Source organism: Panthera tigris, chromosome F3, assembly GCF_018350195.1.
Source record: "Panthera tigris isolate Pti1 chromosome F3, P.tigris_Pti1_mat1.1, whole genome shotgun sequence".
Classification (NCBI taxonomy): Eukaryota; Metazoa; Chordata; class Mammalia; order Carnivora; family Felidae; genus Panthera; species Panthera tigris.
The window spans coordinates 44,053,480-44,122,945 of NC_056678.1; the positions used below are offsets into that span (position 1 = coordinate 44,053,480).

Here is a 69,466-nt window from a genome sequence, read left to right on the forward strand (position 1 = left end):
GAAATAACCACTGTTAACATTTTGATGTTTTCCCTTCAGATTCTTTTTTTATAAAGAGAACTTTAAAAAGAGGATAAGTATGATAAATACAATATGTAATATACAGGCATATTATATAGCAAAATACATATTTCATATTAAAGGGTTATGTTACATTAGAACATAATCTGAATTCAGAGAATATAGATTAACAAACAATTATTTTATAATAATTTAGTATGTGTGCTTTTTAAAAAACTAAATTGAGATGGTACAAAGGGGAGTTTTAAATTTAATTTATTTATATTTAATAGACAACACATCTGTGTGCTCCATAATTTAAAAGGTCCAAGAGCATTTATAGTGAAAGTGTCCCTTGGGGAGCCTGGGCGTCTCAGTCGGCTGAGTGAGTCCGACTTCAGCTCAGGTCATGATCTCACGGTTCATGGGTTCGAGCCCTGTGTCAGATTCTGTGTTTGCCTCCCTCTCTGCCCCTCCTTCACTCATGCTCTGTCTCTGTCTCTGTCTCTCAAAAATAAATACGCATTAATAATAATAATAATAATTTTAAAAAGAAAGTGTCCCTTTCACCCCATCTCACAGCAGCTAGTTCCCCTCCTTGGAGATGTGATTGTTGCTGTAAACCTCAAGGGACTTTATTCATAGACAACACAAACACATCTTATTTTTTCCCCTTTACACAAATGTCACAAGAGTGTTAGCCACTTATTCTGCATCCCCCAGTTTTTACTAAATATATCTTAGATACCATTTCCTATCAATACATAAAGTGTTCTCATGTTTGTGACTACATGATATTCCATTATATGGCTGTCTCTAATTTATGTCTCTACTCAGTCATTTGGGCTTTCCACCATGTTTTGCCTAAGTAAACGGTGCTGCGACAAATAACTTTGCACATATGTCATTTTGCATAAGAACACCTCTCTAGGGGCACCTGGTGGCTCAATCGGTTAAGTATCTGACTTTGGCTCAGGTCACGATCTCGAGGTTCGTGAGTTGGAGCCCTGCGTCGGGCTCTGTGCTGACAGCTTGGAAACTGGAATCTGCTTCAGATTCTGTGTCTTCCTCTCTCTCTCTCTCTCTCTCTCTCTCTCTGCACCTCCACCACTCGTTCTCTGTCTCTCTCTCTCTCAAGAATAAATAAACATTAAAAAAAAATTTTTTTTTAAAAGAGAGAGTGACCCTCGGCCTGAAAACCATAAAACAGACACATTAAGAGAGAATAGAAAGGGCGCCTGGCTGGCTCAGGTGGGGGAGCATGTGACTCTTGATCTCAGGGTCATGAGTTCAAGCCCCACATTGGGGGTAGGAGTTTACTTTTAAAAAATAAATAAGCAAAAAGGGAAAAAGAGGGAATTGAAGATTTCTGTGTAAAGACAGACTACTGGCCACACATGTGTGTTGTCCTTCCTGTGACCCCCCCCCCCAACCAAAATGACAATAAAGCAGTGACGAAAAGCACATTCTCCTAATGAGGAAGAGAACAGGAGGAAGGCCAGCACAGGTGAACATTCTCAGCGGGTGTGTGGGAGCGGACCGGGAGAAGAGTGGTTGCTGATGAAGGCGAGGAAGGGAGCCCAGAGTGGGAGGCGGCTGAGAAGGCCCCACATCGTCCCAGCAGGACGACAGGGGAGTTCAGGCCTCAGAGAGGCCGCGGGGTTGGACGGCCCAGCGGAGGCAGGAGACCCAGCCATGGCTGAAAAGAGAAGGATTGGCCAACAGTCTAGGAAGACCCGATTCCTAAGCAACACATAGGGCAGCAGGGTTCCATCCCCAACTGGAAGGTTCAGTGACCGCAAAGGAGGGCCTTTCACTTCTGCTACTTGGAGTCCCCCCGTGTGACACAGGCTCCCTTCCCAAAGGAAAGGAAACCTGCCAACTGGCCAGCCGAGCCTCACTCTTAAATACAGAAAGACAAAGATCATCAGACATTTGACAAAAGGCTCAGATATGAAAAGGAAACAAAAGTAAATAATTAGGGGCAGGGAGGATGCTCCATAAGAAAGAGAAGTAACTTGGGAAACAGAAACACAAGAAAGCTTTCAATAACTGACAGGTATTTTCAAGTGGATTTGAGGACCTGTTGCGTCCCCAAACAAGGACAAGATGCTATGAAAGAAGCAACCAGAAAATAAACGTGAGCTACTAGAAATTAAAGATAGGATTATGGAGGGGTGTCTGGGTGGCTCAGTCGGTTAAGCATCTGACTTCTGACTTCAGCTCAGGTCATGATCTTGAGGTTCGTGAGTTTGAGCCCCTCATTGGGCTTTGCTCTGACAGTGAGGAGCCTGCTTGGGATTCTCTCTCTCCCTCTCTCTCTGCCCCTTCCCTGCTCACGTTCTCCCCTCCCCCTCAAAATAAAGAAATAAACATTAAAAAAATAAAAATAGGATCATGGAAATAAATATTTCAGTAAAAGGTGTTGGAAGGTAGAAAATTAGAGAATTACTCTTATATCTGGATAAAAGTCTATCCAGAAAAAAAGTACAAAGAAGATGGAAAGGAAAAAAATGCTCAAATAAGAAAACAAGACAGGGCGCTTGGTTGGCTCAGTCGGTAGAGTATCCAACTTTTTATTTAATGTTTATTTATTTTTTGGGACAGAGAGAGACAGAGCATTAGTGGGGGAGGGGTAGAAACAGCGAGAGACACGGAATCTGAAGCAGGCTCCAGGCTCCGAGCTATCAGCACAGAGCCCAACGTAGGGCTCAAACCCACGAACTGTGAGATCATGATTTGAGCCAAATCAGACACTTAACCAACTGAGCCACCCAGGCACCCCTAGAGTATCTAACTCTTGATCTCAGGGTCATGAGTTCAAGCCCCACATTGGGCAAGGAGCCTACTTAGAAAAAAAAAAGAAAAGAAAACAAAGTAATTCCCCAAAACCAAAGAATTTTCAAATGTAAAGGGGACACCAAGAATCACAAATGAATAAGAGATCCACATATCTGTTATGGTGAAATTTTAAAATAGCAACGACAAACACAAGATCCTAAAAGTTTCCCTAGAGGGGGAAAAAGTTTGTCTCTAAAAATACAAGAATTAAGGGTGCCTGGCTGGCTCATAGGTAGAGCATGTGACTCTTGATCTCGGGGTTGTAAGTTCGAGCCTCACATTGGGTATAGAAAGTACTTAAAAATAAATCTATTTTTTAAAATATTTATTTATTTTTGAGAGAGAGAGAGAGAGAGACAGTGTGTGAGTAGGGGAGGACAGAGAGAGGGAGATACAGAATCCGAGGCAGGCTCCAGGCTCTGAGCTGTCAGAACAGGGGCAGACACGGGACTCGAACTCACGAGCCACGACCTAAGCCAAAGTCAGATGTTTAACTGACTGAGCCACCCAAGCAGCCCTTAAAAATAAATGTTGACAAAAAAGAATCAGACTAGCTTCAGGATTCCCATTAACTAAGGCTACAACAATGCCCTCAACATCGTGTGAAAAAACAATTCTTTTTTTTCTTTTTTTGAGTTTATTTATTTTGAGGGGAGGCAGAGAGAGGAAGTGAGAGACACCCACGCAGGTTCTTCACTGTCAGCACAGAGTCCCATCTAAGGGCTTGATCCCATGAACAGTGAGATCATGACCTGAGTCAAAACCCAGAGTCTGGCACTCAACCGACTGAGCCACTCAGGTGCCTGAAAAAAAGCAATTCTTAATGCAGAAGTCTATATCAATCCAGATTACCATTCAAGTGTGAGGGCAGAGCCATGCCACTTGTAGAAATGAGGGACTCAGAAAATCACCCCTTCTTAACTGACTTGAAGGGGCACCTGGGTGGCTCAGTCGGTTAAGCGGCGGACTTCGGCTCAGGTCATGATCTCGCGGTCCGTGAGTTTGAGCCCCGCGTCGGGCTCTGGGCTGACAGCTCAGAGCCTGGAGCCTGTTTCGGATTCTGTGTCTCCCTCTCTCTCTGACCCTCCCCCGTTCATGCTCTGTCTCTCTCTGTCTCCAAAATAAATAAACGTTAAAAAAAAAATTTAAAAAAATACAAAAAAAAAAAAACAAGAACTGACTTGAAGATGGGGTATGGGAAAATGATAGTGTAAACAAGAAAAAAAGAGAAGGAGGGAAGGAGGAAGGGAGAAAGAGAGAAGAGGAGGCAAGAGAGGGAAGGTGGAAGGGAGGGGAAGCCAGTGGGACCAGGCCAGGGCATCAGTGAAGGGAAGGAGTCCCAGGGAAGAGACAGACAGCTGTGTGACAGAGAAGCAATTCACCCAGGGGCGCTTGGCTGTCTCTTTAGAAGAGCAAACGACTCATGATCTCAGAGTTGTAAAACAAACTCAAGAAAATGATATTGTTGAGTGAAGAGAAGAAGAGAAGGGCAATGAGAAGAAGAAGGAAGTCAATATGAGACTCTAGGATAAACTAAAACAAATAAAGGAAAATGCAATTACAAGGCATTGCTGGCCCTTGCCACGGACAATATTTACATGGTCACAAATGCACACATCATTGACTGGATTCAAACCATTAAAACCAACCTATAGGCAGAGCAGGAAGACCTGATTGTGGCTAGAAAGTTAGAATATCCTGTCAGCAACATTTGAGCATTTCAAGTAAATGCTCAGAAGACCGAAGGTGGGAAGGAGAGCCACAGGGGAAACATAGGAGAGACGGTATCCGTATCCCACAAAATAGTGAGTCCAAACTGGCAATAGCCGACGGCATGAGAAATAAATGTGTTACTTGAAGCAGCAAAGATAGTCGACAGACTAAAAACAGCTGTCTAGCCATGTTGGGAGGAGGCAGGGAAGAGGGTTTGAGTTTATTTATTTTGAGGGGAACTACCTCCCTATCCTTCCTAGTTACAAATCAATAGAGGATATCTCAAATGGAGAAATCCAGAAACAGCAGCATAGGTGTATTATTTACAGACATGGAAATCACTCCCAGAACAGCAGAGGTAGAAGTGGTCGCCTCTGGGGGGCGAAGTTAGGGGGGAGGAGGGATGAGGTAGGGCTGTGCACCGTAGGCTCCTCTGTTCAACTGTGTTTTCAACCCTACGCATGAAGTACTTGGATATAAAAATTTAATTGCATCACGGGATAAATGAGAAGGCAGGCACTGAGAGCTTGTGTGCCAGCACACGAGTGCCGGAGGCCAGATTCAAGGGAATTAGACACCTGCGTCATGAAGTACCTTGCAGGTAGGACTGAAAAATGACCAGGATAAACGTCGACGACGTTGGAGATGAGAAAGCGTTCTGATTTGCACAAAGAGCCAGAGGTATTTCTGGAAACCATAGACCAAACGGCTCAGTATAGAATCCTGGCAGAATTCTAGCACAGATTATTAAACAGATGGCTTGGGAGTGCTTTGGGATTTATTTATTTATTTGTACTCTGCCTCGTTCCAAAAGGGAGGATTTGTAGAGGCTTACAGAGACGTATACAGTACAACAAGATTAAAAAAAAAAATTATGTGAGAAAAGATTCTCAAGTAGTTAACCAGAGTGTTGCTATGTAAGCCCAGCAAATGCACTGGTAGGTAGACACCCAAGAGAACCGAGGTAGGATCACATAGAAACTTCTACCTGAATGTTTGTAGCGGCATTATCCATGATACCCCAAACGTGGAAACCCAAATGTCCATCAACTGATGAACGGAAAAGCAAAATGTGGTGTATCCGTACAATGGGATACTGCTCAGCCACAAAAAGGGCTGGGTACTGAGGCACGTCACAGCCATGGAAGAGCCTGGAACACACGCTAAATGAATGAAGCTAGACATAAAGGCCACACGTTATATGATTTCGTTTATACGAATTGTCCAGAAGAAGTAAGTCTATAAGGAAAGAAGGTAGACAGTGGTTGCCAAAGGCTGAGAACAGGGGGAAGGGAGAGTGACTGCTAACGGGGATAGAGTTTCTCTCTGAGATAATGAAAACATTCTGGAATTAGGTAGTGGTGTAGGTCACACAGTCTTGTGAATATACTAAAAACCACTGACTCGTACGCTTTAAGAGTGAATTTTATGGTATGGGAATTATATCTCAACTAAAAAAAAAAAAACATGGAAAAAATGGGGAAAGGAGAATAAAAGGACGGACAATAAAAAGGAACCAGGTCAGTACGCAATACATATACTATAAAATTCTGGATAGGTGACAGAGGTGGACCATGCCCTTGGCCATGAGCTTTCCAGCAACTACTACCAGCTTAGAACAAGTGTTATTTAAATGACTCCCAGCATCCGTACGATAAAAAAGAACTGAATGTTCGGGTGAATCACAGCTTTTCTTGGTGCTGACGCCCAGCAGAACTCTCTCCTGTGCATCTTCATCTAGGGCTCCGTGGGCAACAACATCCCTACCAAACATAACTCCGTTAACATATCCTGAGGGCCCTCAAGCGAGGCATAAAGCCCAAACACAATTCAATGAGGCCACTTTAATGAGGGGCCTAAAAGGTGTGCCAGGATATGCAGACAAGCCTTTGGTGGTAAAATGTAGATTCTCCGGAGAGCAGTGGTTTCCGACCTTGGCTGCACCTTAGAAAGCCCTGGGGAGCTTTTGCAAAATACCAACCCGGGACTCCGCCCGCAAGAGAGTCCGACTTTCTTCAGCTTCCAGGTGATTCCAGTATATAGACAAGTCTGAGAATTGCTAATTAAGTAGATGAATGGTACATCCCTCATGAAATCCCCCAGGAACGTGATCGCTTGCCTCAGAGTTTATTCATAAAGTCAAGCTTATCGTAAACTTTAAATTCGTGTACTGGCATTTTCTGAATGTCTGCTGTGTACCAGGCAGGTGCTGTGCCGTGCCCCTGAGAACGGAAGGGTTCATGCGTGACCCAGCCTCCATCCTCGGGGAGCTGACAGTCGATCCGCGTTAAGGACACCCCAGCTGGTGATCACAGGAAGGGTGGTAAGTGGAGACGGAGAGAACACAGGTCCCCGGGGTAGCAGTGGGTGGGTGGGAAGCTCCCCGCGGGATAAGCAGCTCGCCTGAGCTCCGAAACGAAAGGTGAATTAGCGGGGCGGGGGGGGGGATGGTCAGCGTTCAGTATGTCTCTCAGTGATTTGGATGACAATTAGTAACCACACTTTATGAATGAATGTGAGGTGTCATCCTTACCCCAGAACAGCTGGAGGGATTGCCCTTCCGCTGAATGACTGAGTTGGGACCCAAAGTGTGCCTGCAGGGAAGAGGAACCCACACTGCAAGCAAATGAGACTCAGGGTAGAGGAAGGCAACCGGGAGGTGTAGACAGCGCCGGCCTCGGTGATCTACCAGAGGCCTGAATGTGTTCTCATGTCGTTCCGCCACAACCCAGCAAGAACGTGATATGTTACAGTTGAAGAAAATCAGGCTTATAATGTCGAGCCCTGAGCCGACCCCGTCGAGGGCAGGGCCAGAACCCAGCGCAGGTCTGTCCTGCTCCCACGTTCCCGTTATTCCATGTGTCCTGTACTGTATAGGACTTCAGTAAACCAGCCGCACATAGGGGTGCCTGGGGGGCTCAGTCAGTTAAGCGTCTGACTTCGGCTCAGGTCATGATCTCGTAGCCCGTGGTTTTGAGCCCCGCGTCAGGCTCTGTGCTGCCAGCTCAGGGCCTGGAGCCTGCTTTGGTTTCTGTCTCCCTCTCTCTTTGTCTGTCCCCCTCCCCTGCTCACACTCTCTCTCAAAAATAAACATTAAAAAAAAATTTTTTTAAAGAAAGAACAATAATGAACTTAGGCTCTCACAGACACAATATTGAGCAAGCACGCTATTGTTTCTGGGGTGAGTGCCGGAAATATTCTATATCTCGATCTGGGTAGTGGTCACCAAAGTATGTACACATATAAAAATTCACTCTGTTCACTTAAGGCTTGTGAATTTTAGGGGTGCCTGGGTGACTCAGTCAGTTAAGCCTGTGACTCTTGATTTTGGCTCTGGTCACGATCTCACAGTTGATCTCATGTCTGATCACATGATCTCACGTCTGAGCTGACAGCACGGAGACTGCTTGGGATTCTCTCTCTCTCTCCCTCTCTCTCTCTCGGCCCCTCTCCTCCCTCAAAATAAATAAACTTAAAAAAAAAAAGACTTGTGCATTTTAATGTACGTAAGTTTAACCTCAATAAAAAAAAAAAAAGTAAACAAGGGGTGCCTGGCTGGCTCAGTGGGTAGAGCACGGGACTCTGATCTCAGAGCCAGGAGTTTGAGCCCCACTTTGGGCCTAGAGCCTACTTTATTTTTTTTTTTAATTTTTTTTTAACATTTTATTTATTTTTGAGACAGAGAGAGACAGAGCATGAACGGGGGAGGGGCAGAGAGAGGGAGACACAGAATCGGAACTAGGCTCCAGGCTCTGAGCCATCAGCCCAGAGCCCGACGCGGGGCTCAAACTCACGGACCGCAAGATCGTGACCTGAGCTGAAGTCGGACGCTTAACCGACTGAGCCACCCAGGTGCCCCGCTAGAGCCTACTTTAAAAAGAGTAAACAAGAAGTTATTATATGTCACGTGCTTGGCACAGAGTGGGCACTCAATATATTGCTGTCAAAGTTTCTAGAGAGGAGGAGGCGGCAAACCCGTCGCTCTGTGACCACGCGGGAGCCCTGAGTGTAGTAGAACGAGTCCCCATTTTTATGAGGGTCACTAACAATCAGAGCATGGCATGATGGGAGAGAAGCCTGGCGAGGGGTCTGGAATACATGGCCAACGACCGATGGCTGAAGGAAGTTGAGATGATGTTGCTGGGGACAGTGAAACTTACGAAGAACGTGAAGGATGTCTTCAATAGTGAATGGCTCGCTGTAGAATGGGAATTAGACTCTTCCTCTGTGACTCGAGAGCACTAATTCTCAGACTGTAGCCACATCTGAATACCCTGGGGGGGGGGTTATTAAAACAGATGACTGAGCCGCACCCCCAGACTTTCTGATCCAGTCTGGAGCAGGAGTGAGAATCTGCCTTTCCGTTTCTTTAAGATTTTGCTCTTAAGTAATCTCCCCAACGGGGAGCTCAAACTTACAACCCCGAGATCAAGAGTCACACGCTCTGCCAACTGGGTCAGCCAGGCACCCCTAGAGAATCTTCGCATCTAGCAGCTTCCCAGGACATACTGATGCTGCTGGTCATATTTTGCTAGCCACTGTATTCGTGTAAAAAACCATAGAGCAGTTTGTGCTGTTGCAGTGAGGAAGGAGGAGGAAGAGAACTTATTGAGAATCTGGTATACCAGATTCTTAATATCTACACCTCCTGTGTTGCACTCTGTGTACATTTTCTCACAGTAAGGGAGACATGATTCTTCCTGCTTTATTTATTATTATTATTTTTTTTTAGTAATCTCTACACCCAACATGGGGCTTGAACGTACAGCTCTGAGGTCAAGAGTCCCATGCTCTACCGGCCGAGCCAGCCGGGCGCCCCTGTTCTCCCCATTTTAGAGAAGAGGAAACCAAGGCTCAGTTTTCACACACATCTCACACTCGACCCCAAGCCTGGACGTGCTAAAGCTTAGGCTGAGCAATGCCATGAATAGAATTCCATTTCTGAGTGGAAGGATAATTTCAGAGGTCCTTCCAACCCTCAAAGCTAGACTGGCTTTAACGAGCCCTTTTAAGCACTAACACGCATTCAGCAGCAGCTAACTGCTATGCTATATTCTCTCCAGGATGCATGCGGCCACCGGTCTAACTCTTAAGATGACTCTGGGCCATCTTACCGGCTCCCACCTCTTCTATCCTTCTTGGAACCTGCAGTCACCACCCCCCCACTTCTCCACGCAGGCTGAGAACTCGGTTCACCCAGGTATTTGGCAAAGGAGGCTTTTTGTACACATACCCATCTCTGCCGTCAGCATTTATGTGGGGTAGGGGGGCTGGGGCATCTGGGTACAGTCCTTGGCACCAAGTTGTCTGCCACCCACCCCATGCCAACCCCAGACAGAGCTTGCCAATCCGCTCTCCACACTGTGACCGGCAAAGCAATGACGCCATTGGGCTGTGAGGATAAAATCCGAACGTGGGGGAGGGGCGGCCTCATTCCCTAGAATGGCCAAAGGAACTGCAGATGTGCTTAACGCCCTTGAACCAGAGACTTCACTCTACTGCACCCGCCTTGCCTCCTCAGGGTCTGGGAAGCAGAGACCAGAGGGTCCTGGGGAACGAGAGCAGGCCCACGGTCACTTAGCGGATTCTGCCCAACATGAAATCAGGCCCAAGTCTAAGTGACCTCCTCTAGGCTGTGATAATCAAAACTTTTCTCTTTGCACATGTTTTAATATTCAAGGTTTTCAATTCTTTTTAAAAAATGTTTACTTATTTATTTTGAGAGAGAGAGAGAGAGAGAGCACGTGAGTGGAGCAGAGAGAGGGAGAGAGAGAGAGAGAGAGAGAGAGAGAGAGAGAGAGAATCCCAAGCAGGCTGGCTGCACACTGCCAGAGCAGAGTCCAGTTCGGGGCTTGATCCCACAAACACGAGATCATGACCTGAGCCGAGATCAAGAGTCGCACGCTTAACCAACCGAGACACCCAGGGGCCCCTAAGGTTTTCATTCCTAACAGAAACAGTAACAAAGACAAAATACAATCGCGATTCTGTGCACTAAGGAATTTGGGCAGCTCCCGCGTACGTGAAAGGAAGGTAGTGAGAGTACGTGGCTTTTATTTCACTCTCTGTTATATCATCTTGTTTGCTTTCTCCCTGAATGTTTCCCGGATGTAGATCACTGTTGATGGTCCAAAATATACAATTGATTTATTGTTTATCAACTTCAAGGACTAAGTGGGAGTCACTGTAGGGCAAACATCTCTCACCACAGAGCCAGTCCTGGCAACTCAGTGACGAACAAACCCCGTGGCCCTTGCCTTGGAGGAGAGGCGGTAGACAGGTGATCAGCAATGATGTAGTTTGGGGCCCTAGGAAGGTCAGGGAAAGCTTTCCAGAGGAGGCGACCCTTGAGGCAAAGAAATAGATTTCAGTCAGCAAGAGCCTGAGGACCCTTCACTCCTACAGATCTTTTCTGCCAATGCAGTCAGTTTTTCCGTTCTTTAGCGTCTCAAACTGCTTTCCAGAGCTAGTGAGGAACAGGGATAATTTCCTTCCAATTTACAAGGAGGGAAATCAGACAGTGGCTAAGGGACCATCCAAGGTTTTTCTGTAAAATTTAAGAGTGACCACAGGGTGCCCAGCTAGGGTTAGATACTTGAATACTCAACACGGGAAATATAGGACAGCCTCTGCCCTTGGGGAACTTGTTATCGCTGGGAGATAAGATATGTAAATGAAAAGCCAAAAATAATTGTTAAAGGCAACGTGCAAATAACTCAGTTCCCCAGCTGTTTATCCAGGACTCGCTATCTGAAAGGCATTCAGTGAGGCACCTGGGCGGAGGTGGGGAGAGTCAAAAATATAGGTAAATATGTCCCAGGCCCTTAAGAACTCACCGTTTCGGGGCGCCTGGGTGGCGCAGTCGGCTAAGCGTCCGACTTCAGCCAGGTCACGATCTCGCGGTCCGTGAGTTCGAGCCCCGCATCGGGCTCTGGGCTGATGGCTCGGAGCCTGGAGCCTGTTTCCGATTCTGTGTCTCCCTCTCTCTCTGCCCCTCCCCCGTTCATGCTCTGTCTCTCTCTGTCCCAAAAATAAATAAAAAACGTTGAAAAAAATTAAAAAAAAAAAAAAAATAAAAAAAAAAAAAAAAAAAGAACTCACCGTTTCACTGGCTGCAAGGGAGGCAGGGTGACAGGAAGAGGAACCTAGCAATCCACGGATACAGCTGTGAAGACTGTAGGGGCAAGAAGTCAATCAGGGGCTGGCTAGAATTTAGGGGTTGGATAGAATTTGTCCAGAAAACGTTCCCGAAGGAGGTGGACAGCGTGATGATACTGGAAAACAGGAGACAGAGAAGAAAAAGAAGAGAGAAGAAGAAAAATCTCTTCACACACCCATCCTTCCACATTTAGTTCAGTAAGGAAGCCCTCCCCGGGCAAAATGGGATACGGCCCCAGGCTCTCGAAGCATCCCCATTACAGAGCCCCGTTGCTTCACCTGTTTCCCTGCCTGCTAGTCCCAGCTCCAGGGCTCTGTCCGCAAGAAAGAAAGAGAGGGACGCCCGGGTGGCTCAGCCGGTGAAGTGTCAGATTCTTGGTTTCAGCTCAGGTCATGATCTCACTGTGCATTTTGTGGGATGATGCTGAGCCCCAAGTTGGCACAGAGCCTGCTTGGGATTCCCTCTCTTCCTCTCTATCTGCTTCTCCCCTGTGTGCTCTCTCTCTCTCTCCCTCAAAATAAATAATAAACTTTAAAAAATAAAAAAAAAAAAGAAAGAAAGGGCGAAATAAAGGAAGGAAGGAAGGCTCGACTCTAAGGGGGTTGGGTATTCACAGTAAAGTGCCTCACTTTGTTTTTGTTTACTTATTTTTACTTTCCACTATTTTGTCCAACTGTAACTTACAGTAAAAGACACAAATCATAAGCATGCGTATGTTTGTACAAGAATGAATATTTACATATGTTTATAGCTGTGTAACCACCACCCGGATCAAGCTATAGAATGCCTCTAGCACCCCAGACACTATGGGCTGCCTCACGGTACACTGTACCAGGGTCACGGCTACTGTGGCTAGAGGAGCTGCCCCAGTAGGGTGATAGATCTGGGGAGTACCATCTATAGAAATTATGAAAGAATTTTAGGTGTTTGGGCTGGAGAAGCCAAGTGCTGGGACGAGGTGGTGTGTGTGTGAAGGGCTAACATGCGCAGAGCAATTAGACTTGTCCTGTGGGTGGCGGTGGGGAGTCACCGGGAGGGGCATTTCAGTTCGGCATGAAACCCTTCCTAACTGGAGCTGACCCACGTTGGAAGCAGACCCACAGGAGATGATAGGTAAGGTCCTCAACAGTAAGAGGTATCAGCCAAGAACAGGACTGACGAGCATTTAGCAGCAACTATGGGGAGAGGATGGGGGACTCAATTTGGAGATTGTTCTTTCCAACTCGGAGCTTCTGTGGTTCTGGAATTCTGTGAAAATGGCAGAGAGGACCCAACCAAATGCTTGTGGTTATGATTCATTTTTTTTTTTCCTAGAGGAGAACTTTTTACTGAACCACAAATACTGTGTAGACCCTCCATTATCACTACTGAATAAATAACTCTTACTACCTACCAACCCACTGAGCCAGAAAGGCCCTGGGGCTCTGCTCCCATGTGTTCAGAGGAGAGGAGGGATGGTGCCTCTGTGAGATGAAGCCAGCCCTGCAAGAAAAGTGGATTGCCCCCTCTTCATGCCAGGTTGTCAGGAGAGCACTCCCTCCCCGCCCCGCCAACCTCCTCAGCCCTTTCAGCTCTGGTCCCCCTGGAGGGCCAAGTGGGCATGATGTCGTGGTTCCTGCCACTACCAGCAGAGGTGACACTCTGGACCTTACTGCTCCGCCTCCGGGGGCCAGTGCAGGAACCCTGGCTCCCTCAGAAGCAGGACCACACAGGACTCGCCAGTTCTATAGCCACCTGGGGGGAGGGACAGCCTGTGTCAGCCCAGCCGCAGGCGCCTCCAAGGACTACTGGTCTGGAGGGTGACACCTCTCACCCCACTCCCCCATCCGTTTTTTTCCAGCAAAAAAAGGAATTCTCCCCCAGGACCCTTTTTACCCCTGGAGGATTACTTCCCAACTCCTCTTGGGACTCCTCCAGATCGCTGCCCACCCCGCCCCCCACTAGGAAGAAGGCGAGAAGTGGAGTTTGGAGAGAACACCCTCATCTTCCTCCTTCCTGCACCTGCCCAGCGCGCAGAGATGCGGCCGGGGAAGACCAGCTCTCAGGCGGAGCTTAGGGTGCAGATCGGATAGTTCCAAGGTTTTCTGTCTAAAATGCTTATCCTCTCGAGGGTCCAATGAAAGCCATGAATACTCTCCCAAAGGAAAAAAAAAATGTATGTAGGAGATTTTATCTTCTATTCTGGGGGCCGATGGGGGCGCTGTCAGACCCTTGAAGTGCATCTGTGAAGCACCTAGGTGTAGGGGGGCGCTGTGCTCGGGGGGTGGGGGTGGGGGGGTCCTCCACCGCAAAGCCCAGGCCAGGTTGGGGGTGCGGGGTGGGGGTGGGGATTGTAGCTCCCCAAGCCTAGGCGAAGCGCTGGAAGGTCCCGCTCTCCAGCCTCTCCGAGCGTCCGGGACGTCTCTCGGGCTCAGTTTGCCCAGCTCTGCAATGGGCGCGCGGGCCCCTCCGCCCCCGCGGGGCTGTGCACGGACGCGGGTGGGACGGACAGCTGGAGAGGGGGTGGGGGCGAAGCGCTGCAGGCGGTCGGTCTCCTGCAGCCGGGGAGGGTGAGCGTGCGTTCGGGAAGCAGGGGGAGGCCGGCGCCCGGCCGCGCGCGAGGAGGGCGCGGGCCCCGACGCGGTGCCAGGCGGCCGCAGAGGCGCCCCCGCTGCTCCCCGGGCCCGAGGGCGGGGCCCCTCGCCGGGCCGCCCCTCCCCGCCCCTCCCTCCCGGCCGCCGGCCTCCCCTGCCCGGCCGGCCCTCCCGCGGGCGGCGCGGCACTCGGGCACCGGCGCGCGGAGCCAGCAGCCGCCGAGCCCGCCAGCCGGGGCCATGGGCTGCGACGGCCGCGTGTCGGGGCTGCTCCGCCGCAACCTGCAGCCCACGCTCACCTACTGGAGCGTCTTCTTCAGCTTCGGCCTGTGCATCGCCTTCCTGGGGCCCACGCTGCTGGACCTGCGCTGCCAGACGCACAGCTCGCTGCCCCAGATCTCCTGGGTCTTCTTCTCGCAGCAGCTCTGCCTCCTGCTGGGCAGCGCCCTCGGGGGCGTCTTCAAGAGGACGTGAGTGCCGGGCCCGCGCGGGAGCCCCGCAGCCCCCAGCCCCCAGCCCCCGCCGCTCCTCCGCACGGCCGCGCCGACCCTTCCCTTCCCTTCCTTTCCCTTCCTTCCTCTCCTTCCCTTGCATCCCTTCCCTTCCCGCCGCCCGCGTCCCTGCCCCCGCGGGGCTGGGGCCGCGGGGCGCCCTCGCCTTCTGGCAGCGCGGCGACCACCTCTCCCAGCGCCGCCAGCCGCGCCCCGCCTTAGCTGGACTGCCTCCCTCCCCCACCCTGGCTCTCCCCGGAAAAGTCTCTCCAGAGACTGAAGGTGACTTCTGGATTATTTATTTGCCTTCGCTCACCCGCTCCCCCACCCACGCGCCACGGGCCGAGGGGTGATGGAACCGGGGGCGGTGGGACGGCGTCTCCCTCCCGCACCGCGGGTCTCAGGTTTGTCAATAGCCCCTGCTGCCGGGGGCGGAATTGGAAGTGAGGTGGAAGGAGAGTGGGAGTGTCACCTCAGGGGCCGTGCCAGGTGCCAGGGCTGGCTGCGGCTTGACAGAGCGCCCTGGGGCGGGCTCCACTCAGACCATCAGCTCCGGTTCAGCTGACACACGCTGTCCCTTCCCCCCCCCCCCCCCCCCGGGGCTGCGGGGCTGCTGGGTCCTGTGTGTCCCTGCTTCAGAGGGAGTCAGGGTTCCTGCATCGGCCCCCGGAGGCCAAGCCCTTCTGCCTGGGAGACGCTCAGCACCAAATTACTAGGGCCACGTAGGGGAGGGGTGGGCTGTCCCACGCACAGCTTGGGTAAGTTGACCCTCCAACTCTGGGGCCAGGGTCCCCCTCCACTTCTCCCACGCCATGTTACTCTTCCTTGGCCTCTGCTCGGGACTCGGCCTGCCATGGCCGCAAAAGATGCCCCCTTTGGATACCATCGCAAAGCCTCCTTCTCCCCCGGGCTTACGTTGGACAGGGCCGCCCCCGCGGAGCCCTCCGGAAAGGCAGCAGGATTGCTCGCCTAGAGCAGCTGGGAAAACAGACCCAAAAGCAGGGGATAGATGGCTTGCAAACCGGAGGCTGCTGGAGATTTCCCTGGTTCTGGTTCCTGGCTGGGTGGTTTTCTGGGCTGCATGGACTCAAGCAAGCGGAAGGCCCAGGAACAAAACCCTGGGTTGGGCTATCCCAGAGAAACGGGGGTAGGGGGCATGCCCAGCCAGGTGCTCTCACCCCGGGCTCGCTCCTAGAGGTATCCCTGAGCTGATGGAGAGAACACAGGCGTCATACAGACAGATCCCACTTTAGGACGCCCAACTGACAAAACATTCCCAATTAGGGAGTGATTATCCCCGTTATCAAATTCTTTTGTAAACGGAAGAATTCTCTTGAGAGGCAAGTCTCGTGGACGCTGGTTTTTCTTTGGGCTTTGTGCAAGGTTGGATGCATGGGGGCATGGGGGATTCCGCAAATCTTAAGAGAAAGCTCAGGACGCTTCTTGATTCTGCCTAGAGGTTTAATTAGAAATCTATCAGGGTGTTTTTCTGTTTTCTCTCCTTCCTTTAAAAGCGTGTTTTGCCTTACAAAAGCTCCCTTACCTGGCACTTTTTAGGAACATGTGTAGCGCAAAGAACAGGAAGGGGAATGGGAGTAATTTGAAAGGGCAGGTTGGCGGGCCAGGTTCGGTGAAAACAACAGAAACAGACACACACACACCCAAAGGGGCCATCTCTTCCTTGCTTGCTGTGCACCTCCCTCGGGGCTCCTTACTCAACAAGGAGCTCTGAGCGGGCAGTGGAAAGGGTCGTGGGGCAGGAAACCGGCTCACAGAGAAGAAAAATAATGCTAATAATAAAACTAACTTCGGAGAGCTCTTTCTCAATGCCAGGCACTGTTCTTAGCTCCTCACCGTTCGTAGCAACTCATTTAAACTTCACGACAACCCTACAGAGTAGTACTGTTGTTTCTATTTTGTGCCTAAGGAAGCTGAGGCACAGAGAGGTTAAGAAACTTGCCCCGAGGGCCCCTGGGTGGCTCAGTCGGTTGAGCGTCCCACTCCGGATTTCGGCTCAGGTCATGATCGCTCCGGTTCATGGACTTGAGCCCCGCATCGGGCTCCGTGCTGACTGTGCGGAGCCTGCTTAGGATTCTGTCTCCCTCTCTCTCTGCCCCTCCTCTCCTCCTCTCTCTCTCAAAATAAATAAATAAACATTTTAAAAAATTAAAAAAAAAAAGAAACTTGCCCCAGGTCGCATCATATAGCTATTGAGTCAGGTTTTGAACCCAGGCATTTGTCTCTGGAACCAGATACCCGGGAAATGGCTCTTGCTTTCTGAGTAGTCCTCTCGAACTGCGTAGGGTACAAGTTATACCCTGTCCTCACCAGGCAAAGGCATGGGGCTGAGTATTCCTGAGCTGACACCTCTGGGAAGGAGGGATCTGAAGGGTCAGGTGGAGGGCCTGAGTCCTATCAGTTCAGGCTCACATTTAAGTCCTGGACCTCAGTCCTCCCAGCCCCCAAACAAAATGTCATAAAGAACCCTTTCCTTTGGCTAGGAGTGAAGTGGACTTCAGGAGGAATGCAGGATTTGTCACAGGGGTGGCCTGTGTATAAAGGAAAGTGACAACCTAGCTAGGTCTGGACGACTCATCACAATCCCCCATTTCTCAAAACAGAACCGCCAGTAGCCCTAAAAGCGGCCACTAAAGCTTGATTGCTTGGGGCCTGACCACAAATTCAAATGCTAATACCCCCCCCCACCCCCCACCCCCCACCCCCACACCAAGTGCTTTTCAGCTTAAGTGATTACCCGTGAGTGCAGTGTGGCCAGGCTGGTACTTGTGAGGGGGATGGGGGTTGGTTTAACAAATGGCAAGAGCCAGCCGGTACAGACAGACACACGGGAGAGGTGAGGGGCTCGGGACAGCCCAAGTCCTGCCTGCTGCTGGGCCCAGACTGAGGACCAGGGCTGAAGAGAGTTTCTGGATGCCTCCGTGGGGGCATGCATTGGAGGGTCTGCGTGTGGACAGCCTCGGGCGTTAGAGCGGGACCGGACAGGACAGCACAGGAGCTCCCTGCTCAGGATCGGTTACCGCCCCCCCACCCCCACCCCCGGCCCCACCCCCAGCTTCTAGCACAGACAGATCTTGAGGGAAGCTACCATGTGCAGGCCAAGAGGGAGATGGGTACAATTAGAGTCAGAAGAATCTGGACTAGACCTTCCTTAGAAATATCTTGCGTATAGAGAGCAGGGAACCATTCAGAGAAGAGAAAACTCCAAAGCCACCTGGTTGGCAGGGTGTACAGGTATGTGCTTTGTCAGACAGGAAGGAGAAAGGGGTATTTAGATAAAAGGTTAGGGTTTTTGTTTTCTTGGTTTCTTGGGGACCTGTCTAACCACCCTGGGCAGTTTGGGAGACCCCTTTATCTCAAAGGCATCAGGGTAGATAAATGGCTTTCAGACCTTCCCCAGCCTTCTCCCAGCCTCACCTTGGCCTCTGCCCTGCATGCACCCTCTTAATTGAAGGCTTGGGCTCTTCCCCTCTACCCTATTCACTGCCTCCTTCTCTACCTATCATTTTACCCAAATACCTGCAAGTCCTGCCCTGCCCAAGACCCAGCTCTGACTCCCTCCTGCCCATTGCATGAAACCTAGTCTTTCCTGCAAGGTTTCCCAGGCCACCATCAGCCCTGCTTCCCCAAGATGTTGGCCCCCTGAAGTTTCTGGAACACAGTACAAAAGCCAGTGTCTTCCCTTGAGCTGGGCCCCTGGTCGGTCTCCCGTCTAAAAAGCCTCTGCCTCTCCCTCCAGCAGTTTGTCTCCCTTTCAGCACGCAGAAAACCTGGGCTGAAAGCCTACTTGGGGTCTGGCCCCAGACACCGTTCTTGCTTTAAAAACTCATCTCAGTGTGGGAATTACCATAAGACCCAGCAATGCCACTCTTAGGTATATTAAGACCTGTCAACACAAAACCTTGTACGGGAATGTTTATAGCAGCATTATCCAGTTTTTAAAAAGATTTTATTTATTTTTGAGAGAAATAGAGTGCCAGCTGGGAAGGGGCAGAGAGAGAAGGAGACTCAGAATCTGAAGCAGGCTCCAGGCTCTGAGCTGTCAGCACAGAGCCCGTCACGGGGCTTGAACCCACGAATTGCGAGATCATGACTTGAGCTGAAGGTAGAGGCTTACTTGACTGAGCCACGCAGGCGCCCCAAGCAGCATTATTCATAATGGCCAAAAAGTGGAAGCAAACCAAATGTTCATCGATGGATGGATGGACAAATGAAATGTGGTTCACCCGTACAGTGGAGTAGTATTCAGCCAGAAAAAGGAATGAGGTCCTGATAGATGCTACAACATAGAGGAACTTCGAAAACGTCATGCTAAGTGCAAGGAGCCAGGTACAAAAGACCACAGGCTGTATGGTTCCATTTGCATGAGAGTCCGGAATGGGAAAACCTATAGATACAGAAGGTAGGGCAGTAGGTTTCTAGGATGCGGAGAGGAATGGGGAGTGGCTGCCGATGGGTATAGGGTTTCTCTCTGGGTATAGGGGTGAGGGGGGGATGCTCTAAATTTAGGTTCTGGTGACGGGTTCCCAGCTCTGAACATACTAAAAACCACTGAATTATACACTTTGAACAAATGAGTTTTATGGTATGTAAATTATACCTCATTTTTTTTAAGATTTTTATTTTTTTAAGTAATCTCTATACCCAACGTGGGGCCCGAACCCACAACCCCGAGATCGAGAGTCGCACGCTCCACTGCCCCTATCTCAATTTTTTAAATGAAAACAAAATCTCAAAACTCATCCCACCCCTTCATTCACTTGTCCAACAAGCATCTTTCGAGCCAAACCCCGGTTTAGGGGAGAATACGATAGACAAGGTCCCTGCTCTCAAGGAGCTTGTGCTCTGGAGGACCGTTGTAGTGAAATGAAGGAAACAAAGCAGGACGAGGATGGAGAGTAAATAGTGTTGGGGGGGGGGTTACTTTCACCAGGTGGTCAGGGAAAGCTCCTCTGAGGAGGGGACAGTGGAGCGGACATGTCAATGACAGGAGAGAGCCATGCGTGCAAAGAGCTGCAGGGGAGGGGTTCCAGGCGGACAGAGCCGCTAGACCATCCTTGCAAGGCCAGCACCCCAGCGCACCAGGCAGGTCGTCACACACAGGGTGTACCCCCCCACCTGAGTCTAATAGGGCCTGAGCCCTGCCTTGGGCTGGGATCTCCCCAAAGGCAGTCTTTCTTGTTCCTCCCTCTGGGTGTCCCCAGCCTTAACACAGGGCCCTGACCAAGCTGGGGTGTCAGTATGGGAGCGGCCAGTTAGAGGGGAGCCACGAGAAGGCAAAAGTTGCCCCTTCCCTCTTGGCCGGCTCAAACTGTTCTCCAGCCTGCCCTAGCTCCCAGGGTGTGGCCTTGACTCCTGGTTTCTTGTCCCAGACCCCGACTCCTCTCTTGGAGGCTGCCGGCTCCTTTTGGGCTGGAGAGAGGCTCAGGCTGCCGCTGCCGCTTCCTGGGTTCTGGGCACTTCTCTTCCCTGGTCCCTCCAGGAAGATTATCAGGGTGGACAGGGGGACGCCCTGAGGCAAGAGTGTGAGAATGTCAGTGCCCATGCTGGAGTCACTCCCATGGAGGTGGCATGGAGCGGTCGTCAGCAGCATTTTTACCCACCCCTGGGACGTGGAGGGCAGGACGGGCTGGCTGGCATCTTACTGTTTACGCCCTTCCTCTGGTTTGGAGCCAGGCAGCACCCCCTCCTCTTATCACAGAACCAGGAGGGCCAGAGCCGCCACTCCTGGCAACGCCAGGTCAAGGTGATCACGTGTGCCCTCTGGGTAAAGCAGAGCACCTGGGCTGACAGGGTCAGCAGCGTGTTCAAGGTCACACAGCAAACTGGTGGGGCGGGCACCTCCCGCAGAGCCACCGCCAGGCTGGGGGAGGACCTGCTCTCTCTCCCCCGTTTCACCTGCCACTTGGAGCTGTCAATGAGTAACTTGGACATTTCTCAGGCTTCCTGAGGAAGGGTTCCCTCGACGGTCTAAGCTGTTCCTACATCTCCCCAGGCCTTGGGGGATTGCCCCCCCCCCCCTGCTTTAACTGGCCTGAATTAACCTCTGAGTTCGAGATCAGGGGAGGGAAGATCAATAACACGATGCTGGCTTTAGCCTGGAATGGGAGTCCAAAAACTGGATCCTGACTCTCTTCCCCTGTCTGGGCCTGGCTCCCGATCTATACAGTGAGGGGTAGGATTCTTAGGTCCTTGCTGCCGCTCCAGCAGTTCCCGCACCAGCCTCCCAGGGTCACCCCAGAGGGCACTGCAGTGGGAACAGAGAATCCAGGAGCTGGCACCCATCTCTGCCGAGCGGACTTCCCTGGGCCTGGCTGCTGGCAGGGAGGGGGGTGAGCACCGAGGAGGGGGACTGCCAGTGGCCAGGGCCAAATCCCAGCGAGTGAGCCAAGGACTGTAGCATCACACTGACTCCGCACGGCAGCCTCAGGAGACAGAGCTTACTGGCCCCATTTTATCATGGAGAAAACTGAGGCTCTAAGGAGCGATGTGTCAGTGCCTCGTCCGGAGCCGCCTGCTGGGAAGTGACAGAGGTAGGTCTAGGACCCGTCTTCTTTTCAATTTTCTTTTCCTTTTTTAAAAATCTTTTAAAAATGTTTAGTTTTGAAGGGGAGAGAGACAGAGTACAAGCAGGGGAGGGGCAGAGAGAGAGAGGGGGACACAGAATCCGAGGCAGGCTCCAGGCTCTGAGCTGTCAGCACGGAGCCCGATGCGGGGCTCGAACTCAAGAGCCGTGAGATCACGACCTGATCCGGAGTCGGACGCTCGACCGACTGAGCCACCCAGGTGCCCCCTTTCCTAAAAATTTTCTATTGAAGTATAGTTAACATACATATTATATGGTTCCAAGTGTACAACACAGTGATTTGACATTTGTCTACACGAGGACCAGTCTGACTACAAATCCCACTACATCCGTGCTGCCAAAGCTGTTTTGACATTATTATTCCATAATTTTGAAATTACCCACATTCCTAGAAGGGGCCTTTGACTAAACCATTAAGTGACCAAGCCAATTAGTACATTTCAGTCTGGCTCTGGGGTGTATCTGGGATTTCTTTTCTCTTGGCAGCAATATTCCAATCTAAAGAAATTTGTTCAGGCTGGGTTTTGGAATGCCCAGGCACAGCCCTGCTGGAGAGACTGGGGAGGGCAGGCAGCCCGGGATTGAAACACAGGCTTTCTTGTGCTACGGCTGCTTCCGCTTACTGGGGACACGTCTCCATTTCCCAGTGCCCGGGAACCGCAGGCCCGGTATGGGCTTAGCCCTCTGCAGCCCCGGCTGGTAGGCGGCAGGTTCAGATCATGGCTCAGGGGCTGGTAGCAGATGCAGGAAGGGGCCTCCCCCGGCCAATGTTCCTCCAGCCTCTCCTTTCTGTTTTCTCCTTATCCTTTCCTGCCCGTCGCTGGGCCTGGGAACAAAAATCCCTCCCCCCACCCCTGCCATGGGCATCAAGTGTCCTTCTCAGAAATGACGAGGTGAGAGGGTACAATAGGGGAGGGGAGAGGCCTAGACGGGCAGCCCGCCATGACCCCAGCCCTCCACATCGCCCTCCCATCTCCCCAGCCTCCTGCTGCTCCACTGGCATCCGGGCCCTACTTGAGTCTTCGTCTCTTGCCTCTGTCCCTCGGTCTCTGTCTCTGACTCTGTCTGAGTGTCACCCCGTACAACTCCCACGTCAGCCTCCCAAGTCTCCAGGCCGTCCTGTGTGGGGTCACAAGACGAGCTTCCTCAAGCACGTTTCTCATTGGACCAGCAACATCCAGCAGCCCCGGAGGGCGCACCTTCTCAGGGCCGAGCAAGGTGCCAGGCATGGGGGCCTCTGCACTAACGGCTGCAGCGGATGCCTTGGGAGGCCGGCAGTGGGGCCAGCGGTTATAACACGAAGGGTTTGGAGCTGCCATGACACCAGCAGAGGGACCCCTGGGGGCTCATGTTCCGGTGAACAGCTGTTCCCCCATTGCCTCTAAGCCTGCCAAACGAGGCTCTGCTGACTCTGGCCCCTGCTCTCTTCTGGCCGCCCCTCTCCCCAGCCCTGCTGAGTCTGTGGCCCAGCACCAGCCCTTTTACACACACGCGCAAGCTCTGTCTCTGTCTCTGCCGCTGTCTCTCTCTCTCTCTCTCTCCTCCATGGAAAAGCAGCATGGCATAGGGGTTATCAAGATGATCTGGGTTTGAGTCCAGACTGTCAGCGGCTTTTGCAGTCTTTCTCTGCCTCAGTTTACTGGGGGGTCAAAGAGGCACAACTGCAAAGCCTACCCGCGGGCACTGTCGTGTGCACCAAATGTCTCGGGCACCGTAAGCACGTTAGTTGTCATTTTCTTGTCTCGCAGCCTTCCTTCCCTCTCAGTTTCCCGATCCTGGGACTTTGCTACAGGGCTGATCATTAACCACGTTCGTCTAGGTTTCTCAGGGCAATAATGATAATGTGTTCATTCTTTAAGAGAGTGTGTGCCCTTGACGTGGGACCTCCATGCGTTACCGTAAAGTGGTGAGTGAGGTGGTGGAAAGGGCAAGCCATCCCGTGTGCCAGCTCAATGGGGAGAATATCTGAAGGGGAGACAGGGGACCCTCTTGCCATCCCTGAAGTGAGGCCAGCCAGGATGAGGCTGGCTCCATGCCCAACATGGGGCTTGAACTCCCAACCCTGAGATCCTTGTGCAGGCAGAGGAAAGGGAAAGAGAGAGAGAGAGCGCGCGCTATAATGAGAAGCTTGCTGTGTTCATCACCTGTGGAGAAGTGGGCATCGCCTCTGTGCTGGGCACCGGGGAGGAAAGGGAGATTCGGAGGCCACATTGCAGGAGGCGGAAATGCATGAACCTCAGTGAGCAGTCCAGGCTGTCAGCACCAGGGACCTGCAGAGCAGGGTGGGGGAGGATGCCAGAGGGAACAGGATGGTGGAGGGAACCCGGGAGAGACCTCAACGGGCCTCCCCACAGCACAGCCCTCCCTGTCCTCCTCCTAGTGGCCGAGGTGAAGGGAGTCCCTTCTCCCTGCTCACGCAGGGTTGGGATCAGGCAGGGATCGTGATCAGTTATCTGCCCAGCAGATCAGCCCGGAAACAAGAAAAGAGAAAATAACTGATGCTATCAGCAGAGCCCTTCTGATAAAGGATTTAATCAAAGATGGGCCAGAAGGAGAAGCTGAGGGCCCCGGGGGTCAGAGGCAAGCACTTCTGGTGAAGGACACAGCCCGAGGGCTCTCCTGGGGGCCCCCTTCTTTTCCTTAATGTGCTGGAAACTCACATATATCTTCTGGCCACACACCCCTCCTCCCGCCCACCTCTCCAGGTCCAGCTGCCAGAACAGCTGTTCATAATCTGAGAAATTTCCTTTATAGCCTCTGTCTTCCAGAACCTTTTTTTTTTTTTAAGTAGGTTCCATGCCCAACATGGGGCTTGAACTCCCAACTCTGAGATCAAGAGTAGTATCTTCTGCCAACTGAGCTGGCCAGGCGTCCCCAGAACCCTCTTGCTGCCCAACCTCCTTCACTCACATTAGCCTTTCAGCATGGTTCCAGAAAATACAAGGCATCCTTCCTTGCTCACAGTCTGCTCATGGGGGGACAGGCCCTCAGCCTGCCTGCTGTGGGCTCCTCTGGGGCAAGGTCACCTCCCAGACACCTCTCAGTGAGGACAGCCACTGGGCCTCCCTTCCAGACACTTGGAGAGTCAAGATCTCTGTCCAAGGTGGGGAGGCACCAAATTACCCAAAGACCTTGGCTGTGGGCTTTGGTTCAGGTGGCTTAGCTTGGCGTCTACAAAGGGCCTGGCCGTCTTGCCATTCCTGTGTGGGAAGAGCGCATTGCAGCCCCGCTGGGGGGTGGGAGGGGATGTTTTGGAAATCGGGTCCCACCCCGGGTCCCGCCTCCAGTTTCATGCGTTGGGCACAGTACCCCTGAGACGCTCGAAGCAGGCTCCTCCTGTACATCCATGAGAGGAGCAGAAATATCTTTGTATGTAATCTTTTCTAAGTAAGCCATTGATTTATTTATAAGCTTTTTAAAATATTTATCTTTAGACGTTTATTTCTGAGAGGCAGAGAGCCCGCAAGCGGGGCAGGGGCGGGGCGGGGTGGGGGCGGACAGAGGATCCGAAGCAGGCCCCGCGCTGATAGCAGCGAGCCAGATGTGGGGCTCAAACTCAGATCCTGAGCCGAGCTGAAGTCGGTTGCTCAACCGGCTGAGCCACTCAAGCTCCCTAAAGGTTTTATTTTTAAGTAATCTCAACGTGGGGCTCAAATCCACAACCCCGAGATCAAGAGTCGTACGCTCCACTGGCTGAGCCCGGCAGGCGCCCCTATCCGCAAACAATTTGAAGTTGAAACTCGCTTCTAAGTAAAATCATAGCAGGTGCACTTTGCTAAGTGCCATCACGTGCCGCTTCACACCGTTTCTTGAGTTCTGACGGCCGCCCTATGAGGTAGGGGTTGTTACCCGAGAAGACTGGGGCACAAGAAACATCTCGCCTGTGAACCCCTAGCTAATAAGTGACAGAGCTTCTTCAGCAGCCCCCTCCCCCCTCTACCAGAAGCTTCCCCTGAGGCTGCCCAGCGAGCGGGGGACAAGGAGGGGGCTCTTTATTTGGAGGCCCCAGGCCCCTCCCCTGACCTCACCCCTCTGCTCCCGTAGCCTGGCCCAGTCGTTATGGGCCCTCTTCACCTCATCCCTGGCCATCTCCCTGGTGTTTGCCATCATCCCCTTCTGTCGAGATGTGAAGGTGCTGGCCTCTGTCATGGCGCTGGCGGGCCTAGCCATGGGCTGCATCGACACCGTGGCCAACATGCAGCTGGTGAGGGTCTACCAGAAGGACTCGGCCATCTTCCTCCAGGTGAGCCCGCACGCAGCCGCGGGGCTGGGTGGTCACGGGGAGCTCCCGGGAACCTGTCCGCCTCTCCCAGCCCCCTCCCTGGGGTGAGGTGTCTTCTACCGGAGGCCAGGTGGTAATGCAAAAGGAGAGAAGAGCACCGGGGTCTTGGTTTTATGCGGCCACCTCCCGCTGGGCCACACTGGGCCGCTATCTCTGGACTCGGGCCTCCTCAGCTCTAAAGTAGGGTCACGCTCCCTGCGTGCAGGGTGGTCCCAGGGACCCAGGTGCTCCAGAGAAGAGGTTCTTTGTGAATCGGAGTGTGCCGTGATGGGAGGGCTTGCTGTTCTCTCAGCTCCTTGCCCGTCTCTGTATTTCTCTTCCTATCCAGCCCTTCCCTTTATCAAGCTCCCTTCCCTTTGGGGTGTTAGCTGGTAGGTGTTATGGGAACAGCCCCCAGCTGGAGTTCAGATCTGGGAAAGAAGGAAGCGGGAGGGAGGGAATTGGCCACTGTCACCCAGTTATCCCCGGCCAAGAAGGTGACTGGGAGGAACTTCTGTCCTCATCTCTCCTGTGTCCCCATCGCTCCCCACTCTGGGGCCAGGCAGGCACTCCCCAGATGGAACACAAAGTGGGGGGGGAGGGTATGAAGCCTGAGCCATTCCCCCACCCACACCACTTCTCCTCCCCGCTCCAGGTTCTCCATTTCTTTGTGGGCTTTGGCGCCCTGCTGAGCCCCCTCATTGCCGACCCCTTCCTGTCTGAGGCCAACTGCTTGCCTGCCAACGGCACGGCCAATGCCACCTCTGGCAGCCACCTGTTCCACGCCTCCAGGGTCCTAGGCCAGCACCACACCGAGGCGTGGCGTTGGTCCAACCACTCGCTCTCCGGGCTGCCTCCGCAGGACCGGGCAGGGACCCGCGTGTCGTATGCCTTCTGGATCATGGCCCTGATCAATGTGAGTGCCACCGGGGCAGGGCCGGGTGGGGACAAGTGGACCGTCACACGTGTCAGTCCATAGCAGCTCCCAGTGTAGATTCTTATGATTCCGGGCAGTGTGCTGGGCTCAAGCGTGCCCTCAGGAAGGCAAGGGGGCGGGAAGACTAACCCCCCCCCCACCAGGGATGCATCTGAATACAAACGGGGTCGCAGGAGATCATCTTGAAGGTCCTCAGTTGTCACAATCCATGATTGCGATTCTCCAGGGAGGTAAAGCCATGAGCAGGTTGAGCACAACGGAATCAGGGTCAACTTTCAAGCCATCCGAGGCTCCATGGGAAACCAGCTCTCTCCCTCCAAGGCCAGATGAAGGGGCTCTGGGACAGAGCACCCCAGGCTGTATGGGGCTCTTCCCCGGGCTCCCTCATCGCTGGTGGGATTCCCCTGTGTCCTGCTGTGAGGTGGGCTCCCGTGGGGGTCAGGGGATGAACAAAATGACCACACCATGGCTGCCATGGTGGGAGCAGAGTCGAGAGACCACCTGCCTGTACTGGGTCAGGTACTGAGGCCCCTCTGCACCCCGGCTCTCATCCTCCCTGTCAGCACCGACTCTGTCCCTGGCCGGAAGCCTCTGGTGGTCTTTAACCCAAGACAGATCCCCTGCCAGTAGCCCAGGCTGGGGCCAGAGGGACAGGTGGGGAGACGCCCCTACCCTCTCTCCAGCTTGGGAAGTACCGCGAGGAACAGCGGGAGCATCCCTGGCCCCCTGGCTCGGCCCGGCCTGGGCTGCGGGTGTGGAATATTCCAGGCGGCCATTGGCCTGGCTGCGGGATGGAGGCAATGTATGGCCCATCGTGACAAAGGGCCTCGGTTTGCTCTGGGCCCACTTGTCACCGCTCTGCAGTGGCTGCCCAGCTGCGATGCCGTGCACGTAGCACTGAAAGGGGTCTTCGAGATCATCCAGTCCCCCTGAGCGACACAGCAGGGGGCGTCATGCCCTCCCTGGCACAAGGGCCCGATGAGTGGCTAGCAAGACGCTGGCCAGGCTGTCACCCCGACTGCCAGCACCAGCCTCCTTCCTGCTGCCCCATAGCAAGTGCTCGTTTTTCCTTTCTTCGTAACTTTCCTTTCCTTGTACCAGAATCTTCACCGGGGGCTCTGAAAAACACACGCCCCTCTCTCGCCCTTTCCGTTTTCTGCCCATGCCTGTCACTGCTTTGGAAACAACCCAGCTTCGGGCCTGTGCCCTCCAGGGGGGCACCTGTAAGGGGAAGCGTCACCATCAGTACCATGTCAAAGCTGAGACGCCAGGACCAGGAAGCCGGAAGGTCCAGTGTCAGCCCGAGCCCTGTTTTCTCTCGCCGCACGAGGTGCAGCCTGGAGGCACTTTGTTTGTGGCAGGATGTCCGGACTTTTTTGTCGGTTTGTTTCTGAAGATAAACAGTCCACCACAGAAGAGAATGGGGCTGTGCATGCTTGTGGGTGCACGCGCACACACACACACACACACACACGCAGCCTCCCCAGAACTCTTGGACTCTCCAGGTGGAGCCTTTGCCTTCTCTGAATGGGCTTCTTATCAAGACAGGCTGTGTTCTTACCAGGCAACCCCAGCCAATCCTCTGTGAAGCCCTTCCCACCGCCCACCTCCCTGGAAAGCCCCGCTGGAGTGACCGGACTCTTTCACAGCTGTTTCCCCTCGGCCTTCACCCAGGCATTCTGCCACCGCAGGCCTCTGTGTGTGGGTTTCCTGTTTCCCCCATCAGACTGGAGGGAGGGTTTGACTCTCCCCCGTCAGACCTGGGACTCCCGAGGGCAGGGGTTGTCTCCTCCCACTGAGGCCTGATTTGCGGGGCGTGTGACTTGTTATCTTTGAGTGTGGAGGGAGGCTCCCAAGGTGCCCTCGGGGGGCGGGAGCCCTGGGAAAATGCCACCCCCCAGCCCGGGGCACCAGCCTGCCTCCAGGGAGGGAGAGACCGCCTCAGAGCAGCACCAGCCCAGCTGCCTCCCATCTCTGTCAGCGCGGAGATGCCCAGCGGGCTCTGGGCAACTTGCACAGCTCCCTGGGCTTCCTCTCTGTCCTAAGCAAAAGGAACTCGATTTGTGTTGCAGCAGGGAGGGCAGAGGGCAGACTTGATGGGGAGCTTCCTGGCAGTGAGGGCGGTGAGACGCAGGCAGGGCACCTGAGGGAGGCGGTGGAGGCTTCTCCAGGCAACCGCAGGGGCAGGAGCTATTTCTCATCGCCCTGAGGAGTTCGCTAAACCCAAGTGGCTTGATGTAAAATAGCAACGCACACAACACCGGGCTCGTGGGTGCGGGTGTTGCCCGGACCGTGCATCTTTCCAGCAAAGGAGTCCGTGTCCCGGTTTTCCTGTTTAGACAGCGAGCCTCTGGAGACGGGCCCTCTACCTCCTCGGGTATAACATCACCCACACAAGCCCTGAGGTGGGGTCTGACCAGACAGAATCAGGGTGCCCCGGGCTCCAGTCCAGCTCCGCCCTTCCCTCCCCCGTCAGCCAGTGACCAGGCACTAACACTCTCTGGTCTCTCGCTTACCGATCTGGTCTCTTCCAGTTGTAACGGGTGATGACTAAGTGACAGTTTTGAGCCTCAGGTCGCCCCATCTGGAAAATGGGGATAACGAACCAAAGCAGACCTTCTTCGTGAGGTGGCATGTGATCTCCCAGCATGAAGGAGTGTGGCGGGGGGAGGGGTCCCGCTTCGGCACCGTTCAGAATAAGGACCTTAGAAACAACTTTATCTCTGACATCTCTCCTGCACCAGCGGGGAGGCCTGGTGTGAGTCCAAGATTTGCATGTGACAAGGAGCTGTCTTCAGAAAAACGGATGTGGTTAAGGTTGGACAGTCAATACACCTGGCAGCATTCGCTGGGGATGGCCTTTAGGTGGACACCCTTAGAAAAGCACCGTCTTCTCTCAGGACTGTGCGGACCCGTGCCGGTCGACCCCGTGGTGGTGTGTGCAGGTGAGGCACGGGAAGGGGAGAGCCTGATGGGAACAGGGCTCTCCTGACCCTCTGCCCAACCCCCCCCCCCCAGCTCCCGGTGCCCATGGCTGTGCTGTTTCTGCTATCCAAAGAGCGGCTGCTGGCCTGCTGCCCTCAGAGGAGGCCCCTGCTCCTGTCCGCAGATGAGCTCGCCCTGGAGACGCAGCCTCCCGAGAAGGAAGACGCCTCCTCACTGCCCCCAAAGTTTCAGCCACACCCAGGTGGGGGCTCTAATGAACTTTCACGCTCATGGCCCCACACCGAGGCGTCCCTAGTGACCCCATCCCCCGGAGGGTGAACGTAGATCACAGGCGATGATGGTTGGAAGCAAACCCCGGGCACCCATGGTCCCGTCTGGCAAGACCCGGACCAGCCTGGCCGCAGGAGTGGGGCAGGCAGGCTTCTGGCTCCAGCCTGCACTCTGCCTCAGCCTGCCTGTGTGACCTTGGGCAAGTGACGTGATCTCCCTGAGCCTCGCTTCCACCAGGACGGAGGTGGACAGGAGCTGTCCCTGACAGCTGGCTGGAAGTTAGGGAAGGTGGGCGGCAGTGACCGGTCCCCAACCTGCCAGGCTCGCCCATCTGGCAGCCGCTTACCCCGGGCCTGCAGAGAGGAAGGAGCAGAAGCTGAGACTCAGCCCTGTTCTCATGTCTCGTCCAGGGCACGAGGACCTGTTCGGCTGCTGGCAGAGGAAGAACTTCAAAGGAGCCCCTTACTCCTTCTTCGCCATCCACATCACAGCCGCCCTGGTCCTGTTCATGACCGATGGGATGACGGTGAGCCTGCCCGCCTCCCCGACGCTCAAGCTAGGGGCGGCAGGAGAAAGAGGGGAGCTTCAAGGTGTCCTAGAGGGCTCACCTGTTGTGCAGTCAACTCATACATTTAAACTAAATAAAAGTCCTAGGGGGCGGGGACTGTCTGAAGAATCGTTCTCAGCCCCTGGGTACTATGGTCTTCTGTCCCAGCCAGCTGTTTTTATTCTCCTTAACTCTGTGGGTAGGGGCCCCTCTGGTTTGTTACCAAGTGCAAGCTACCCACGTTTCTTGAGAGGTAGAGGTCTGTTCCTCCAGATAGAGGTCATGCCGTGTAAACGCGAGGGCACGCTGCTTCCCGGAACGCGTTCCAAACCTCAGCTTCTCAAGCCATGTTGTAAACAAGCTACAGTCAAGATTTGGGCCCAGCTATTTATTCTACTAGTGACCTCTGTTAATACTGTTTAGTGCCTTTTTCCAGAAATCTCTTAGGATTAGATCGGGATACTTTTGAATGGCCGATTGATTAACCGATTGCCATGCTGGGGCCTCTCCGAAGAGAAGGCCCTAAAAGAGGTGACCCAGTGGGAAATACTCGTGACAGTACTGGTTGACTCCCAACTCTCAGTGTGACCTTGGGCGAGTCACTTCGCTCCGCCCCCTCCTCCGTAGAAGGAGACGCGACACGTGTGCCCACCTTGTTTTCAGCTGTGGTGCCCTTCCTTCAACCAGAAACCATCCGTGGAATCCTCATAAATGAGACGTGTGGTTGTGCTCTGCTCTGGTGGGGAGGTGGGGAGCGGCCCAGACCTCTCGAGACCCCCTGTGGAGACCCGGAGACACCCCTCTCCCTGTGTCCCCAGGCCTGCGCCTCTGGGCCGGTGGAATGTGTAAGCTCTACCTCCCCAGGGTCTGTCCTCTGCTCGGGCCACGAGTGTTGTGTGATGTTGGCCCTAGGCCCACCTTTGAGCTTCTAGAAGCAGGACCAGTCCTCCCTTAGCCCTCAGCACACCTGCCCCGACCTGGTCTTCCTTCTCTGAGGGCTCAGCTGTGCCGCAGGTGTGCTCAGCAGGGCCCGTCTCTCCACAGGGGGAGTACTCAGCCTTTGTGTACAGCTATGCAGTGGAGAAGCCGCTGTCTGTGGGGCACAAGGTGGCTGGTTACCTCCCCAGCCTCTTCTGGGGCTTCATCACCCTGGGTCGGCTCATCTCCATTCCCATCTCCTCCAAAGTGAAGCCAGCCACCATGGTGTTCGTCAATGTGGTAAGTGGCCTCCTTTCACTTCTTGGTGAGGCAGGAGGACCATCCACTCCTGGCCCTACCACCGCCCCAGGACATTTGCTCGGGACTGGACAGGGAGGGAATGCAGGAGTAGAGGGAGGAGAGCAGGGGGGAGAGAGATGCCGGTGAGGAAGGGGGGAATCCAGAAGGTGGAGTCTATCTGTGTGACCTTGGAAAAATCCCTTTCCCTCTCTGGGCCTCTGATTTTGTACCCATCAAAGAAAGGGGCTGTAGGAGGTGGTTACTGCCATGAGTGGAGCAGATCTCAGCTGACAGTCTGCCAAGAGTACAAGTGAAGCAGGTGCTGGCCTTGGTCCTCCTGTGTGACCTTGACGCCCAGCTGGTCAGAGCCCCATGGCCAGCAGAGGCCAGGCATCCCCTGGCCTTCAGAAATCACCGTGTCTGGGCTGGAGCCTAGGAATCTGCGTTTTGAAACTCTGCCAGATGATTCTTAAGTACCAGGCTGGTCAGGGAACTGGTCTGCCCGGAAGGCAGGGGTTCCAGGCCCAAGCGATGGGGTCAGACTTTCGACCTGACGTGTGTCCATGTCACAATCTATGACAAAGCATCCAGATTACAGATTAGGGCCGTCTGGCCCAGCCTCCTTCCAGGGCTCAAATCACCTCTGTAACATCCCCTCCAGGGAGTCCACAGTCTGTTTAATAACCTCCAGTGACTGGGAACTCACTACCTTTCCAGGCAGCCCGATCCACTGCCACAAAGTACTTCCCTGAGTCAAGTTTCTAGCGGCAAGGGGGTTCGGAAATAATGTTGGGGCTACAGACACCAAAGATCATGAGCCCCAAGAAAAGCCTTTATATCTGACCTTGTGCTGGTTGATGACTTTTAAGAAAGAAATTACTTTTTTTTTTTCAGTTTTTCTTTATTTATTTTGAGAGAGAGAGAGAGAGAGAGAGTGAGCTCGTGACCTGAGCCAAAGTCGGATGCTCAACCAACAGAGCCACCCATGCCCCTGAAAGAAATTTCTGTTGGACATAGAGGGGAGGCAGTGTGAGCGGAAGCCAAACTCAAGAGGTTGAGGGCCGGACAGGAAGCGGAGGTGTGACCGTTGCAAATGGTCCTGAGCTGGAGGGAGTTTTGTCTGACAGGAGCCTGTTTGGAGGCCGAGGAGAAAAGGAGGGAGCCTGGAGGGAGGGGTCCCATTGTCAGAGAGAAGGCCCCCCCCCCCACCCGAAGGGAAGAGGGGATGAAGAGCAGTGGAGAAGGGAGTGTCATCTCAGTGAAGAAGAGGGCCAACATGATACTGCCAGGAAGGAGCAAGTCTGCACGAGTCCTGGGGTGCAGAAGGCTCCGGGTACGTGCACTACTGGGGCCCCTGCAGGACCCGAGGGCAGCTGCTTAGACAGAGGAGGGTGGGGTGGGACTCTGAGTTTGGAGGAAGAAAAGCATCTGAAGCACCCACATGACAGGCGCGGATGAGAAAAACTCACCCGGACCGCTGGGTTTTGTTTTTTACTTTTTGAATTTTTTTAATGTTTCTTTATTTTTGAGAGGGCACGAGAGAGACACAGAGTGCGGGCAGGGGAGGGACAGAGAGAGAGAGAGACACAGAATCCAAGCAGGCTCCAGGCTCCCAGCTGTCAGCACAGAGCCCGAGGCAGGGCTCAAACCCCCCAACCGTGAGATCATGACCTGAGCCGAAGTCGGCCGCTTACCCGCCTGAGCCACCCAGGCGCCCCTGGACTGCTGGGTTCTAAAAGGAAACTCAGATTCCTGGGCCCAACCCAGACCTCACGAACTGGAAGGTCCAGGAGAGGTACCTAACGATCTGTATATTTAACCAACACCCCAGGGGGTTCATGTCACCAAGCAGATTTGGGAAAACAGTGTCCTAGAACAAGTGACTCCCAAATACATTAGTGGTGGTTTGGGAAGATACGGATTCCCGGGCCCCTCCCCCGGAGACTGTGACTCGGGGTGTGGAGAGGGGCCTTGGCGCCTGGATTGTTTTCAGACCTTTTCAGGTGCTTTTGGCGGGCACCCTGGCAGGATTACAGGTAAACAGCCGCGAGCAAGTTCCCCTCATGCTGCCGATTCACTCCTCTCGGTTTTAAACTAACAGTCACCCTGCTCTCTGTTCTCCTGGGTCTCGAGAACCACTTCCTGGTGAAGGAACAGGCGCTTTGTGCAGGGCCTGTGGGCAAGTGCGGGGGTACCAAGTTGTACAAGGCGGGGCTCTGCCTCGGGGAGCTTATGGTTGGCTAGGGGGCTAGGGAAGAAGAGGGGCAGGGGAGGGGAGGGGAGGGGAGGGGAGGAGAGGGGGAGCGGGGGGGGGGGGGGGGTGCCCTGCAGGGCCGGTCAGCAGGCGCAGGCGTGTGGTTGGCAGGTGAGAAGCAGGTGGGGGGGGGGGGGGGCGGGAGCCGCACGGAGTGGGAGGAGTGGGAGGAGGGGCTAGTTCCCCGTGGGCACGCACGCTCCGTCTTAGGTCACCCCGCTAAAATAAGAGGTGTTTTTAAAGCTCGCCCAAGTCTAGAGATTTTCAGGGTGGCTCTTCAAGGCCCGCCTGCAAACATGTGGTGTGTAAAGGGGGCGCCAAGGCAGCAGGAGGGGAGCAAGAGCAGAATCTTCGCCGGCTCTGCCCCCGACGTCTAAGTTGAGAGCTGACTACTGAGAAGGTGCCAGCGGTGTGAACGGCAGAGGAGTCGGGGTTCCTGGCTGATGGCACTGCCGGTTGCAAGGCCCAAGGGGGGAGCTAACTGGGTGAGGGCGTGGTGGGGCAGGGTCTGTGGTGGGGAGCAGAGAGGGAACAGGTTGGGGAAGCAGACATGGGCTAGATCCTGGAAGGTCTTGTAAGCCAGGTTTGGGGTTTTATTCCAAGTGGGAGAAAAGCAGGCCTTTAGAAGGTGTTAGGCGGGGAATGGACATGATCTGCTCTGTATTTTATTTTAAATTTTTTTTATGTTTATATTTGAGAGAGAGAGAGAGTGTGTGAGCAGGGGAGGGGCAGAGAGAAACAAAGAATCTGAAGCAGGCTCCAGGCTCCCAGCTGTCAGCACAGAGCCCGACGTGGGTCTCGAACTCACAACCAGTGAGATCATGACCTGAGCTGAAGTCAGTTGCTTAACCGACTGAGCCACCCAGGTGCCCCTGATCTGCTTCGTATTTTAGTATATGTGCTGCCGAAGCGAGCACAGATCTGCTTTGAAGCACGCTGTCCTGTGCTGTATGAGCGTGGATAGATCTAGAAGGGAGACAATGAAGAGCCACTCCTGCAGTCCAGGCACAAGAGGGTGGTCCGGGATGGGTGTGGAGAGGTACAAGGATGCACAGCGTTTTGGGGGCGGAGTTGACAGGACTTGCCCTTGGCCTGAAGGTGGAAAGAAGGAGGAAACAAGATCAAGGACATACATACCTTCGTGACAGGGCCTGACCACGGGGCGGATGGGGATGCCCTTCACCAATGCGGGGAAGTGGGTTTGCTGGAGGCAAGGCCGGGCTCTGTCTGGACCAGGTTGTCAGTCATCCAGTGGAGTTCTGGACACAGGTCATAGCCAGAGGGATGGATTTAAGCGGCTGGGCGTAGAGATATTTGAAACCATGGCGCCGGCCCAACAGGGAACACAGACAAAGAGCCAGAAGCGTCTGGGGCCGTGCCAACATTTAAAGATTGAGCAGAGGAGGAAGAAAGAGCAGTGAAGCTGTGGGGCCATTTTCTGTGCCAAAGAAATACATTATACTTGGAACCTTGGATATGTCCGCCTCTTTCGCGTTAAGAAGTCTTTCACGCTGCTTCTCCATTGTGAAGAGGGTGTCTTCCCCTCAGCCGCCATTTGTGGTACACCCCCCTCCGGGGCAGCAGGTCTTTCGCTAGGTCTCAGGTCTCGGACCAAGAGATCTTGCAGCAGAGACGGAGGGGCTGGTAGAGAAGCGTAAAGGGAGGGGGCTCGCGGGTTGCGATCACTGGCTTGGTTCTTCCAGCTGGAGCAGATCCCCGGGATCTGCCTGTGAGTGTGACCGTCCCTTCCCTCGGCACGCTCAGGTCATCTGTAAAGCGGCCGGGGTGGGGGTGGGGGTGGATGTGGTTTCTTACACACCTTCTAGCCCTCTGCTATGTAATTTCATCTTCCTTTTTTCTGGAAACAGAGGTACTCACCCAGGAGACGCTCACCTGAAAACCATGGTTTTCCATGCAAGATCCTTGTGTCTGGAGACATCAGGGAGGGCGCACACACAAACACTAAGACTGATATTTGTCGCAAGAGTCACACTTGAGGAGACCCTGCGTTGCCATCATTTTCCTACCACTCTTCCGTGTAGCTTTTGTAACCCATTTCGTGGACTAGGAGGCTAGAGAGATCAAGGACTTCAAAGCCCCAGACTTGGTCTTTTGCCTCCAGACCCGGGCTGCCTAAGTTTCCTCCCAGAGGCATTTTGCCTAGAAATTTTTCAATATTGACATAAAAACCTTTTTAAGGGATTTAGAAAAAGCGACACTTAACAAAAATATGCCCGTGTGACAGAGACCCTTACTGAACCAGGAAGATCTCTGGTCCCCGAATCCATCACAAGAGTCTCTAACCACAGGCTGGAATTTGCTCATGGGAGTCTGAGGTGAAACCGGGGAACCGGGCCACAGTCACGGACCCTCCGTCTGGGAGGTTTGCCTGGATTCCCAGAGCGTGGGGACCCAGCCACCCACACCCTCCCCAGCCAGCCCCTCCTGCTGCCTGCAAACGCATGGCTTTTAGGGCCAGAAAAGCAGCTCCTCTTCATGAGGAGTGGAGGGCAGAGAACTGGTGGCGTGGCTGGAATTCCCCGTGCTCCAAGATAAGACCTGAGGGACAGGCAGTACTGCCTCACCAAGCGCTTTTCAAGTGTGTATGGCCCGCCCTCTGCCTAGCGGTCTTGGAGGCTCATCCCCCAGGGCATCCTTGGCCGAGACCCGGCTGGGGAAGGTGCAGTTCCCACATAGTCCACAGGGAGGCGCCCTGGTCACACAGCGCTGCTCTGGGGTCCGAGAGGAGCTTTCCAAGTCAGGAGTCGGACGCCCAGCTTTTCCCAGTTCCTAATAGCCTCCTTCTCTGCTGTTAAAAGGTGGGCGTGGTGGTGACGTTCCTCGTGCTTCTCGTTTTCTCCTACAACGTCGTCTTCCTGTTCGTGGGGACAGCCAGCCTGGGCCTGTTCCTCAGTAGCACCTTCCCCAGCATGCTGGCCTACACTGAGGACATTCTGCAGTACAAAGGTGGGTGTGCTGGGGCGCAGAGCAAAGAGCGCCCCCCCTTGGCTGGGTGCGGCTTCCTCCCCCGACGCCCCATCTTTTCTGTGGTATTCCAGCCAGATCCCCGCCCTCCTGACTCGGGTGGGAACTTGTTCGCAAAGTTCTGACCCACGTGGAGTTCCCCGTTCGACAGTATGCCCGTGTCGTGTGATTTCAGGCCACTGAGAAGCCGTAAGCTTCTCTTTCCCGTTTTCTTTTCTCCCACGGCAGTGCCTCCTGAGGCACAGCTGGCATTTTGTGGAACACGGGTGTGCTGGAAATCCCAAGTTCAGAGACCAGCAAAGTTGCGCAGGAAAAGTTAGGGCATAGGAAGGGGGTTTATAACTTATCAGTAATAGTACCTCCTTGCTCTGCCGTTCTTGCGGCTGTTTTTGGAAGCACGGAGAGTTAGAACAGCGGCTCCACACTTGATTGGGGGTTGTCCTGATGGGGTTCTTGGATGCCGGAAACCTCAAATTCCCTGCAGTAATCTCCCTCCCCTGCTGTAGCCTCCCCACCGCGTGTAGCAATGAGCAATGATCCTTTTTTTTTTTTTTCTTTAAATGGGTTAATTAAAAATAATTATGTTTTGAACATTTAACATTACCCTTAGAAGTAGCTAGAGTGCCCTGGGGTGTCGGAAAACCAACATTGAGGAGGAGTGATTTCTTTAGGGAGGAGTGAGGAAATGGTGTATGGGGTGGGGGTGGGGGGGCGGTCTGGAGCAGTTAGAGCCCAAACCAGTGCAGTTGTCCCCAGTAACAAGAGATGGCAGGCCTGGATCCGCGAGATCTAAGGATGATCTCCAAACCCCAGTGAGTAGACGAAAGCAGTGAATTAACGTTGGTATCACACATCACACCGTGGATCCCAGAGTTTTAAGTGGTCAACAAATGTTAGACGACACGGGCGCCTGGCCGGCTCAGTCCGCGGAGCATGTGACTCTTGACATCGGGGTCGTGAGTTCGAGCCCCACATTGGGTGTGGAGCCTACTTAAAAATAAGTTCATTAAGTAAGCCAAATGTTGGAGAATAGTAATAATAATAAGTGGTCACTCAGATCTGCCCTCTTCTCATTTCCCACCATCCCTACCGCAGTTCAGGCCTTTCCCATGAAAGGGGAAAAGTTCAGGCCTTTCCCTTTCCCTTTTTCCAGTCTCTGATCACCTCCATCGCTGCCTCCGCAGGTCTTGGCCTGTGCCCTTCAGATTTGCCTCCCTCGGTGGCGGTTCTCAGTGCTGATCCCACATTAAAATCACCCAGAGCCTGTATAACACAACCAGAGGCCTGGGCTTTGTTTCCATGACACCTGGCGTAATTGGCCCGGAGCCACTGGGAGGCTCTGAAGTGCAGCCAAGGTGGGACCACTGAGCGGCGGGTCTCCAACCTGCTGCAGAGGGGTCCCCGTGAAACACACAGTCACGGCCTTTGTATATTCCGGTGGTGCTCTTCTCCTTTCACCAGCCTCCCCTGCCCACCTCTTGTACTCAGGGCCTGCGTCCCGGCCATGCTGAATTACTTGCTAGTCCCTGATGGCACAAAAGCTATGCTCTGCCTGGAGTGCCCGCTCTACTCCGTCTGGCCCCTTTACCTGCCTGCTCAAGTCCCTCCTCCTCTACCCCTGCCAGAAGTTTCTCTGATTCCCCCTGGAAAGATGTGTCCCTCTCCTTTGTACCTGCCTCTCTTGTTTGACCCTCATGGCTTTTGTACCTATGTTATCTGTGCCCTCTCCTCAGCAATGTGCTCCCTGTGGGCACCAGCAGTGAAGGAGGGCGAGAGCATAGGCTTTGAGGTCATTGGCAGACCCGGATGTGAGTCTTGCCTGCACACTTTCTGGCCTTGAGACCATTTTCTCAATTTTCTTCCCCTTTCTGAGCCTCAGCTTTCTCATCTGCAAAACGGGGGCACAAATACCTATCTTTAGGATTGTTTGTGCATTTGACGAAATGTAAAACACTTGACTTAGCAGCTTAACTGACTCACAGGTGCTCAAAACGTACGTTAACTCTAATTATTCATCTGCCTACTCGGTGTTTAGTTCGGTACCTGATGCCCAGAAAGTACTGGAGGGTTTTTGAATGAATGAGTGGAACAGACAGTGGGTGCTACTGGGATTCAGAGAAGGGAGTGACCAGTGTTGAATCCACACACAGCTTCCTGGAGGAGATGGGACGTGAGCTGGCCCAGGATTTGGAAAGGCAGAAGGAAAAAGGGAAGACATTCCAAGGAAGAGTGGGGCAGGGGCAGTGAACAAAGTGACAGCAAAGGCATAGAGACGAATGTAAACGTGAGCCAGACCAAAAGAGGAACTTGAAGCCTAAAGCAGGGAATGATAATCTCTGTTTTAGTAGTCAATCAATCAACATTGAGTATTTATCATATGTTGGTCACTGGGCTAATAATAAGCAGTAGTGGACGCCACTGAATACAATTCAGGGCACAGTCCTCTCTCGTGGGCTCGCAGCTCAGAGGGGAAGGCTACCCTGCAAACAGTGGGGTACCTGGGGGAAGGGTGGAGGGCCGCGGGACACGAAGAGCAGCTACCGCAGGGTTAGGGACGGGGGAGATTTCCCGGAGGAAGTCTAAAGGAAAAACTTCAAAGATGAACAGGGGCTCGGCCCACGAAGGGGAGGAGGAAGAGGACCGCTCAGGAGGGAGGGAGGGAACGCAAGCGTCAGAACCCGGCGGTGAGCACGAGTGTGCAGGGCAGGAAGCGAGACCGTCCTCCTGGCGGGAGGGTGGATTGTGAGCAGGTGTGATGGGAGTCTGAGCTCTCAGCAGAGACCAGGCCCTGCAAACCACATGAAAGCATTTGGACTTTATCCTGAAGGCAGCGTTGAAGGGGTTAAGCAGAGAACTGGCAGGGGTTCGGGAGTTCACTGTGTTCAGCACTGTGCTAAGTACTTACCACTTACTAAGTGGTGTATCAGATTCACCACACAGCAACCCTGCGGAGAAGGTGTTGCCATGCCCATTTACAGAAAGGAAACCAAGGCCTAGAGAAGGGGGAGAACTTGCCTAAGGTCACACGGCTGGTAGGTAACACAGTCGGGCTTGGGACGCGAGTCTGACTCTGAAGCTTGGGCTCAGGGGGTCTGTGCCCTGTTGCCAGAGTGAGCGGAGGTGTGGCCGCTCAGTACAATGCCAGGGCAGTGAGGACACTGGTCTGCCTGGAAGAGAGGGCTGGCCTGAGGAGATCAGGGAATCTTTCCGGAAACGTAGGGGGCAGTCAGATTTGGAAGGACCCTGAATGCCAGGCTAAGCAATTTGGAATTTACCCTGAAGACAACCCTGAGTCATTGAAGGTTCTAGAACAGTGAAACTATAATGACAGCAGGACCTAAGCATTCCCAAAGCAAAGTTAAGGACTGAGTTCTGAGAAATCTTAGGAATTCGAACTCGTCCTCTTAGGCAGTCACGCCATTTTCCAGGGTCTCCCCAGAAATAGCCGGGATTGTACCAGCTGACTTGTCTCCTTAACTTGCTTTTACTAACCCAAATCCTTCTCTTTTGGTTAGGCTGTGCGACCACGGTGCTGGTGACAGGGGCAGGAATTGGCGAGATGGTTCTCCAGATGCTGGTTGGTTCGGTATGTGGGAGACCCTAGGGGCAGGGGACAGCGTTTGGGGACCCCCCCCCTCCAAGCAGGTGGGAAGATGTAGCCAGCCACCTTCTGAACCCAAGCTGTCCCTCCCCTGGGGGTCCCACACAGCAGGCAGGGCCCCCCTCTGTTACCTGTTTCTGCTTCCGCACGTGAGACCTGGAGATGTGAAGGGAGGTGCGGTACGGTCCAAAGCAAACACAAGTCATGTCTGGGAGCGGGGCCAGCGGGGCCCTGTGGGAATGTCGTTCAGCTCCCAGAGCCTGGGATGGGATTGAGTGGCGGGCGGGAGCTCTTTTCCCACCCCTTCTCAACCTACCGTCCCCACCCCAGCTCCCCTAGCCTCTGGCCACCCTACACAGGGCCCAGCTTTCCTGCCCAAGTCCTGCCCTCATCGAGGGCCAGCCCTCCCGCGTCTCTTCAGACGTACCCGTCCTCCCGGGTGCACCAGGAAAAAAATGCATCTGCCTTCGTTTGAAGCTTCTAGCGCTGTTGTTACGCCCCCTTTTGCAAAGGAGGATACTGAAACTCAGATAAATGAGCAACTTGCCCTCGGTCAGTCATACTTCTAATAAGGGACAGGATGTTCAAACCTAGGTCTTTGGGTCTCCCAGATGCCCCTAATCCCAACCCTCCTTTCCTGATCTTGTGCCCTGCCGGGAGGAGAGCTACACCTCCTAATAACACTCCGCATCGAAATGACGTGAGGTCTGGGGTTTGCTTCAGGGTAATCTTGTGCAGGGGACAGTGGAGGGGCACGGAGGTGCTAATTGCTAGTCGGGTGACGGGCCCAGGGGAACTCCGTAAGCTCCTTTGGCCTGTGTTTTAAATTTTCCATGATAGAGAGACATAGGTCTATACACATCCTCTGCAGAGTTCTGGTTCGGCCCTGTGGGTATAGAAACGGTCTGACCGGAGTTTTAAGGAAGATGGAGAGATTTTCAGAAGCTTCCAGATACAGAGCGAAAAGGGACCGCAGGGGTCACGAGCAGGATTTCTGCCTCCTCCAGACACATAACCTTGAAACGAGGCCAAGACGTCCCTCCTACTCACCACCCTGCCCGTCGGTGTGACGGGCCTCAACCTGACTGCGGAGCCCGCCGGGGGTCGGGGAAAGCTGCTTCCTCCAGTGCGCCTTCCTGTGAGGCTCTGACGGCCTGCGTCTCTGTGTTTTCCCCTCTGGCAGATTTTCCAGGCCCAGGGCAGCTATAGCTTCCTGGTCTGTGGCGTGATCTTTGGTTGCTTGGCTTTTACCTTCTATGTCTTGCTCCTGTTTTTCCACAGGATGCACTCTGGACTCTCATCAGGTAAGGAAAGAATCTGTTGCTACACAAGAGGAGGAAAACAAAGTGAGGCGAGGCTGTGGGAGATGCTGTAGATCGTAGCACGCCACCAATACTGTTCTGTTCCAAGTAAAATGCGAGGAAGTGTTTATTTTTCTGCAGCTTCCTTTTCCCCTCTTCCTGCTTTGCCATGCGATTGTCCGCACTGGACTCTTAGGGCAGGAGGGAATGGGATAGGCTGACTCATGGTTTCTCCATCAGCAGAGGGGCACGGATCGTGAACTTGGCTTCCTGCATCCCACCATGCCGTGGGACCACGGGCCAGGATTCCCTTTCCAGCCCGTGTGGGGCCCTGAAAGGCGGCGTCTGCCTCCTTGGCTGGAACACGGCCCAGAGGCCTAATTGGCCATCTCTTTGCAGTTTGGGATTTTGACTCTAGTCCCAATTTCTTTTTCAAAAAGAGGTCCTTCGGGCCAAGTGGCAAAGAAAAGCTCCTTTGGGGCAGAGACACCTCCTAAGAATAGTCTCATTCCTGGAGACCCAAGGCAGGGGGTGTCCCGAGGCTATTTTCATGTCCCTGAGCCTCCCAGCCTTTCTGCCCAGAGATCTCAGAATCCCAGGCAGTGTATCAGCTGTGCACGTAGTCAGTTCTTAAGAGAAGGGGCCCAAGCGGAGCCCTCATCCTCTCCATAAAAGCAACATGATCACCAAAAAATTGAAGGAATGGGTGTCTGCAATCCGATCTCTCAGATGACCACTCAGTTTAAAGCCCAGAAGAGCAATCCCGCCACCGCCCCCCCCCCCACACCCCGGTCAGCACTAACTGTAGCCCCGCTTCCAAGGTGGCCGGTACCAGCTGGTGTCTAGCCTAGCGCTCAGCATGGAGCCTTCATTTAGGCCACACATTCGAGAACTACTTGGTGAATATCCAATGAGTAACACCCAATGAGTGCCCTGTTGGTGGGAGACCAAAAGAAACCTATATTCCCTGAGCCCCAGACGCGAGTCTCAACGAACTCCCTCCACCAACAGTTTGCCAGAACCAGTAAGTCTGACTCTCTGCTTGTTCTCCCTATGGAGCCGTAGGATGGGAAAAGCAAAAGCCCGGGGAAGCTCTCGGAATGAATAATTGCCGCAGCTAATCAGAGCTGCTGACGCATGCTACCTGTTTTTTCTGTTGTAGTTCCTACCCAGGACAAAGCACTGGGAATGGAAAGCCCAGAGTGCTACCAGAGGTAAAACTGGGGGAAGGGGGCAGGCGAAGACGGCCGGCCTCTCGAGCACCAGCACAGACCAAAGTGTTCAAGAAATTGGGGGTCGCCCTGGAGGCGATCTCTCCACGCCTTGGCTCGGATCTTTTCCACAAATACTTGGTTAGGTAGAAGAAATTGAACGGACTGGGAAAATCATTAGCAGTTTACTGGATGGATATTCAAGTTACCTTCCTCTCCCCCGGTTCGGACCTTTGGTAAGAGGTGTCCAGGATACCCCGATGGGAAGGAAGAAGACAGCCGTATGCTTCACTCCATTGGCCACCAACCACCTCCTGCATGGACCATCCCCTGGGTTTGAATATCACTTTTCATTGAAGTTTGAAAGAACAGGTTGAAATTGTAAAGTTCGATGATCACTGCTTGCTGTAGATATATTTGAAATCAGTCAAAACAAACCCCAAGTTAGTTCCCGGCATGCTCAAATGATTTACGTGCTTTTTACTTTTTGGTAAGCCACAGTCCCTCAAATTCCCGTTGCTGATATCCGTAGTTCGTTTAAAATCTAAAACATCGAAAGGAAAAGTCGAATCTTGCTATCTTTGGGACACTAATTCAGTGGTATGCTGGGCTGGCTCGTACTAGCTGATAAAAGCCGGTTGTTAGCATTTCCTTTTGAGAGCTAGTTGTTAAAACTCGGCCAGTATGAAACATGAGATTTTATAGAAAGTTAACAATTCTGTTAAAGACAAGGGAAAGAACCACTCAAAACTCATCCCTTCCTCGAAGGTATCTAAGCGTATTGTACCTGTACAGGGGAAATAGGATACGGAGGTGTGGCTCTGTCCTTCTCTTCCCAGATGCGCTGTCAGTGGTAACGTGTCTGGTGGCTCGAGATCAGCCACGTGGGAGGATTCACCCCATAGAAACTGGCAGAGGCTACACATCCTCCCCTTTCTCTCCCCCCCGGGAGAGCCGGTTGTTAAACATCTACCTGCAAGTACCCCACTGCTAACGATCAGTGCTAACGGGCACAGGAGCCGTCTGGGAGAATGGGATGAAGGTTCCGGTTTTCTTTTACTTGACCGCGCTTACGCGAAGTGTAGGCACAGCACTGAGAAATTCTCAAAAATACCTGATTTAAACTTTACATCTTTTGTCAAGGAAAACAGCTCTTTGTACCACGTCAGGTGGGTTTCCTTAACAAAAAGCTGGGACTGCCGAGCGATGTGGGGGGAGCAGCACGCCGGAAGCAGTGTGGAGGAGGGGGCTCTCCCGACCGAGCAGATCCCCTAGTGATCGAGAGGGCACAGAGCCTGCCACTTGGAAAGGGTGAGACCACGGAGGCGTCTGTAAGTAGTAAAATGGCCGTGACGGTGACCGTACGTGCGCTTACCTGCAGCTTCTCTGCGTTATGTACAAACGTGCATGCGTGGCTGTAAAAAGGGGATCGAGGTTCTCTGTAGCCTGAGCCGCAGGCCCCACACTGAGCAGTGTACCCCAGATCGGTGGCCTTGTCATGTCAGCCGGCCGCGTCTGCCAGCATATCCTGTGTGGTGACAGGGCCCTGGCCGGAGAGCGGGCGCTGGCCTCGCTTTCTAGCTGTGCGGCCCTGGGCGGGTCCCTCACTGATGGTCTTCCAGCCTTGCTTGTTCTTGTTAAATCTAAGTGACATTTCTAAAAGAACTTACCCTACCTCAAAGGAATTCTGAAAGAATGGAGTGGCTTTGTTTAAAGCAATTATTGTATGCCTGACCTAGAAACTGCTTCATAAATGCTAGCAATTTTTATTTTTAAAACCTCTTCATAAGCAGATTCGAAATTGTTTGTATGTTTGGTACATAATTATTGTTAAGTCAAACAGATCTAAATTTTTTTGAAGGCTGATGGTCTAAGGGTGTAGTTTTAACTATGCCTGTAAATACTTAAAAATTGCTGATGGCTGCCGGACTTCAGTGTGCAATCTAACTGGAGTGACTGACCTGGACAAAAAGAAAGTAGCTGTATTTTTCTTGTGGTTTTTCAAAACAAACAAGCAAACAAACCCGCATCCTTTTTATACAGATTTACAAAGAAGGATCAATGGCTTTATCTAAGATGATCATGATTAATTTGAGAATATAGAAAACGAGATTGAAGCAAATCTAAGTGTACCTTTCCTGAAATAAAATATTTTAAATTTAACAAGTGTGTTATCCATTGTGGACGATCGAGCCTTTTATATGCAGCTCAGAAACAAATGACCAAATATTTTCCAAAGAGAGGTCTCTCTCAAACTGTAGGTTCACATGGCTGATATTTTAGAAGAAACAAAACTGTTAGACTGAGAATCACTATTTCCCTTGTTCGTATAATCAGAATAAGGGAAGGCAGAGGTTTTGAAACCCCACTTCAAAATCAGTTCCAGAGCAAGTGGGGCTTTTTACCTGATCTCCTTTGAAGAGTGTGACATTTCAGAGTGCAATGGGATCACCCTGTTCCCAGATGTCCGTCTGCTGCTTGGAGGCAGGAATCTAATCCAGCTGTACGCCAGATTCACTAAAAGAAGACAGACTGACCGAGCGGTCTTTTAGAGGATTGATTCATTTATTCGTTTTCAAAAGATTTAGGGGTTGCCCGGCTGGCTCAGTCGGGAAGCACATGTGACTCTTAATCTCCGGGTTGTAAGTTTGAGCCCCACGCTGGGTGCAGAGATTAAGAATAAAATCTTTAGGAAAAAAAAAAAAAAGATTTATTGAGCCACCTGTTATGTCCAAGGCACTGATTAGGTGCAGAGAATGAGATAGAAGCATCTGCCTCAGATTACACTGCAGTTGAAGACAGAAAGACAGGAGAGGACCACGCCGGGAGATGAAGGATACTTGAGTGCCACAGAGGAACATAAAGCAGGGGAGTGGGAAGAGGGATTGGCAACAGATGCTCCTGGAAGCCTTCGTAGGGAGGTGCCGTCTGTGCTGGCACTAGATGACGGGCGGGAGCAGTAACTCCAAGTCCCAGGGAAGGCTCGTAGGAGGCAGGGGAAGGGGTGAGTGCACAGGCATCGGCCAGCATTCGTGTGCCGTGCCTGAGAGGCAGCAAGCTGGCCAGTGAGGCTTAAATGCAGTGAGCAAGGTGGTGACAGGTGCAGGAAGCAGGCGGGAGTGGCAGCGAGGGGCCAGATCCTACTTGCCATGGCGGGAGCACGGATTCTGTTGTTTTTATGTGAAATCGTTGGGAGTTGCGAGCAGGCAGGGCACGTGGTCTCATTTACACTTCTAAAAGTAATACTCTGCTTGTTGTGAGGAGAAGAAACGGGGGGGCAGGAATGAAACCGGGACACTGGCGAGGGCACCACTGCCTAAACTACGCAAGAGACGTTGGTGGCTTCGACGATGTCGGTAGCATCCGAAGTAGTGAACGCGATTGGATTCAAGCTCTATTTCGAAAGTGGAATGGATAGAATTTGCTGCTGGAGTGGGTATGTATGGGTGTGAGAAAAACAGGAATCTAGGATGACCCCAGGGCATTGACTTGAGTTACTGGCTAGATGACGAGGCCAGTGAACACTGGAGGATGAAGGAGGTGTTCCACAATTGTCTTGCACATGTTCATTTTATGATGGTATCTCGCATGTGAAGAAGGCTAGTAAGTATAAATGCACAGAGCGTCAACGTCAAGCCCAAAGATATAAATTTCATGGTCACATACCTATAGAGCTTAAAAGCTGTGGGACTGAAGACGACCACCTAGAGAGAGAACATATGACTAGAAGGTTGAGCCCTGGGGTTCTTCAACACTTAGTGGTTTAAAAAATATATATATGGTCCAGCAGAGCAAATGAGAGAAGCCATGGAAGGAGGAGGAAGTTCAGGAGAGACTGTGGTTTTCTGGAAGGCACCATGAAGAGTAAGTATCTCGAGGAGGAGGAAGTAACCAGTGCTGCCATGAATTCTGATGAGGACTGAACATCGACCACTGGACTGGGCAACATGGAAGGTGGCCTTGACAAGAGTTGGGTTTCTGTCAATGATGCTTTGAAAAGCACATGGGAATCATAACATCGACTGTGACGTTCCAACAACCTCCTCGACACCAACGCTTTCCGTCTGGTAGAAATGATCTTTCCTGTTTGATTTTTCATCACACACTGTCCTTTTGAAGTTATCCCGAAGGAAGTCACCTTCATGAACTCCAGTGACAGGGCATATTCCTCTTTTTTTTTTTTTAAGTTTTATTTAATCTCTGTACCCAAAGTGGGGCTTGAACTCACTATCCCAAGATCAAGGGTCACGCTCCTCTGACTGAGCCAGCCAGGCACCCACAGGGCATATTCCAGTAAGTGCAGTGCTTTATAGTGACAAATCAGTGTGAGAGCTTTTTTTTTTTTTTTTAATTTATTTTTGAATGAGAGAGAGAGAGAGAGAATGAGAACGAGCAGGGGAGGGACAGAGAGAGAGGGAGACAGAGGATCCAAAATGGGCTCCACCCTGACAGCAGAGAGCCTGACGTGGGGCTCAAACTCACAAACTGAGATCATGTCCTGAGCCAAAGGCAGATGCTTAATCGACTGAGCCACCCAGGTGCCCCAAAAGCTTACAACTGTTAATGATTATCTCCAACGTGGTAATGCAAGCCCTGGGAAATTACTCAATGTTCGGGCATTAGTTTGTCACTAGATGCATCTATAAAACACAGAAAGTGATTGCAAAATGGACATTATGCCTCTCAAGAGAATGTGTCAACAGCCAGAAAGGTTAGAAAATGGTGGATCGGACAGGCTTTTTTACTGAAGGATTTCTTAGAGCTTTTAATATTCTAATATGCATCTTGAATCTCCAAGAGGTGGTGACCCCATTTCCCAAACGTATTCGACCTCCCGGGACAACGGTTTTAGGTAATATTATTTTGACGACAGCGGTTTAGGAGGATCCGGCTGTCGTCCTAAGTGGTTACTACCCAAACACGCTGAACATGGTTTACCCGCCATCTGAAGTGAAGCTTCATTGCCCCCCACGGAACTCTTACTCCATCTCGTTATGTCCCCCTGGAGACAAGAGACAGCCCTCTGTGACGTAATTTGTGCCATCTAGTAACCCCACTTTCCCCCATGTGTGTTATATCAACTCAGCTCGGAAAGGGCCCAATTTCATTAACTTAAAGAACTCAAGTCTCCAGTGTCTTATGTCAAGAAACAATGCCTAGAGCAGAAACAAGCAAAATATGGTGCTCACAAGGGCTAGAATGAAAGAATCTAAGTTTCTTAAAGTTAAAAAAAAAACAGACAGAAGTGAAATTTTCACACGGGGAGTAGTTTTTCTAGCCTGTCAGTTTTCAATTCCTTTTTATGGCAACAATCATTTTACAATCTCCCGTTTCCAGCACCTATATCCCAACTCAGGCTTTAAATATTTTATTTTTTTTATTTTTATTTTTTTTAAATTTGTTTAATGTTTATTTCTGAGACCGAGAGAGACAGAGCATGAGCAGGGGAGGGGCAGAGAGAGAGGGAGACACAGAATCAGAAGCAGGCTCCAGGCTCTGAGCTGTCAGCACAGAGCCCGATGTGGGGCTCGAACTCACAAACTGTGAGACCATGACCTGAGCTGAAGTCGGTCACTCAACCGACTGAGCCACCCAGGCGCCCCAGGCTTTAAATATTTTAATGTAGCTACACATCAAATAGTTGATGGCCAGGTTTTAATAACCACTGGGAAACCGAACTTTTTTCTAACCCACATTTAGCACGGATGAAAACAGAATCCAGAGACTATCTCAATGGGTGTGACAGGAATAATCAATTCAGAGGATCATTTTGTTAAAAATATTTATTTAAAAAAATACAATTGTCGTCCGTATCTAGTTGCACATATATCTATTAACATATCTATGTAGTTTCAGACTTCAGTAAATTTGCTACGGTGCTTTCTTAAAGCTAGCTTGCCATTATACAAAGCAAATTCCTCTGTCAGTTCCTGCATAAAAATAGTTGTTTTTAACATATCATCTTTCTAAAAAGACACATATCACCATTACAGAATGTAACAAAACTTTTGCATAAAACTTGAAGTGAGAGAGAAAAAGCGATCACCTGATTGGTTATCAGAGCAACCCCTTGCTATGTCTGGAGATGCACTGAGTATCAACGGTCCTTTTCTCTTTTCAAAGCAGCATATCGTAAAGCCCTCAAAGTGCTAGCGCATCCTCTTCCTCACCTACCTACGCTCTGTGGGAAGGTTCTTTGCCACAAGAATTAGAATCCGAGACTCTGGCTCCCGTCATTCTAATCAACCTTAAAACAACACCCCTTTGTTTCCCAACAGGCTAAGTCCCACTGCTGAGCTAGAAGACAAGGCAGCTTCTCTCCAGCTGCCCCAACAACCAGTATAATTTCAATAAATGTTAGCAGTTACCATCATTTCCGTTGCTGTTGTAGGAAAAAGAAGAAAAAAGCAATGTTAATACTTTGAAGATCTCCCTAACGTAAATCATACTGAAATTATAACAAGTCACTAGTGCTGCTCTAACCGTCATTCATTCCTTTGGGTAGGTGTGCACCTGCATCACATAGAAACGGTCCATTTATACAGAAGCGGTGGAGATTAGGTATCGTGAGCGATAGATTTCAATAAACAAGGGGGAAACAAACAGTGACAGAACTGTCTTCTCAGCCAAGTGGATCTGGGTTGGAGGGAAACACCCCAACAAGTTCTGATGACCACACAGCCCGAATTAAGACATTGATGTAAAAAACAAAAAAAAAAAACAAACAAAAAAAACTTCTCTCCGGTGTTAACGCCACAGCAGACATGTTTTTCCTCTGCATTATACACTGGGTGGATGAAAATCGAATGTTCGCTATCTTAATATAACATTCCATTGTCAAGTGACGTCCACACCTGAAGATCCAGTTAGGACTCATAGAAAATTCTTAGTTTGTTCTTCAAAATGCAAGGTTATACACTTTTTTAAAAAACCAACTTGATTATCTGGCCGAAAAAAGGGTATAATTCTAAAAAACTAGTTTCAGGTCAAAAATTGTATTCACCTCAAACCAAAGCTATCAGTGGCAAAATGACTGGACTGAGTTTCACACTGAATCTTCCCTACCCACAGAGGTCAGTGAAACTGCAAGAAGGCAAAAGTGCAGAAACCGACAGGGCTGTGATTAGGAAAATCAAACGGCCAAACCGAATAAATAGGCCATGAGTGACCAAAACTCAATTGTGTTCATTTCTATCTTTACATATATGCATATTAGTTAATTTCACTAACAGTGAACAGGGAAGTTGATAAGATATTGCTACTTCTTACATAAGCACTGACTGTAATGCAGGCCCTGGTAAAACTGCCCTCAAAAACAAAACCCATGAAATGTCTTAGAAGGGACTGCGTCCCACTGCCTAACAGACAATGAGCGACAACGATAAAACAGAAAAGAAACATGTAATTGGATAGTTTACAAAGCTGAGTGTACTCCATCAATTGCAAATCATTTAAAAAGTCATACGTTTCCACAAAGCAGAGTATTAAAAGCTTGTAAATGATTTTAAAACATCCTAGCCAAAAGAGCATACCTTACAGAGCCTTAAAGAATGGCTCACCAGGTAATCCATTTACCTCTTCTCCAAAGAGTCTTAATTCCAGAAAACATAAACGAGAAATCGACATTACTTCTCTGACCCTCCATACCCTTAAGATGAAATGAATCAAAATTACCATTGTGCTTCCAGTTATTAATAACAAAACAGTGCTAATAATGGTGCCCCCAAAAGTGCCAAGTGACTTAATACCAGTATGAACTCTATTCTGGGCATATTTGGACGATTCCGTTGGCTACGGCTCTGGCCTAGCCGCAGGGCATGCCCACCCTGTCCGGATCCCAGGCCTGTCCTAGCGCGGCTCATAATCCTTGGAGGGACAAGACTCAGAATGGGCCCTCAGGAGATGGGAAACAGAGCAAGCTGAGAAGAACATTCAGCCCGGGATACTCTGAGGTTTCTGCTAATGCTTATTATGTACAGTCTGAAAGGATAAACTAGACGACAAAGCCACAACTCGTCCACTGTTTTACCAATTCACGGTCAAATCTGTATTTTAGAAATACTACTCTTAGTATAAACCCCCTCTCTGAGAAACTCAGACCCCAACATAACAAAAGTGATAGTGTAGAAATGTTAGGAAAGGGCATCTGTATTTGAGCAGTGATACGTGCACAAGCGAGTGGGTTAACGTGGCTTTGTTCACCGCATGTCACATGCAGCCTCCTATTTCTAAAAATGTTGGCAAGCAATTACTCTTTAAGGCCTATGAGTCTAAGAATTTAAAAAAACTGAAATGTGCAAGGCATTAATTTTTTAAAAGTGGCAACTGCAAAGTGCAGCCAATTTTTTTTTTAAGTTTTAGTATAAAATAGCCTGGGAGCCATCCTAGAGGATGAAAAATATATGTTCCCTCTGAAAGACAGATTTGTTTACACACACACACACACACACACACACACACACACACACACGGTACTCAGCCGATAAACCAGAATGAATTTGAAAAGAAATGCTCCAGTCCCCCAATTACACATTTCAAAATAAAATTTTAAACCTCATAAAACTTTCTGATACGTATTACACTAAAAAAACTAGAGTTCAAGAGCCTTACCATGTTTAATCGTATCCCTCATGAGTTTTCTTGTTAAAGGTTTCATTTAAAATGATGTTAACGACAGCTTGAATTTCTTGGTTTCTGCAGAAAGCCTGAAAGCCAACATCTCCCCTCTCACACAAACCACTCTGGACTTCCATCTTTCACGAGCGCTCAGTGCGAATGGCGGCATCCTAGCAATTGCCATTTTCCGGCAGGCTGTCAATCTAGCACTTACTTTTTTTTTTTTTTTTCCCCCAGAAAAGCCTGAAGAAACTGGCAGCTTCAAATGGAACATTTAAACCGCATCAACAACTCACCTTTCAGACTGTTCTGTTTACAGGTCAAAACATGACTTTTGTGCTAACAGGTTCTACCAAGTACGAGAAATGAAATCAAACCGCCTTTTTTTTTTTCTTGCTTAATACACTACCACCCACAAGAATTCTAGACTCTGAGATTAAAACTTCAAACTTCAGTAAGCAGAATTCTGATGACCTAAGAGGAATAACAGGGCACCCTGCTTCAGGTAATGCTAGCAGCGTTAAAAATAATAACATCTATTTGTTGACCCCAAAGCAAGAAGATAATTAATGAAATATTTTCCATGGGACCCATTCTCTGATCAGATTACCTGCTAAAGAAAGGTAATTATGGTTGGCCTCCACTTCCCTACTATGGCTTAAACAATTAACTTCTCAGCTCCATTTTAGAAAGAACATGTTCTGTCATGCCCTCAGCTAACAGACTACATACATCATGAGTAGTCTTTTTAACTTTCCCATTGGTTTGGGAATTCATTTGGAGCTTTCTGCACAAAGACACCTGCACCCGTCTCCATCCTTGTCTACACACCTCAGCACAATTCTAGATTTCTGGCATGGGCAACTAAAATATATACAAGTAAGTGATAAATAGCACAGACCCATTAAGGAAAGTATTTCTTCAAGAGATGCTGAAATGTGCCAACAAATTAAAAATATCAAGCTTACAGGGGCGCCTCGGTGGCTCAGTCGGTTAAGCGTCTGACTTTGGCTCAGGTCATGATCTCACGGTTCGTGGGTTCGAGTTCCGCATCAGGCTCTGTGTTGACAGCTCAGAGCCTGGAGCCTGCCTCAGATTCTGTGTCTCCCTCTCTCTCTGCCCCTCCCCAGCTCACTCTCTGTCTCTCTCAAAAAATAAATAAAAACATTAAAAAAAATTTTTTTAAAGCAAAGCCTATGAATGCAGCAAGAAAGTGGGGGTGATTATCTATTTTAGCATAAAGCAACTTAACATAATTCCAAATCTGTTGGTAAAATACAGTATTAATAAGGCCAGAAGAAGTTTGTAAGCAGGCTGGTAACATAAAAGTAAATTAAAGAGTCATATCTAGTATGAAGACACAAGAGCCAACAGGCTGTCAAAAATAATATGCACAAAGCTCTGGAAAACATTTGGTAATGGGGTTATTTACAAAAAAGAATTAACATAAAATCTCAGGAAGCTGAAGACAACTTTTACTGAAAAATTCCAAATCAAACTTCTAGGGGTTTTACATGAAAATCAGATCAAATATGTAAAGGAGTTCTCCATATATCACAACAAAAGTGTCCACGTTTTATTTTCAAGATTAAGCAGTGAAACAGTGTCCCGAGTCCGTGGTCTTTAAGGCAAAGCACGTGCTGCCAGAAGGTGCGTGAGACCATCTACTGGGGCGGGAAGAAAACAGTACAACTTCCAGTCAAGATTTACTGTTCAGACCATCCTTAATTCCTATTTTTGTGTACATCTCAGAACGTACATGTGCCTTTCCTACAGCGGCATACGACTCCACTTATACACGTATGATTTCGCAGTAGGAAATACGGTGTTTAAAACTTTTACTGATCAAGGTGTGTTCGAAAAGGCTGCAGACTGCTTTTCTGAAATGGCAATGAGTGCTTCTAGTGCTTAAATTCCCCAGAAACATACAAAACTGCCTTTAGAAATTCAGAATCCTAGGGGCGCCTGGGTGGCTCAGTCGGTTAAGCGTCCGGCTTCGGCTCAGGTCATGATCTCACAGTCCGTGAGTTCGAGCCCCGCGTCGGGCTCTGTGCTGACAGCACAGAGCCTGGAGCCTGCTTCAGATTCTGTGTCTCCCTCTCTCTCTGCCCCTCCCCTGCTCATGCTCTGCCTCTCTCTGTCTCAAAAATAAATAAAAACATTAAAAAAAAATTAAAAAAAAAAAAAAAAAAGAAATTCAGAATCCTATCACCTGTTCTGAGACCAGGATGAAACAAAGTTATGAGGCTAAAACTCACACAACAGGTTTGAATGGAACTGGAGTGATGTTACCAATAGCCTGCAGTTACAGCCACAGAATCCCACACCTCTTTATTTATTTACTTTCCCTTCCACGTCTGAGTCGCACAGTATGGAGAAAACTAGAAATTGTGCCCGGTGATTGGATTCAACAGTCATGCCTGTTTTGATCTCTCATACAGTATGCAAATCATCAAAGAATTCTTCCAGTTTAAAAAAAAAAAAAAAATCCAGGACCCTTTTTCATTATATACACATATACACATGCATACATGTATGTGTGTGTATACAGGTATATATATGTGTGTGTATATATACACACACATGGGCTCATGGGCTTAGTTTCCCCATCAAAATCTGAAGAAAAAAAAAAATCTCTGCTTATATAGCTTACATTGCCTTTTTTTGAGGGTTTCTGGATTATTCCATCTTGTACATATTTTTAAAAATCAATGGAAGTTTCTACCTTTGTTAAAACACACAAAATACGCCATGAGGAATGTAACCTCACAAAGGCATTGACAAACCATTAAAAAAAAGATTACTGAAGCTAGCCATGTGATTTTAATTTTGTGTTTTAAGAAATCAGCATATGAACAAGGAAGAAAATCATTTTAGAAATTATGTGAAAATCCACCCTAGGATGGAATAAATGCGGTGCTTTGCTGGCTCAGTGTGTGGCTTTGAGCCAACTGTGTTCATCCCTTCTCAGCTCTAAGGTAGTAGCTTAAAATCAGCCACAGGGGAAATAATTTAATCATGGGAATCAGCAAATGCTACAATTGAAGGATTGTTTTTTCCCCTTCAGAAAGCCTGGTTGTTAAACATTTCCCAGCATACAAATGAGTAGATACGGGCCAGAGCAGATGAAAAGCTAAGATAACCACAGATGTCTCAAAAGCTCATTCAACCTGCTCCCTTATCTTCACTTAGGCTACTTTTGCCCACCAGCAAACGTCCTGGCAAAGTGACTTGTGATGGATACCAGCTAGATACCCAACAGAAGTCTCCCCAGTGAATATGGATCTTAAGTGGTATGTCACCTTTGGATGCTAAGAACACCGGATGCTCAAAAAAACATGAAGCTGAGAGTCTTCCAGGAAGGAGGTAGTTTACTAACAGAATGGTCTGCCTCATACACTTGATCTGAGGTTGTAAACTTTCATTTGAAAAAGGAAACACACACGCACACGCACACGCACGCACATGCACACACTTCTCCACATCAGTTGATCTCAAAGAGAAAGCAGATCATCCATCTCCTGAGGCCCGCACCTCTCGGAGGCTTCCGGGGTAGGTTTATAGACAAGAGGCCTCACAAACACTGGTTCCCAGGAAGCTGCTTTGACTGAGTTTTAATGGTGCCCTTGGTTCCCAGGCACCCCTGTGCTGACACAGTTAGTCATCAAAGATATTGTCTATGAAAACAACCAATGGCTTTTCTCCTTTAATTCAAAAAGGTAAAATACTTTTGTGCTTTCAAAATTTAAAATATCTAGTTAAATCGAGCCATCAATACTTAGATTTAATGTACAAAATATTCATGAACCTAATAAAACTATCCCAAAGTGCTGCTGAGGTCTGATTCCAAAGAAGCAAGCCCACGAAGCGACTCCGCGTGGGAGAGAAGTCCACCGTCCGCTCCCCATCGCTACCGAACATTGCCTCCAGAACTGTCGCGCACCTCAGGAGCACACCTTTCAGCCGACAGCCACTGACGAACCAGTGAACGGGTCCCCAAGACGACAGGTGTGAAGACGGCTCCCTGAATGTTGTCCCTCCCTGACTACTAACTAACAGGCATGTCTCACACTGTAGCTTCTCCACACTGTACAGAAACATATTTAAAGTGAACATTCTACATCTGGAAGATGCTGGTTCCTATCAGTGTCATTTGGAGCCCTCAAAACCATACTCCCTCATTCCATTTGGTTTGGGACTCCATTACAGATCTACTTCTAGGGTTAAAAGATGAGGTTCCTAACGGGCAGTGTTGTAGTGCTGGTCGTGGCATATAATCTAATCCTAGGCTTTAAGAGCCACGTCTTCCCAAAGATTCCACTGTGATGTTGGTTATCAATTCAGCTTGGACTATCCACAAATCTGTCTCCACCTGGGGCTGAGTACCATATGACAATACTTTATAAATGTGGTAACGTAGAGATGAAGGCCTACGTTTTTCGCTACTACTGTGAACAATCCAATCCCTGTACATGAGCGTTTCCAAACAAATTCTGCTGCTCTCTAATAAAAAAACTTTTTTTTAAAGACATAACATCTTTACCTCACTATAGACTTGGAGGCTTCACTTTGCTTTTCATCTGCCTAATGACATCTTTAAAACGATCACGACCCCTAACAACCTGAAATTTAAAAGATAAAATATGCAGTGAACAGAAAAGAAAAAGTATCTTCTAACTGGGAAAGAAAGCCCCACATGTGGTTTCAAGTTATTCAACTGAATGTTTTACTCAGAGATGCCTCGAGATTTCACAACCCAGGTCCATCCTAAAAGCCATCACTTACCATCCTGTACATATCACGGGTGTGTAATTATACCACCCAGCGAGCAGACATTTCTGTGCTAGAGAGCGGGTCCCCTATTCTCACCGGTTGTTGCAAAACGTGGTCGTAAACCCCACGTTTAAAAATCTTCCTACGCTGAAACAGACCAGGCTCCATGCTGTTCACAGGTTCAGACAAGATCACACACACGGTTAAGAGACCCACCCTGATACAGGTAATAAGATGCCTTGCTGTGGACTGCTTACACATGTTATAGTTCACAGCAAAGCAGAATCTCCCCAACAGTACTGCTCTAATCTTACTTGGTGTGAACAGGAAGGAATCCTTTTCCTTCACTGCTCATACATAGCTCACTTTTAGTCTTTCAACAGAACACACTTAGTCCTAAAGATATGGCCAACTGCATTTAACATTTCTTCAACTAATATACTCAAAGCATAAATGTTTTCCTGGCCAAAGGGTCCCAATAAGGCAGAAGGAATAACTTTGTTCTTAACTGCTCCTACAAAGCATAGCTAACTGCTAAACCCCACCAAAAATTTCTTTAAACACAAAGCTCAAAATATTCAGGAGGGAGGGAAGGAGGTAGGGAGGTAGGGAAGAAAGGAAGTAAGGAAGGAGGGAGGGAAGGAAGAGGAGGAGTTACGGAGGGAGAGGGCAAGGGGGAGGGAGGTGGAGTTTAGACTCCAATTAAGGCATTTTTATATACAGTCCAACTTGAGTCATAGTCAAAGGGAATCTCAGAAAGGCATTTCAATGGGGAATGGCAAAAATCACAATAGTCTATTATCAGCATTGTAGAACTATTAATCGCTCACTTCAAATGTAATCATGTCGAATGTCTTTCTGTTTCTTTACTCCTTGGTTCTCTCATTCCACAAGTGCATAGGTTATGTTTTCTGTAGATCTGGGGAAAATGGGCCAGGGGTGGGTGGTCCATCCAGGCCAGACACAGTGAACGGTCCATGACTGTTCAGTACAGAAGGAAACTGAGAAAGAAAACAAAAACACATTATCATCCTATTACTCAACCCCAACTTTCATTTTCTGTCCCTGCTACATTCCTGGAGGCAGAAAATGAAAGCCACCTGCAGTGGCTCACAGGACAAAGGTAGTAACCATTTATCATGGAAGAACATGATGTCACAGCAGAAACTTTAAAGAAAAAAACTGTTCGTCCTACATGTTACATATTACAGTCTCCAGCCTACCTTGAAGGAAGGAACAAACCTCTGAGGCCCTCCCTTATAGCCAAAGGTATACAGGTTTACATTTAACTTCATATGAAAGTTTTAAAAAGTTCAGTAAATGACGACACGCACGACAGAGTACAATTCAATTATAAAACAAACTGCAGACTGTCAAAAAGAGGTCCGGAAAGAGATGCCCATCTATGAACTCTACAACTTGTGTAAATAGTTAGACGTATTCATTCTAGAAGAGGCTTCCCCATCATGTATTCTAAGACCAGTTCTATAGGGAGAGTCCGGGCTGAAGCCACATGAGCACTGTAGCTTTGCCTGAGGTCTCTGGTCACTCTCTAACTCAATTATCTGTGAGAGGCAAAGAAAAACATAAAAATAAAATATGAAAAATTTTCAACGCTTTCTAGTCAATAACTTAGAATGTTTTACAAAATAAAAAATGCAAAGTAGGAAGATTTTTAATTTTCTTTTTTCCTTACCATTTCATTTCCAGAAGAACAAATGAAAAGTTAAATTACAAAATGTAACAAAATCTCCCAAGGAGTCTCCCCTAAATAAGTGAATGAATCAACCAAAATAAACTCTAGGAGTTAAAAAGTCTAGGTGTCTGAGGCAAAATGATGGTTAAGAGCTGTAAGACCTTTCCTACGATCTTGGCTAAGGGATAACACAATATCCATTTCTTTTTTTTAAAGATTTTTTTAGTGTTTTATTTATTTTTGAGACAGAGAGAGATAGAGCATGAGCAGGGGAGGGGCAGAGAGAGAGGGAGACACAGAATCCAAAGCCGGCTCCAGGCTCTGAGCTGTCAGCACAGGCCTGACACGGGGCTCGAACTCATGAACCGCGAGATCATGACCTGAGCCGAAGTCAGACGCTTAACTGACTGAGCCACCCAGGCGCCCCACAACATCCATTTTTTAAAATATGTATTTAAAATGTTGATAAATGTCAATTCTAAATGAATGAGAAATGGGCGTATTTGATAAACTAAAAATTTTTCTCTTTTAAAAAGCCTCAGGTAAAAAAAAAAAAAAAAAAAGCCTCAGGTAAAAGAGAAAAGCTACGTGCAGATCCTCCTGCAAATACACACACACACACACACACACACACACACGTGTATATTTTCTTCTTTAAAAAAAAAAAAAGAGAGAGAGATTTCTAGCATTTAAAATGACAAGGAGGGGCGCCTGGGTCGCTCAGTTGGTTAAGTACTGACTTCAGCTCAAGTCATGATCTCACAGTTTGTGGGTTCGAGCCCCACGTCAGCCTCTGTGAATGCTTGCTCAGAGCCTGGAGCCTGCTTCACATTCTGTGCCTCCTTCTCGCTCTGCCCCTCCCCCACTTGTGCTCCGTCTCACTCTGTCTCTCAAAAATAAATAAATGTAAAAAAATAAAATTTTTTTTAATGACAAGGAAAGGAAATCGGGTAGGTTCAAAATCTACAGTACCGAACAATCCCTGGTCTAACTCGAACGTACGTCACAGCAAACAACGGAAAGGAGACGTTGGCTGTATTTGTCGGAGCTGTTCGCTGGCTAGAAAATCAACACTTGGAAGGCATGTTTGTTAAACACAAGTTTTATAACGATGAAACCAAAGGGTGAAGACACTGCCTTCTGGCCCCACTCTTCGTGGACCAGGCCCCAAGTGCAAGAGACAGACCTGTGGGTGTTTTACCTGGAAGAGTGTGTTAGCACCTTGCAGCCTGGCTGGACTCAGGGGAGCAACAGGGCTGAGAGTGCTCCAGAAGTGGATACTGGAGAGCAGGGGGCTCGGCGTCAGTAAGATGGGCGTCTGCAACACACAAGACAGCAACGGTCACTGAGGACTGTCTCAACCTTATAACAATACACCAGCAGCCCTGAACCCAAATATTGTCCTAGTCTCTGCCCCAAATCTCTCCAAAATTTTATCACGAGGGAAAGCTCAGAAATTATTTGTACTTGCTAAGAAAGGTCAAAATATCTTCTCACCTGTCTTTTGTAGGGTCTTTCCCAAATACAGAAACCAATCTGGTCAAGTAGAGAGAAGTAACAGGTAACTAAGTCACAAACACGGTTCCCCTTAGTAACGGGCAGTCTGGGAGTCATGTATTTAAGGTTTCGGGAGAGGTGACTGGAGACAAGCAAGTGAAGAAATGGCTAATGTAACTGTGCACACTTGTTACTCAACATCACACGAGTTGTTCTCAACGTTTCTCAGAATTTACTGTTTTCCAGCTTTTGAGGTTATCACTGTTATTTTATAAGATAACAACCAGTTCTATAAGACCAAAAAAAAAAGAGAGAGAGAGAGAGAGAGTAGTTGCTTTAGGAGGAAGTTGGAAAATATTCATCTACTTGCAGAGACCATGAATCCTTCACAACACGACTCCAAACCTTTCACTGCAGCGATCCTGACTGGGTGAGGAACGGGGTGACTTTCACAGGGTCACAGCTAACTTTTCTAAGACAAACCTAAATAGCAGCAGGAGAACCTGATGTTATAAATTCGGGATTTGTTTAAAAAGGTGAGTCGGTGGCGCTAAAAAGAAGGGGTCAGTTACCTGGGAGAACAGCGCTGGCGTGAGAGAAGCCGTGGGGAGAGACGGGCTCAATATTCCCAGCGGGCTCGGGTCGCTGCCCGTGATCACGAGGATGGGTGCCAGCTCTAACCCTTTGGGTTTCTTGGATCTCGAGGAATTCCTTGTTTTGTCCTTTTCCAGCAAAGCTGAATCCTGGTCTTTAGGCTCCAGCGACAAGTTCTCTGGAAGTTCCATGGGCTGAGAAGCCACCGAGTCGATGTCTGTGTCAAGGTCAGGGTTGGGGCTCAGCGGCGGCGAAGGCGTCCCAGGAGGCTCCTGCACAGGAGGCGGTGCGGACGCAACAGGTGGGGTGGCAAACGCGGTTGTTACGCTGCAGGCGGAGGTCGGGGCTTCCAGGGAAGGCAGTTTGGGGGAAGCCAAAGTCTCCAACGCTTGGAGAGTTTCTTCTGAGGATGGAGAAAGGCTTGGGCCGGCCGACAGGACGGCGGCCACGGGTTCAACTGGTAGCTTCTTGGAAGGCGTTGTTACGAATTTGATGACAGACGGCGTTGGCTCCCGAGGAGGCTTCTTCTCCGCCAACTTCTCAGCTGGGTTCTCGAGCTTGATCGGTTTGAAAAGCCTCTTGTTGGAGGAGTTCAAAGAGTTGAGGGTAAAGGAGGAGTACAAGCCGGAGTGTATGTAGTCGTTGCGGCTGGAGGTCCTGGCGCCAGGCTGAGGCGGCCTCTCCCTGCCCCCGCTCTCCGCATCTCTGCAGCTGCTGGTGACTTCGCCGCAGCCTACGGCTTCCCCGTCTCCCTCAATCCTGCCCACTGTCATTGGGTCCATTTTCAAGATCTCTGGGTAAGAGACAAACTTGTACACAAACTTCTGACCATTCACTTTTTTAATGATATTCTGTAGATAAACAAAATAAGCATTCTTACACTTTCTCATAAACTTACCTCCCACAGCTCATGAAAAAGCCGACCTAATAACAGACTCTATTTGGCAAGTAGTTTACCGAAGAGCTTCAAAATCATCTATGTTTATCTAGCCACACCAAAGGCAGTTCCTACCACCGTGGAGCCCAAGTTGAGTGTTTAAGTGTCTCATTAACAACTGAACCAGTATGTTACGTAAAAGGGAGATTTCAATTGCTTAACACTCTCAACCAAATATCGGCATTAAGTCAAAAATCACTGAACTGCAACCTCAAATAGTTCCAAAGGTACAAGCCATACGCATCCTGAGGAAGCGAAAAGGAACAGAACGTTACTTCTGCTGAAGTTTCCACTTCGTTCTGAAGTCCCAGTTGTTTCTTAGACAGACAGAAAAACTGGTTAAGATCAAGCTCTTCAGAGCGAAACAAATTAAGATCTCAGCTTCTCATTCCAACTCTATCCATTTGAGCCACTTATTGTACCTCAGTGCCCAAGAACGTATTCAAAGTAAGAAATTAAACAAAAAATAAATGTTAACTAAGAAACCAAACCTGTGCACTAACAGCTGTTCTTTAAGGTATTTGTGTTCCCTGGGTTAAATTAAAAAGCAAAAAGTAAATAAAGCTAAAACACAAGCATATGTGTGACAATTTTTAAGTCATGATATACACAAGAATGTTTCTTTTAGCCCTGAAATCTCCTATTTTCTGCTCCTTATTCCAACCCTGTGCTCATTTTTCCTTTAAAGATGACTGCAATTAGGAACAAAATATGTATGAGGAGTGGAACTCTGCAGAAATAGAGCTGGCACACTTACACATTTCATCCCAATTCCACACTGCTGAAGTTATCAAATAAACTGGATCAAAATAATCCAAGGCAGTCTGTGATCGTTTTGCAACGTACACAAACATCGAATCGTTATGTTGCACACCTCAAGCGAATAGAATGCTGTAGCTCAATTATGCCTCGATTTAAAAGAATTTGAAATTAACCAGGACATGAGTAGTTTCATAACCTCAACAGAAGAGAGCAACACGTCTTATTCTGAGGTGGATGCGTATTACCTTTACATAATAGTATCGGAGGGCTCGGCTGAGTTTGTCGTAATTCATGTTAGGCTTGTTCTTACGAATCCCCCAGAGACGAGCCACCTCTTCTGCCTGCAAAAGCTTGAACTCCCCATCATTAGACGTCCAGCTGATCATGTGCTTGTTCTGAGGCTCCTGTAGGAGCTGAAGGAGGAACTGCCACAGGGTGATAGCACTGTCCATAGCAGTGAGCTGAAAAGAGGCAGACAGGGAAGACACGCGATGGTATTAACAGCCACCACTCCCATAACACCCTATGCCAGGCGCTGTGCTCTAAATGTATTATTTCATAGCATTCCCCCAATAATCCTACAAGACATACTATTGCGGCCTCGTTTTACATTTGAAACCACTGATTCAGAAAGAGTCAAGTCACTCCTTGTCCGAGGCTGCACAGGTAATTGGTGGAGCTGATGTTTAAACCCAGGCAATCTGGATCTAGAGACCAAACTCGGAAGCATGCCACACTGCTTAAGAAAAGTCTTGCTGGGAGATAAAGTGAGTTCTTTAAGTCCCGGGAGCGGTCTCGGATGACGGCCAGTCACCAGAGGACCACTGCCACTACGTTTTAACTGAAAATCTCCTCCTATCCTCCGAGACCACCCTTTCAGCATCTATACAAATCAACCCAGTTGGTTTATCTGCCAGGATGTGTGTGTGGTGTGTGTGTGTGTGTGTCACAGTGGCCCAAAGATATAGGGAATAATCTACCTGTGCTCCATTGGCCTTTCTCCTCCAAACAGTTTCCGTTCTCATAAATTAATTTACATTTAAATTGGCAGCACTGAAAATTCAACAAAATGCTCCCTGATTTATTTGACAAGTTCTATCACCATTCTGCCCACAGAGCTTCCATCTGCATAAATTACTTTTTTTTTTTTTAAAGTAGGCTCTACGCCCAACGTGGGGCTTGAACTCACAGCCCTGAGATCAAGAGTCGCATGCTGTACCAACTGAGTCTGCCAGGCACCACCACACATCCTCTTTCATTTGATTAGTAGCCTTTATGTGATTCTCAAGACATGAAATTAAAAATCTTTCAATATCTCAGGTTTCAGGATTTCCCTGTTTCGGCCAGAGTTTCTCAGCTTTGGCTCTATTGTTCGGGCCAGATAATTCTTTGTTCCTGGAGGCTGTCCTGTGCACTAGGACAGTGAGTTTAACTCACTAGATGCCAGTAGCACCTCCTGACCGGTTGTGACAATCAAACATGTCTCCAGCCATTGCCAGATGTTCTCCTGGGAGACAAAATCGTCCCAGTGGATACCACTGGTTTAGGCAACAGAGCTGCAAGGAAATGTCCTCACAGAGTTATTTTCTTCACAGAACTTCAAGATTCCCATTAGGAAGAATTCTTTATGGCAGAAACTCTGCCGTCCTAAGAAGCACCGTATATATATAGCACATCCTAAGAAGCCTGTAACTGAACTATCCATGCACAAGAAAACAAAAACAAAAACCCTTCCTTTCTTTATCTAGGAATGAGATCTCAATGGACCAAAATAAGACTTGAAAACAAATTAAATCAATTCCATTAAAATACTACAAAAATAGGTAATTTGGTTGACATCAAAATGTAAAACTTTTGAGCTGCAAACAATATTGTCAGGTGAAAAGACAATCCTCAGAATGGGAGAAAATATTTTCAAGTAAGAGGCTTGTATCAGAAATACATAAAGACTTCTTACAATGAAAAAAAAAAGAAGTAAAGGAAGGCGCAAAGACATTTCTTCAAAGAAGACACACAAACTAGGGCACCTGGGTGGCTCAGTCGATTAAAGCACCGACTTCGACTCAGGTCATGATGTCGCAGTTAAAGAGTGCCAGCGTGCGTCTGGCTCTGTGCTGACAGCTCAGAGCCTGGAGTCTGCTTCAGATTCGGTGTCTCCCTTTCTCTCTGCCCCTCCCGCACTTGTGCTCTGTCTCTGTCACTCTCAAAACTGAACATTTTTAAAAAAGCGTACAAAGAATAATTTTTTTAAAAAAGACAAATTGACAATAAGCTCATGAAAAGATCCTCAACATTAGTTATTAGGGAACTGAAAATCAAAACCACGTAAGATACCACGCCACTCCTACTAGGATGGCTATAATCAATTAAGACAGACAATAACAAGTATTGGCTAGGATGTGTCAAGAGTGAAACCCTCATGCATTGCTGGTAGGAATGTAAAACGGGATAGCCACTTTGGAAAACTGTGATACTTCCTCAAAATGCTAAACAGAAATACGATCCAGCTATTCGGCTCCTAGGTATATACCCAAGAGAACCGAAAATACATGTCCAACAGACACACTTGCACAGGAATGGTCACAGCAGCATCATTCTAGAATATCCAAAAAGTAGAAACAACTCAAATGTCCATCAACTGATGATGAATGGACAAGCAAAATGTGGTGTGACTACTGGAATATTATTCAGCCGTAAAAAAACAGACTTTAGGGGCGCCTGGGTGGCTCCGTCGGTTAAGTGCCCGACTTCAGCTCAGGTCACAATCTCGCGGTCCGTGATTTCGAGCCCCGCGTCAGGCTCTGGGCTGATGGCTCAGAGCCTGGAGCCTGCTTCTGATTCTGTGTCTCCCTCTCTGCCCCTCCCCTGTTCATGCTCTGTCTCTCTCTGTGTCAAAAATAAATAAACATTAAAAAAAAAAAAAAAAACGGGGGGGGGGGGCCTGGGTGGCTCAGTCGGTTGAGCGGCCGACTTCGGCTCAGGTCATGATCTCACGGTCCGTGAGTTCAAGCCCCGCGTCGGGCTCTGTGCTGACAGCTCGGAGCCTGGCGCCTGTTTCGGATTCTGTGTCTCCCTCTCTCTGACCCTTCCCTGTTCATGCTCTGTCTCTCTCTGTCTCAAAAATAAATAAACGTTAAAAAAAAAAACAAAAAAACAGACTTTAGTACTGGTACATGCTACAACATGGACAAACCTTGAAAACATTGTGTTAAGTGAAAGACACCAGCCACAAAGGCCACATATTTTATTTCGATTTATATGAAATGTTCAGAAGAGGCAAATGTATCAGACACAATGTAGATCAGAGGTTGCCAGGAGCTGGGTGGAGAGAAGAATGGGGAGTGACTGCTTATGGGATGATATAAATAAAAGACTGCAATGGTGGTTACACAACTCCCTGAACACACTAAAACCGCTGTCTTGTACAACTTCAGTAGATGAATTTTATCTCAAAGATGTTAAAAACACTACAAACATTACAAAAGCACGGGCCTCAGAAGCCTAATTCTAACAATGTGTATGTAACTCACAAAGGATAGGGTCCTTAAGGGTCAACTATTTCCGCTCCCAAAAAAGGCAGGAGAAACCGAAGTGGAAGATTTCTGGGTTTCCCTAACTTTTCTGAGACACTCAAAAATGTCTTCCAATAATCCTCACTCGTCCCTTTGAAGCCGGCTGTGCAGATATGGTCATCCAAAAGCAGAGATGGGAAAATAAGAAAGAACAGAAAGCAGGAGATGACCCCAGTCTCAGTTAATGGAGAAGCTGAGGCCGTGAGTCCAAGTCTTCCATCAGAGTCACACTCTGTTCACCAGGGAAACCACTCCCTGGATGCATAACAGCATTCCTGCCAGCAGCTGGGTATAAAGAAGTATTACATATTAAACACTAAGTGACAATAGCCTAGAACTATGAAGTGCAACTTTAATATTAAGTAACCATGTCCACTTAATCTCTGCCATGGCCTCACTTAAACTGAGTTGAAAAGGTAGTTTTAGGGGCACCTGGCTGCTTAGTCAGTTAAGTGTCCAATTCTCGATCTCAGCTCAGGTCATGATGTCACGGTTCATGGGTTTAGGCCCATGAATTGTCAGGCTCTACACTGACAGTGTGGAGCCTGCTTGGGATTCTCTCTCTCCCTCTCTCCCTCTCTTTCTCTCAAAATAAATAAACTTTAAAAAATAAAAATTAGGGGCGCCTGGGTGGCTCAGTCAGTTAAGCGTCCGACTTTGGCTCAGGTCATGATCTCACGGTCCATGAGTTCAAGCCCTGCATCAGACTCTACACTGACAGCTCAGAGCCTGGAGCCTGCTTTGGATTCTGTGTCTCCCTCTCTCTGTCCCTCCTTCACTGATGCACTCTCTCTCTCTCTCTCTCTCAAAATTAAACATTAAAAATAAATAATAATAATAAAAATTTTAAAAAGTGGTTTTACATTATGATCCATCAAGTATGGGGGGGGGGGTATCGTTTCTCTCAATTTACCAGAGATAATGATGCCTGTTTATGGCTTTTAATTACATATGTTTAACACCTAAATGATTTTTTTTCAGTCTAAACCTGTTCAAAGTACTTTCTAATAAATTTTTAGCTTAACCAAAGAACTGTCTCCATATTTCCAGATATCATCTTCATATCAATAATGCTTATGGGGTTGGGATGTGGGCGTGTGTGTGTGTGTGTGTGTGTGTGTGTGTGTGAGAGAGAGAGAGAGAGAGAGAGAGAGAGAGGAAGAGAGAACACCAGTGGGAGGGGAAAGGGAAAGGGGAGGAGGGGAGACAGGGAAGGGAAAAAAGAGAACTGAATCTCAAAACAATCACAAATTTGGTACCTCTAATTTGTTTTTGGAAAAATTCCCAAACGTAATCCTAGAATATTAATACCTATCACATAGACAATGCATGGACCCTACCGGTTAACAGCGACTAAGATATGCACACAAAGACACATATAACCATCCACATCTCCACCAAGAGCACACAGGTGCCGTCCTGAGCGGAGGGGAGGCTCCCGAAAGTACGGAGGCTCCCAAAGGGGTTCGGGGTACACTTTCCAACTTCCATCTTCCCAAGCTGGTTACTAAGGGGCCAGGACACGGACAGAGTCAAGTGCTGGTGGGCGCTACTTCAGGCCGAACTTAGCTGCCCTGGGAAACGCTGAGGCTTCTTTAGGGCTCAGCAGCGCCTCCGGGAGAGGAGGTTGTTGAGAATCAAAGAAAAAGGGCCTTGTGGTTTTGGAATGAAGTACTGGAAAAGAATTGTCTTTTCCCAAAAACTAACAAAGATATAAAATGGACATCTCCAGTGGGTACCTTAAAGGAGTATTTTCTTCATTCAATTTTAACAACAGGTTATACTCTTTGACTGAAAAGTTGGTGAACCTCTGGGTATACAGTCAGGTTGAGCCTCTTCATTTTAGTTCCTAAACGTGTGCTACTGATATGAAATTCAATGATTTCCTCAGCCATAAAAAAGAACGAAAAGGAAAAAAAAAATCCAGAAGACAATTAAAAACGTGAAACGAAAAAAACAAAAAATACAAATACTTTTATTCTAGCTACTTATCAATAAAAACCTTTACTTTCCTTCACAGGAAAACCCACGTTTTCTAAAATGACAATTTTAAAAGAGTTCTTCAGAAGTCTGATGAGGGAAAGAAATACGTGTTGCAAATCAAAGAACTGATTTTTGAGGAGTTAATGTTGAAAACATAATTGATTCTACCTTGACACTTGAAAGGTAGCTCTATCCCTATGCTAAGCTGAAAGAAGGTATGTTGACATAACCTATTAGGGAAAGGAAGTCTCCAGTAAATGAAACTTTTTCCACCCTAAACATGTTTATAATACACATAGTCCAGTTGCTGCGGTGACCCACAGCCCGACTATTTTTCAGAAACAGCAGCCAAAACCCAAATAATAAAGGCCTCCAAATTCAGCGTGCTGCTTAAATAAAACAAAACCAAATTATGAAATGTAACAAGACTTGTTTTGAATCAAAATCATCATCGTTGAAAAATAATCAGGAGTCTCTTAACTGTACCCTATATTAAAACAATAGTAAAATTATAGCTACATTGTGGTAAAACTCGAAGGGCAGTATTTCCCTAAGAACATAATGAATTTCACTCATGCAGGGAGAAAGGAATTCCTGACGGGGAAGGGGTGGCGAAGGGGTGGGAAACTGAATCACAGCTACATGTTAACGAAAACACCGCTGACAGTCCTAAATATTAAAGCACCGAGTCTTCCACGTAGCGGGGTGGTGGCTGGGAGACGGCAAAGAGATGAAATTGTCGAGATAAGGAGTAAGACTCCAGAGTCTTCAGGTGAATGCCCTAAACTTCAAACAGCAACATCCGGGGGAAAAGTCAACTGTGTATCCTTTGACTAGTTCAGTCAACAATACCCCTTATTTCCTGCCGAGGCCACTTAATAGCCCGCCCCCCCCCCCAAAGGCGTTTCCGATTGACCCTCCCAGGAACCTAGAAACGACCAGCCTCGACGCAGCTGTACATTAAGCGGAAAGTAAAGGGGGCAGGGGGCTCGCGGGAGACAAGTAGAAAAAGAAATGAAACTTGACACCGGATGAATAGCGAACTTGGGGAGAGGCAGAGACTAGGGTGACCGTGTGCCCCGGAGCAGATCAAAGTCCGGGGAAGAGCCGCAAACTCACGCGGCCTGGGTAAGCACTGAATTACTGTACTTTCATTTTCCAACTTCCTGTCACCACAAAGAGTCAGAATTCGCCCCCCCTCCCCGAGGCAAAAAGCCACTGCCACCCGGCGCCCCAGGGACCTCGCGGCACTAAATAAGGGGCGAAGCAGGGGACGGGACGCGCCGAAGTCCACCTGCGCGCCGCGGGGCAGCGGGCGGGGCAGGCCCCAGGGGAGCGCGTGCCCGCCCGCCCCCGCCGCCACGCTCACTTCCTGTTGTGCCGCCTGCCCCCCGGGCCCCGGCCTCCGCCCCCGCTCCCCGCGGCTGGGGGGCGGCGGCCGCGAGCACCCGACGGGGCGCGGGATGGACGGGGGCGCGCGGGGCCGGCCGCTCACCGAGGCCGCGCGCGGGGCTCCCTCCGGGTTTCCGCCTCGAGCGCGATGCTTCTCTCCGCCCGCCGCCGCCTCACGCAGGGAGTTCGAGGACGGCGCGGCGGCCGCGGCGACCCCCGCGGCGGAGCCGGAGAAGGCGGCGGCGGCCCAGCCGAGCCCGCCGGGTGCCCGCAGCCGCCCGCATCGCCCGCCGCCGCCGCGCCCGCCGGGGCTCCTCGCGCCCCGCCCTCCCCGCCCCCGCACGCGGCGGTGGCGGCGGCGGCAGCGGCGCGGGTCGTGGGGCCGCTACCCGCCGGGCGCGCGCTCGGGGCGTTCCTCGCCGGGGCCCGGCCTGCCAGTCTCTCCGCGGCCGCCGCCACTCTCAAACCCCCCGGCTGCGTCCGGGCCCCTCCCAGGCGCCGTAGCCGCCGCGCGTCACTTCCGGGGGCGGGAAGGGTGGGGCGGCTGTGGGAGTAGGACTGAGAACTGCGGCCGTCCAGAAGCCCGGGTCCGGGGGTCCCGGGAAGCGGGTGTGCGCGTGGGCGCAGTGAGGATGCCCCCTGGAGCTCCGCACCCGCCGCTCTCCGCCGGACTGAGTGGCTACTAACAGCCTCCTGAAGCGCCCGACAGAGTCCGCAGCACCAAAGCTGCCA

At 50.0% G+C, this 69,466-nt stretch overlaps 2 protein-coding genes and 2 long non-coding RNA genes across 9 annotated transcripts in view; 2 read left to right on the plus strand and 2 right to left on the minus strand.

Moving 5' to 3' along the window:
- Positions 1-11,539: 11,539 nt before the first annotated feature.
- On the minus strand, positions 11,540-13,142 carry LOC107180052. The gene is made up of 3 exons (XR_001510794.1): positions 13,107-13,142; positions 11,656-11,828; positions 11,540-11,574 (listed from the first exon to the last, which is right to left on the minus strand). It is a non-coding gene; the product is annotated as an uncharacterized LOC107180052 (long non-coding RNA).
- A 1,336-nt stretch (positions 13,143-14,478) lies between these two features.
- MFSD4A (major facilitator superfamily domain containing 4A) lies at positions 14,479-43,004 on the plus strand. 3 transcript variants are annotated; one of them, XM_042976356.1, is made up of 10 exons: positions 14,479-14,756; positions 25,426-25,624; positions 26,298-26,558; positions 29,598-29,766; positions 30,206-30,321; positions 31,387-31,560; positions 36,634-36,781; positions 40,315-40,385; positions 41,584-41,704; positions 42,864-43,004. In XM_042976356.1, the coding sequence occupies exons 1-10, from the start codon at positions 14,527-14,529 to the stop codon at positions 42,917-42,919; spliced, it is 1,545 nt and encodes a 514-aa protein (XP_042832290.1). In that variant the 5' UTR covers positions 14,479-14,526; the 3' UTR covers positions 42,920-43,004. The 3 variants fall into 3 exon arrangements, with proteins under 3 accessions (XP_042832290.1, XP_042832289.1, XP_042832291.1); XM_042976355.1 differs by lacking the exon at positions 42,864-43,004 and having other exon boundaries at positions 41,584-42,474; XM_042976357.1 differs by lacking the exons at positions 40,315-40,385; positions 41,584-41,704.
- A 14,047-nt stretch (positions 43,005-57,051) lies between these two features.
- Positions 57,052-68,989, minus strand: ELK4 (ETS transcription factor ELK4). 3 transcript variants are annotated; one of them, XM_042976080.1, is made up of 5 exons: positions 68,838-68,986; positions 62,033-62,248; positions 60,067-60,939; positions 59,199-59,315; positions 57,052-57,302 (listed from the first exon to the last, which is right to left on the minus strand). In XM_042976080.1, the coding sequence occupies exons 2-5, from the start codon at positions 62,237-62,239 to the stop codon at positions 57,204-57,206; spliced, it is 1,296 nt and encodes a 431-aa protein (XP_042832014.1). In that variant the 5' UTR covers positions 62,240-62,248; positions 68,838-68,986; the 3' UTR covers positions 57,052-57,203. The 3 variants fall into 3 exon arrangements, with proteins under 3 accessions (XP_042832014.1, XP_042832017.1, XP_042832016.1); XM_042976083.1 differs by lacking the exons at positions 57,052-57,302; positions 59,199-59,315 and adding an exon at positions 59,362-59,533 and having other exon boundaries at positions 68,838-68,989; XM_042976082.1 differs by lacking the exons at positions 57,052-57,302; positions 59,199-59,315 and adding an exon at positions 59,542-59,977 and having other exon boundaries at positions 68,838-68,989.
- The window catches only part of LOC102971608, an 8,494-nt gene continuing 7,125 nt past the window's right edge, over positions 68,098-69,466 (plus strand). Inside the window, exon 1 of one of the 2 annotated variants that reach the window (XR_445629.3) lies at positions 68,098-68,470. This is a non-coding gene — a long non-coding RNA (uncharacterized LOC102971608). Of the gene's footprint in view, positions 68,471-69,295 lie in introns of those variants that run through there. The other variant, XR_006213892.1, reaches the window with a different exon arrangement.

Coding starts and splice junctions, on each gene's coding strand:
- MFSD4A (XM_042976355.1), top strand. CDS start 14,527: ATGGGCTGCGACGGCCGCGTGTCGGGGCTGCTCCGCCGCAACCTGCAG. Junction 26,559..29,597: donor GGATCATGGCCCTGATCAAT/GTGAGTGCCACC, acceptor CCCCCCCCCCAG/CTCCCGGTGCCCATGGCTGT. Junction 31,561..36,633: donor CCATGGTGTTCGTCAATGTG/GTAAGTGGCCTC, acceptor TGCTGTTAAAAG/GTGGGCGTGGTGGTGACGTT.
- ELK4 (XM_042976080.1), bottom strand. CDS start 62,239: ATGGACAGTGCTATCACCCTGTGGCAGTTCCTCCTTCAGCTCCTACAG. Junction 59,316..60,066: donor CGCCAGCGCTGTTCTCCCAG/GTAACTGACCCC, acceptor TGTGTGTTGCAG/ACGCCCATCTTACTGACGCC. Junction 57,303..59,198: donor GTGCTAACACACTCTTCCAG/GTAAAACACCCA, acceptor TTTCTTTCTCAG/TTTCCTTCTGTACTGAACAG.